The 71,610-nt window shown below is 44.7% G+C and overlaps 2 protein-coding genes and 1 long non-coding RNA gene across 6 annotated transcripts; 2 read left to right on the top strand and 1 right to left on the bottom strand.

Annotated features, from left to right (window-relative positions):
* Positions 1-27,998: 27,998 nt before the first annotated feature.
* Positions 27,999-40,549, top strand: LOC103284048 (cytochrome P450 4B1). Of its 4 annotated transcripts, XM_054720615.1 has the most exons (14): positions 29,818-29,896; positions 30,604-30,671; positions 33,611-33,752; positions 33,933-33,977; positions 34,468-34,595; positions 35,367-35,491; positions 35,793-35,944; positions 36,097-36,203; positions 36,969-37,159; positions 38,443-38,516; positions 38,777-38,935; positions 39,524-39,588; positions 39,690-39,772; positions 40,161-40,549. In XM_054720615.1, exons 1-14 carry the CDS (start codon positions 29,833-29,835, stop codon positions 40,342-40,344), a joined length of 1,587 nt encoding a protein of 528 aa, XP_054576590.1. In that variant the 5' UTR covers positions 29,818-29,832; the 3' UTR covers positions 40,345-40,549. The 4 variants fall into 4 exon arrangements, with proteins under 4 accessions (XP_054576591.1, XP_008137569.2, XP_054576590.1 ...); XM_054720616.1 differs by lacking the exons at positions 29,818-29,896; positions 30,604-30,671 and adding an exon at positions 27,999-28,210; XM_054720617.1 differs by lacking the exon at positions 38,443-38,516 and having other exon boundaries at positions 38,802-38,935.
* A 912-nt stretch (positions 40,550-41,461) lies between these two features.
* Positions 41,462-54,381, bottom strand: LOC103284218 (cytochrome P450 4A11-like). Its single transcript, XM_054720618.1, is given in 13 exon segments — positions 41,462-42,171; positions 42,173-42,335; positions 45,239-45,315; positions 45,457-45,521; positions 46,835-46,968; positions 47,072-47,262; positions 47,348-47,454; positions 47,893-48,053; positions 48,429-48,553; positions 49,528-49,655; positions 50,130-50,174; positions 51,023-51,164; positions 54,171-54,381. Coding segments are annotated over 13 exon segments (1,566 nt in total). The 5' UTR covers positions 54,366-54,381; the 3' UTR covers positions 41,462-42,138.
* LOC129150175 (uncharacterized) lies at positions 47,347-52,847 on the top strand. The gene is made up of 3 exons (XR_008556923.1): positions 47,347-48,517; positions 51,470-51,543; positions 51,634-52,847. It is a non-coding gene; the product is annotated as an uncharacterized LOC129150175 (long non-coding RNA).
* Positions 54,382-71,610: the final 17,229 nt, after the last annotated feature.

Here is a 71,610-nt window from a genome sequence, read left to right as displayed (position 1 = left end):
TATTTTTTTATTAAGGTATTATATGTGTACATATCTTACCATTGCCACCCCCCACCTCACTCCCATATATGCCCTCATCCCCCAGAGTTTTGTTCATTTTTTAAAAATAAATCTTTATTGTTCAGATTATTACAGATGTTCCTCTTTCCCCCCCCCCCATAGCTCCCCTCCACCTGATTCCCCACCCCACCCCATGCCCTTACTCCCCGCCACTGTCTTCGTCCATAGGTGTAAGATTTTTGTCCAATCTCTTCCCGCACCCCTCATTCTCCCTTCCCCCGAGAATTGTCAGTCCACTCCCTTTCTATGCCCCTGATTCTATTATATTCACCAGTTTATTCTGTTTATCAGATTTTTATTCACTTGATTTTTAGATTCACTTGTTGATAGGTATGTATTTGTTGTCACTTAACAACAACAACTAATGATAAAACAGAATAATTGTAATGATATACTGTAATAAAAATTATGTAAATGTGGCCTTTGAAAATATGTTATTGTAGTGTACATACAGTGTGGATACACTGGACAAGGGATGATTCATATCTCAGACCAGACACAAAGGAAATGGTGTGAGATTTCATCACGCTCCTCAGAATGACATGTAATTTAAAACTTATGAATAGTTTATTTCTGGAAATTTTCATGTAATATATTTGGACCTTGGTTAACTGTGGTTAACTAAAACCTCGGAAAACAAAATTGTGGATAAGGGGGGGACTGCTGTGCCTTTCTATTCTAGGGCTTTATTTCTTAAGAGGTGGCAAGCACTGGTTAAGAAGAAGTAATTCGAGGAGAAACCAAGATGGCGGCATAGGTAAGCACCTAAACTGCTGCCTCGCACAATTTCAAAAGTACAACTAAAAGACAGAATGAACATCATCCAGAACCACAGGAAAGCTGGCTGAGTGGAAATTCTACAACTAGAAGGAAATAGAAAAGCTCACGGAGAATCAGAGGAGCTGCAAAGGGCTGAGGTACGGAGACACGTGCGCAGAGAGGAAAGGTGGCTGAGTGCTTGTCTGGTGTTCTCTGGTGGGAGAGGGAAGGAAGCCCCCGACTGCATTGAACCCCAGTTCTGACTGTACTGAACCCCAGTTCTGGGCGAAACCCCGTGGACCCAGGCTCATACGGGGGAGACTAGACTGTCAGGTAGAGAGAAAGGCACACGGAGACTCGGAGACTTGGGGAAGCCACAGCGGGCAGGGGTCTGGAGGTGCGTGCGTGCGTGCGTGAGTGCGTGCAGAGAAGACTGACTGCAGAGATCGCTGCTAGCTCTCCCTAGCGGAAGGGAGTCAGAAGCTCCTGACTGCACTGAACCCCAGTTCTGACTGCACTGAACCCCAGTTCTGGGCGAGTCCCTGGGGACCCACGCTCTTACTGGGGGAATCTGGATTGCCAGGCAGAAACTCAGGGGAGCCGGGAAGGCAGAGGTGTGGAGGCATGTGCGCAAGGGCAGGGCTGACGGGAAGCCAAGGCTGTCTGCTCCACCCTGAGACTCCGCCCCATCCAAGCTGAGCACAGAGGCTTTTGCAATTTTGCAAGTCTGGTCCTATAAGGCTGTCTTCAGCACAAGTATCCTGGCAGAGACACAGCTGATACTCACAGCCAATTGGCCTGGAGGTCAATTCCTCCCAGTGATACCAACAACAATCAAGACTTAACTACAACAAGGTTGTACACACAGACCACAAAGGGGTGCACCAAGAGTGTCCACCTCAGGTAACTGGGGAGGCCGACCCACTGGGCCATATAGGAAACCTAGCACACAAAGCTACCCTACCAACTCAGGGAAGCAGCGAAAATGCGGAGACAAAGTAACAGATCACAAACGAAAGAAATGGAGGAAAACAAACGACTGGATATAGAATTCAAAACCACGATTATAAGGTTTTTCAAGAATTTCCTAGAAAAGGCCGATAAATTTAGCGAGACCCTCGAGGATATGAAAAAGGACCAACTAGAAATTAAAGATACACTGATTGAATTAAAAAATATTATACAGAGACCCAACAGCAGACTAGAGGAACGCAAGAATCAAGTCAAAGATTTGAAATACAAAGAAGCAAAAAACACTCAACTGGAAAAGCAAAAAGAAAAAAGAATCCAAAAAGTTGAAGACAGTGTAAGGAGCCTCTGGGACAACTTCAAGCATACCAACATCAGAATTATGGGGTTGCCAGAAGAAGAGAGAGAGCAAGATACTGAAAGCCTATTTGAAGAAATAATGACAGAAAACTTCCCCCACCTGGTGAAAGAAATAGACTTACAAGTACAGGAAGCACACAGAACACCAAACAAAAGGAATCCAAAGAGGACCACACCAATACACATCATAATTAAAATGCCAAGAGCAAAAGACAACGAGAGAATATTAAAAGCAGCAAGAGAAAAACAGTTAATCAACTACAAGGGAGCACCCATACAATTGTCAGCAGATTTCTCAATAGAAACTATGCAGGCCAGATGGGAGTGGCAAGAAATATTCAAAGTGATGAATAGCAAGAACCTACAACCAAGATTACTCTACCCAGTAAAGCTATCATTCAGAATGGAAGATCAGATAAAGAGCTTCACAGATAAGAAAAAGCTAAAGGAGTTCATCACCACCAAACCAGTATTATATGAATGCTGAAAGGTATTCTTTAAGAAGAGGAAGAAGAAAAAAGTAAAGATAAAAATTATGAACAAAAAATACATATCTATCAACAAGTGAACCTAAAAATCAAGTGAATTAAAAATCTGAGGAACAGAATAAACTGGTGAATATAATAGAATCAGAGCATAGAAAGGGAGTGGACTGATAATTCTCAGGGGGAAAGAAGTATAGGGGGTGCAAGAAGAGACTGGACAAAAATCATACACCTATGGATGAAGACAATGGGGGGGAAGTAAGGGCAGAGGGTGGGGTGGGAACTGGGTGGAGAGGAGTTATGGGGGGGAAAAAGGAGAAACAACTGTAATAATCTGAACAATAAAGATTTATTAAATTAAAAAAAAGAAGAAGAAGTAATTCCTCCTCTTCGGCACATGCTGCAGGGAAGGGGATGAATGATTTACTGCCAGAATCCTCAGCATCTTCCCTAGGGAGTGCCCTCAGAGACAGCTGGAGATGACAACCCCATACTTTTTTCTTTTCTTTTCTTTTTTGTCTTCTTTTGGCAGAACTGGATTTACATCTTTTGCCCTTGTCTTGTCCTCTCCATTCACATACATAATACATACAGTTTGATTGGTTTATTATTAGACACTAATCATGGTGTGGAGGGATTCATTTTTTAATCTATCTGTGTTGATTTTAATTGCCTGATGTAGTTTGGAGGTTTTGATCATGGAGGAAATATTACCTAGCTCTGGGTATGTCCAGAAGAGTCTGTGTCAGTCCCAAAGTCAATTTCAGATGCTCATTCCCAAGTCTGAAAATTGCTGTGCCCTCTCTTTTTTTTTAAATTACTTTATTGATTAAGGTATCACATATTTGTCATCAAACCCTCCCCCATTCCCATCCCAACCTCCCCCCTTTGCCCCCCCCACACACACGCATGCCCCCATCCCCCTGTTGTCCGTGATCACTGGTTAGGCTCATATGCAAGCACACAAGTCCTTTGGTTGATCTATCTCCCTTGTCCCCACCCTCCCCTACCTTCCCTCTGAGGTCTGACAGTCTGATCAATGCTGTTCTTGTTCTTCAGTCTATGTTGTTCATCTTTTCCCCTAGATGAGTGAGCTCATGTGATACTAGGAATACACTTATAGGAACCGAAAATGAGACAAGCAATAATGTTATGCTGAGAGGCAAATGAATCAGTCTATAGTGAGTTTCTTTCTGGAACAACAGTTCTTTTGAGTCCCGATTTCTATGTCCAACAGTTGCTTATTTGTACATAACAGCAATGATATTTCAGTTCTGGATGGTGGACAAATGGTGGTAATGCAGGTCCGACCCTCTCTGGTTTGGTCCTGGGCAATCTGCAGTGACGCACATCTGCTGACTGCTAGCATGGCAAGGCATGGTCAGCGTCTTCCATCTCTGGACTGTTTCTCTTCTGACTTCATGGCTGGAGCACTCCTGTCAATTCCTCTCTGTTGCAGGAATCCACATGGTCTCGGAGTTGTTTTCTGAAAATATACAAACATATTCTTGACCAAAAGTTAATAAAGGAATATTTTCTATAAATTTGACTTGCGATCCTTTTTCATTTTTTTGCCCTAACGATTTTCCTTTGGCTTGTTTTGACACCATGTATGTTTTACCTGGGTGTCTTGCTGTTAGCATTACAAATGAAAGTTAATTTTCTAAAGTAAAAATTTTCTAGCTGTGATTTATTTACAGGATATTTTTCCTTACATGATATTCTTCTACTATCCCCCCTTTTTTGGTTTAAATATTGGGAGGCTTTTGGAAATTTTATGCTGTAATCTTGATAGCTTTTAAATTTTACTTTTTTGCACTAAAATGTAACTGCTTTAGGTTCATTATATGTTACGCAATTTTACCATGAGATGAACTACCAATAAAAATTTTAGTTAACACTTTAGGAATAGCTTTTTGTCCAGTACAATAGATTTTTCTAGAGTATTTGCTTATTTTGATTGACCAATTTAAATTAGTCTGAAAACTTGACTACTATTTTACTGTCAAATTTAATACTCTAACAACCATCTTGTTTTACCCTGTAATTATTAGTGGAGAGGATTATTTGCCTTCTTGAGTAGGCCCTGAGCATTCCTGGTGCTAGGCTGATTTAGATATCATAGACCCCAGTTCCCTGGATCATGGTTGCAAGACATCTCCATCAAGTCTTGTTGCAGTGAGAGGGCATCTGCTGTCGGCCAAGTGTCTTTTACCTGGGTCCTGATTTGAGCTGAGCATGTGAAGCTGAGCAGCCATGGGGGCTGGAGATCTCCTTCAGCAGGGCTGTGCCCTCTCTTGTAGCAACATTTCCTTAAGCATCATAAATGTTACACATTTATCAGATTCCATGTGCATGCCATGGGAACAAACCCTGAACACTTCCAATTGCCCTGGGTTACTTATTTACCAATGTTTTTCAATGCCCAGGGCAGAGGGTGGTGAGTTTACTGTCTACTAGGGGGTCAGATAGATGACCTGGTGTCACTGCCTTGCGTTCTTCAAAGTCCTCTAGCCTCTGAGATCACCCTGTCCTTTGCTACTCAAATGGAATCATCTGGGACCTACTTCCACACATGGTGGGACACTAGCATGACCCTCACAATCAATATTTCAGAGATTCTCAGGGGCTTACATTTTTCCTTGAAATCTCTTGGTCTTTGTGGTGGTTTTACACATGTATTCAAATTCTTCCATCCTATCCCTATCAAGAAGTGGAGTCTAACTCTCCTCCCCTTAACTATGGACTGGACTTTGTGATTTGCTCCTAATAAACAGAATGAAACAGAGGTGATACTGCTTGATGCCTTAGGCTGGATCATACAAGATTCTGGGGTTTCTGTCAGGCTTTCTCTCTCTGGAAGCTTGCTTTGGGAACCTAAGCCACTCAGAAAGGCCATGTGCATGTGTGTTGGCTGATAACCTCAGCTGAAGTCCAGGTGTCAAGTGAGTGTCATGTGAGTGAGGAAGCCTTTGAGAGGACTCCAAGCCAAGCTACTGCCTGACTGCCACCACTCTATGTCCTGGTGGTTCTGTTCTCTTTCTTTGCTGCTTAGGTTCATACACACCATTGCCCTTCCTCCTTCAGCCTCATGAAGCATCACTAATATGAGGCTAATATGTGTAATGGGTGATGCTAAAGACTAGGGGGCACAGAGGGGAGCTGCATCAAAAACAAATGAGAGCATGGTCATGGGCGTGAGGAACAGCATTTTGTGGGTGTGGAGCCAATAGGCTGGTGCTTGGATATTTTGGAAAACAGAAAGTGGAAGACAGGAAGTGTCAAATGATGAGAAATCTGGCTCTCCCCTGAGGGTACTGCTTCCCTGAAGACTTCAGAGCTGGTGGTTACCATATATTATTCTTAGAGTCTCTGAGTCTGGAGGCAGGATTCAAAAGCTCACAATTTCACTGTGACCTCTTCAAACATGTGAGTGAGGTGAAGCAGGTAGAGAAACACATATTTTAGTGTTTCCTGAATCTCAAAGGTTAACCACAGACTCTGAGTTGAACAAGACCACCAAGCTGTTCTGGCTCAACATCTCTACACTACAAGATAACCATTTGCTTGAATTGTTATCTAAATAAGGTCCATATAGTCAGGTCATGTCAGATGAATGGCGGCGTGAGAGATCCCTTTTGTCTCTCCCCTGGAAACTTTAACAAGTTGATCAACTATAACTCAATAAAGCATTCCCTGCTCAATATAGAGGCATGTCTGAGAGACCCACACATTGAAACATCTAAAAGGGTCTTTTGTATGTTTTTGTTTTGTCATCACCAGCACAACAGCTCACACGATGTAGTCAGGGTTAAGCCTCACAGTCAGCCAACCTGAGGAGAAATCCCACCCATGAACAGGACAACAATCAAGACCAAATTACAACAGGAGAGATCAAATAACTCACTAAAGGACATTCCTAGAGCACCCAGCTCAGAAGATCAAAGATACTGCACCACTGGGCCCAAAAGGACAGTTACTACATAAGACCACCCCATAAAGACTGGGAGGCATAGTGGTTCTATCTAATACATGGAAACAAACACAAAGAGACAGCAAAAAGGGGGAGACAAAGAAACAATCCCAAAATGAAAGAAAAAGAGGAATCTCCAGAAAAAGAGCTAAATGAAATGGAGGCAAGCAATTTATCAGATATAGAGTTCAAAGTAATAGTTCTAAGGATGCTAAAGGAACTTAGTGAGAATTACAAGGAACTTAGTGGGAACTACAGTAGTGTGAAAATGGAAACAGAAACTATGAACAAAAACCAGTCAGAAATAAAGAATACCATATTTGACATCAAGAATACACTGGAATGGAGAAAAAAAATGGCGGCAGAATAGACAGACATGTCCCGAGCCTTGTCCCAGAGCAGAAAGAAAGAACAGCTGAGGGTCACGCGGGGAGTGTTTGTTGGCGAGTTAAAGGACAGCTATACTCCAGGAGAAGGTGGGGGACTGCTGGATGGGGCTCCCCTGACCGGGCAGCCCCCACTGCTGCTGAGTTCCCTCCTGGAGCCACTGGCTGGGACGCAGAGACCGCGCCATCTTGAAAGGGAAAGTGGATGTTATCGGAAGTCTGAAAATCTACAACTATGGCACCCACCAAACAGCTGCAAACCCCAGAACACCGGTCCCCAATTGGCGCAAACACGCGATTCAGGGGAGCTCTACAGTCCACCATGGAAAGGTCAGATTTTGCCTGAGATAAGGAGAGAGAGAACTACATAACCATACACCCGGAGAAGAGAGACCATGGGGAGACAAAGAAACCGCCTGCATATGAAAGAAAAGCAGGCATCACCAGAAAAGGAAGTAAATGAAACGGAGGCAAGCAACCTGTCAGAGAAAGAATTCAGAGAAATGGTCGTATGGTGGCTGAAAAGAATGGAAGACAAATTCAACAATATGAGTAAGAACCAAGAGGAAATGAAGAAGAACCAAGAAGAAATAAAAAATGACATCGCTGCTGTAAAGAACTCAATAGAAAGCATCAAGAGTAGACTAGAAGAAGCAGAGGACCACAACAGTGAGCTAGAAGACAAGGCAGGAAAAAATACCTAAGTAGAGCAGCTTCTAGAAAAAACAATTAAAAAGCAGGAGGAGAGCCTAAGGGAATTTTGGGACAACACTAAACAAAACAACATCCACATAATAGGGCTTCCAGAAGGAGAGGAAACTGAGCAAGGAATAGAAGACCTGTTTGAAGAAATAATGACAGAAAACTTCCCTGATATAGGAAAGACAAAACCCACACAAGTCCAAGAAGCTCACAGAGTCCCAAGCAAAATGAACCTCAAAAGACCTACGCCAAGGCACATTATTATTAAATTGGCAAACGCCAATGACAAAGTAAGAATCTTAAAAGCAGCCAGAGAGAGACAGAAAGTTACCTACAAAGGAACCCCCATCAGACTAGCAACTGATTTCTCAACAGAAACTCATCAGGCCAGAAGGGAATGGAATGAAATATACAAAGTCTCCAACATCTACAGGCAGCGTATACAACTTAATAAAAGCCAGATAAATGATCCAATAAAAAAATTGGCTAAGATTTGAAAACAGCCTAGGTGCCCGTCATCAGATGACTGGATCAGAAAACTATGGTACATCTACACAATGAAATACTATGCTGCCATAAAAAAGAAGGAATTCTCACCATTTGCAGCAACGTGGGTGGAACTGGAGAGCATTATGCTAAGTGAAATAAGCCAGTCAATGAAAGAAAAATACCACATGATCTCACTCACTTGTGGATAATAAAGAACATTATAAACCAATGAACAAAAAGATAGATACAGAGGCAGTAAATCATCAAACAGAATGTCAAATTACAGTGGGCAGGTTAGGGAGAGGTTGGGGAGATAAGAGATCAACCAGAGGACTTGTATGCATGCATATAAGCATAACCAATGGACGCAAGACACTGGGAGGTGAGGGCATATATGGGAGTGGGGTGTGGGGGTCAATGGAAAGATATGTACACATGTAATACCTTAATAAAAAAATGGGGGGAAAAAAGAATACACTGGAATGAATTAACTGTACATTGAATGAAGTACGGTAGAGGATTGAATTAGTGATTTGGAAGACAAGCTAGAAACCCCAGCCAATTAGAGCAGCAAAAAGTTAAAAGAATTAGAAAGCAGGAGGATAATTTAAGAAAACTTTGGGACATGAAATGTAACAACACTTGCATCATAGCAGTACCAGAAAGAGAAGAAAATAAGCAAGGAATAGGGAACCTGTTTAAAGAAATAATGACAGGAAACTTCTCTAACTTGGTGAAGAAAAAAGTCATAGAGTTCATGAAGCACAGAGAGTACCCCTTCCTGTTATCTAATCTAATAATAGACAAATATGCAAATTGACCGCACCTTCACTACACCTAAGCCACGCCCACCAGCCAAGCCACGCCCACCAACCAATCAGGACAAGTATGCAAATTACCCCAACAAAGATGGCGGCTAATTTGCATATCAAGACAGCGTCGAAAGGGGGGGAGGGGAGGAGAAGGGAGGAGCGAAGTCAGGGCTGGGGGTGAACGGAAAAGCAGGCGGGCTGGAGGAGAAGGCGGGGCGGGAGACAAGGGCGGGGCGGAGGCGGGGCCGGGGGCGAACGGAAATGCGGGCGGGCTGGAGGAGAAGGTGAGGCGGGGGACAAGGGAGGAACGGAGGCGGGATAGAGTGCAGCAGGAAATCCTATTGCAGGATTTTTCCTGCAACAGGAAAGCTAGTCTATATTATAAAGAGGTAATATGCAGATTAGGCCAGGACTACATAATGTAGTCTACCTAATAAAGAGTAACAGGCTAATTGACCGTACTTTCGTGACACCCACCAGCCAATCAGTAGTGAGTATGCAAATCAACTCAACAAAGATGGAGGGTTAATTTGCATATGTGGGCGCCGAGCGGCTGGGTGCCAGGTGGGGCGGGACGTTTTTGTCATCGCCATGGCGATGACGCAGGCGTTCCACACCACCCCAGCCACTCCGGGCCTCTGGGCAGTGTGGGAAGGCTGAAAGGCAGTTCAGGCTGGTGGGGAAAGGCAGCTCTGGGCCAGAGTGAAGGCAGTGCCAGCAGACAGGAGAAGGAAGGCCCATTCTTGCATGAATCTTCATGCATCGGGCCTCTAGTATAATTATAAAACTGTATAAGGAGAGCTATGGTGGAGATCAGCACTGGGGAACTTGGGGTAGAGACAGGTTGCAGGGGTGCATCATGTAAGACTTCCTGGAAGAAGTGACATTTGAGCTGTCAAGAGCATTCTAAGAAGAGAGAACAGTACAGAAGTGCTGCAGAAGTTGTCCTGGGGATAATGAGCAAGAGATGAGGAGGGAACTGAAGGTTGCAGGTAGGGAGGGAACACCAGAGCAACTTGCAGGAATTAGCGTGCCAGGCCTGGGTGGCAAAGGGTTTGGCTTCCATCCTAAGGGTAAGAGGTACAATTCCATTGATAGCTTCTAGGCAAGGAAGTGCTGTTTCAAATAGTTTTCTCTCTGTACTCTCTCCTGTTATTTGCTCATTCCACTCTCCCCATCTAAAGTGGCCAGTGGCATTCTCTTCCTTGCATGGGAAGGATTTCTGGTCTCACTCAGCCCTGCATCCCATCTCCTTCCCCTTTACTCTTAAGCTCTGCATCTCATGGCATCTTCATTACAGCTACCCTGAACTTGCAACTTATGAATATCCTCTTCACTTTTCTACCTCCAGGTCTTTGCATTTGCTGTCCCCTTTACCTGAAATACCCTTCCCAGACCCTTCTCTGCCTGGTTATCTTTTACTTATCCTTCAGGCCTTGGCTCTGTAGCTACCTCCCCAAATCATATCAAGCCCTCTTCCTACAGATGTTTCTTTTTCTTTTTAAAAAAATATATTTTATTGATTTTTTATAGAGAGGAAAGGAGAGGGATAGAGAGTTAGAAACATCGATGAGAGAGAAACATCGATCAGCTGCCTCCTGCACACCCTCTACTGGGGATGTGCTCGCAACCAAGTTACATGCCCTTGACCGGAATCGAACCTGGGACCCTTGAGTCTGCAGGCCGACGCTCTATCCACTGAGCCAAACCAGACAGGGCCCCACAGATGTTTCTGACCTGTGTCTTCTCTAGTGCCTTAAAGGGGGAGCCACACTAATGCTTGGCCTGTAACCTCAGCCCCCAGCTCAGACCTACCTGGGCAAGCTGGCTGAGTTGTTTCCTGAAGTGGTTTTCTTTGGCAGAGGAAGCAGAGAGGTAGGTGTGGGCAGCATTCTTAGGCCCTGGCACCTGTTTCTGCCCAAGGTTCAGGGCACATAGTGTACAATAGGATTATGGTGTAAATAATTAGGCATTTACAAGGGAGGGTGTGGCTCCAGGGAGGGGAACAAAAGCATTCTTGGACCCTAACTCCGGCTTCAGAGTCAGAAGATCTGGCTCCGAACTCAGCACCTGTAAGGACTTGCTGTGAGACTCTAGCAAGCCTATTTTCTCTTCCTGAGTCCCAGTTTCCTTATTTACAAAATGAAAGAGTCAGACTAGATAGATGATCTGTCTCTGGGGTCTTCTCAATAAATACCTTGCTGAGTCTACTGGTGACACGGGGATGAACCAGACCCCATTCCTGCCCTCAAGGAGCACACAGTCTAGAAGTGGGGCAGATTCATACTCAGATGGTTCCAACACAGAGGCAAAGTTTAAAGGATGGACTTTGTGGTCAAACTGAACTGGATAAGTTCTGGATGAGTCATCTCAGGCAACTGTCTTTACCTCCCTGAGCGCCAGTTTCCCCTTTGGTAAAAGAAGGATGATAATTTCTGTTTATGGAGGCTGTGTTATGAGGGATAAATGAAAAAAAAAAAAAATCAACATGTCTAAAAAACTTGGTGCTCTAGGCATTATTGTGGGAATTTCACTTATCAAGAGAGTCCCTTGGAGAGAGGGATTCACTCTGCTTGGGGTGGGCAGGTCCACCCAGCTCACCATTTCTAGTCAAGGGGCTGAGCTTTCAATCCAAGGTGTTTGCTATCCCTGTTCTGGCAGATTCTGCTCTCCTTCAGCTACCCTCAGTATGCTGGGTTCCAGCTCTGCCCTATGTCCCATCTGACTGTTCCTGAGCTTCTCTGAATGGCCACCATTTCCTACTCATCTTTCCTACTCAGGGCAGCCTCTGCTCTGCCCCAAACCTGCCTCCTCTTACCTAGAAAGGATCCAGCAGTGTCGTTGGTTCCCTCAAAATTCCAACCCCATTCCCATGCCTCTTCTCCATGTAGGCACGGCCAACCCTTACACTGCAGTTCTCATGTCCTCTTTCATGCTTGGCACCTGGATCCACCTCTTATGCTCCCCTCTGTCCTGAATCCACAACCTTGTTCTCTACTAGCATCTTCCCTTCAGCATTACAAAAATTCTCAGGTCTCCTTCTCTTCAAAGTCAAACACCCTTTGGTGCTCCTCAGCTTCTCTTCACAGCCATGCTCAGAGAGTTTGCTGTTGACTCTCACTGTTTACATTCCTCACCTTCCACTTACTCCTCCTCCTCCCCCCCACTGTGTTCTGTTTTCTGGCCCCAGCATGGTTCCTAGGTTAGCAAGACACTCCCACAACTCCTTATTGCTGCTCAATCCATAGGACCTTTCTCTTTTCTTACACTATTCAGTTACCCTTAGGGCCAAGCAGTGTTTGTTTACCACAGAAAAGGGAATCTTTCCCAGGGCAGGGCAGAAGGCTGAGCAGGGAGCCAAGGTACTTAGTGAGCTCTCAAAGATTTTGGAAGCTGTTCTAAACCTAAGTATTCTTCACTTGCCTGAGCAGGACCCACAGTATAGTGTTACTATAAACCTGAGTCAGGTGACTTGATTACTTGCCCTGACTTGCACCTGCCCCAGCATCCTTGGTTGACCTTGGTGATGAAACCACCATTGGGCCTGTTTTGCTGAAGTGGAGCCCTGCTCCCTGAATTAGAGAGAAAGGCGTTTCTGAGGGCATTGAGTCAACCCCTCTTCCTCTCTCTCACTGACTGGAACTTCAGCTCTTCTTGCTCACTTCCAGTGATGGGGAGCTCATCATCTCATAGCTCAGAGGTACAGGCTGGTTGTGCAATGGACCTGGCATGGTAAGAGCTCTGTAACAGTGAGTTCCTGTTCTCTTGTTCCTTCCCCCTCTCCAGGAAGTGCTGCATTTTCCTACCATTGGGTGTGATAACCAAGCCTTAAAAAAAAATTATCTTTATTGTTGAAAGTACTACATATGTCCTCCTTTTTGCCCCATTGACCCCTTCTCGCTCACCACAGGCCTTCACCACCCTATTGTCTATGTCCATGGGTTATGCATATATGCATGCAAGTTCTTTGGTTGATCTCTTCTCACACACCTCTGCCTTCCCTCTGAGATTCAACAGTCTGTTTCATGCTTCTATGTCTCTGGATCTATTTGTTCAACAGTTTATTTTGTTCATTAGACTCCATATATGAGTGAGATCATGTGATACTTGTCTTTTTCTGACTGGCTTATGTCTCTTAGTTTCCCTCTCTCCCAGAAGTGCTGCATTTCCTCCCCATTGGGTCTGATACCAAGCCTTTTTGATGAGTCCCTACAATTGACTCAGCCCTGCCCTATGGGAGGAGAAGAAACCCAATGAAAGATACACTACACTGCATGGAGCACCTTGTTTATATGCATATGCAAATGAAATCTTGGCATCTAATCTTCACAAGAATCCTGGTTGGACTGGGTGGTATGTTTTGGGGGTGGAATGGGGAGTACCTGGAGTACTTGTTTTCTGCACTTACATAAAAAGTACTTCACTTTTTACTTAAATTATACTTCTGAGGAACATGTTTGTGGGAGATCATTCAGGGTTAGGGTGGGCTAAGACACCCAAATTGCTTACTGGGTACTGTCACCAAAAGTGTCCTCAGTATGCTTCTGTAGAAATCCCCCTCTCCGCTGGGTGCAACATTGTTCCCTTCCCCACCCTCCCTCATGGGGTTATATCATCTTTCTTCTGTTTTATTTTGTGCTTTCTAGTTTTTATTTCTATAAAAGTTGTCTTTTCCTACTTTTTCTATATTGCTCTTTCTTTTCTTTCTTGCTTTCTTTTGGATTAATTGATCATTTTCTCATTCCGTTTTTCACCTTCAAGTTTAAAAGTTGTTAAATTATATTCTTTTTTGTTCTTGTTAATTCTCACCCGAGGATATTTTTTTCCATTGATTTCTAGAAAGAGTGAAATTGGGGGTTGGGGAGAGAAACATTCATGTGAGAGGGACATATCAATAGGTTGCCCCCACGCCAGCCCTGACAGGGGTCAGGGATTGAGCCTGCAACCAAGGTACATGCCCTTGCCTGGAATCAAACGCACAACACTTCAGTCTGAGGGTCGACACTCCAACCATTGAGCCAAATGAGTTAGGGCTAAAAGTTGTTAAATTATATTCTTAAGTGGCTACCTAGAAATTTTAACATGTATACTTTACAAAGCCAATTTTAGCATTAAAGTAAAATCAAGACTTTATCCCCTCCTGAATAATTTAAGGACTTTTGAACACTAACTCTTACCTTCCCCTCCTACTGCCTACATTTATTACTATCAGTTAATTTAGTTATCTCTTTATATATATACTAGAGGCCCAGTGCATGATTGAATCATGCATGTGTAGGGTCCCCTACACGCTTTCGCTTTTCGCGGTGGAGCTGGGTGCCTGTCCGCTGGTGCCGGAGCAGACAGGCACCCAGCTCCCCCACTTTTGATGGTCCACGGCTGCTGAGGGGAGCTTCCGCGGACACCTGGCTACCCTGCTGTTGAGAGGCGCAGCTGGGTGTCCACGGCAGGCCCCCTCAGCGGCCGCGGATCTGGCCGTTGAGAGGCACAGGGGGCGGGAATCCTGCCCCCTGCGCCTCTCAACAGCAGGGTAGCCCCCCTCAGTGGCAGTGGATCCGTGCCTCTCAATGGCCGGATAGGCCACCCCGAGTCCTGCCCCCCAGCCTCCCGCCGCCCAATTGTGGGCGTAGTGGAGTGATGGTAATTAACATGTTACTCTATTATTAGATAGGATATATATATTCCACTAGAGGCCCAGTGCACGAATTTGTGCACCGATGGGGTCCCTCAGCCTGGCCTGCACCATCTCACAATCCAGGACCCCCCAGGGGATGTTGGACTGCCAAAACCAGCAGTCTGACATTCCCTGAGGGATGTAGTAGTGTGGGAAGCAGCAGGCAGCCAGGGAGGAGCCCAAGCCACGCTGCTCCTACTCATCCGGCTCCGCTGTGCCTGCTGCTGCTTGGTAGTACTACTGCAGAGGCAGGAGAGGCTCATGCTGCCACAGCTGCACTCATCAGCTATGAGCCCTGCATCTGGTGCTCGTCGGTAAGCTGAGTGGTGCTGTCGCTGTGGGAGCACACTGACCACCAGGGGGGAGCTCCTGCATTGAGCGTCTTCCCCCTGGTGGTCAGTGCGTGCCATAGCGATCAGTCATTCTGGTCGTTCTGTTGTTCTGGTTGCTTGGCTTTTATATATATACTAGTGGCCCAGTGCACAAAATTTGTGCACGGGGAGGGGAGGTATCCCTCAGCCCAGCCTGCACCCTCTTCAATCTGGGACCCCTTGGGGGATGTCTGACTGCCGGTTTAGGCCCGATCCTTGAGACATCCCTCTCAAATCCTGTACTGCTGGTTCCTAACAGCTCACTTGCCTGTCTGCCTGATCTCCCCTAACCACTCTGCCTGCCTGCCTGCTTGCCCCCAACTGCTTGCCCCTGCTGACCTGCTTGCCTCCAACTGCCCCCCACTGCCAGCCTGCCCACCCCCAACTGCCTCCCTGGCCGGCCTTCTGGCCCCCAACTGTCTCCCCCGCCTGCCAGCCTACTTGCTCCCAACTTCCCCCCCTGCCAGCCTGATCACCCCCAACTGTCCTCCCCTCCTGGCCTGATCACCCCAAACTGCCTCTGCCTCAGCCCCGCCACCATGGCTTTGTCTGGAAGGATGTCCGGAAGGTCTCCCGGTCTAATTAGCATATTATACTTTTATTAGTATAGATAAGACCTTATGATTGTTGTTTTATACAGTCAATGTTTATTTACATTTACCCATGTAACTGCCACTTTCTCTATGCACTATTGCAACTCGGACCTTCCTTCCAGAATCTACTTTCCTTAGTTTTGAAGTATGTTTTTTAGAGTTTTCTTCAGTTAGAGTCTGCTGGTGATAAACTCTCAGCTTTTCTTTGTCTGAAAATGTCTTTATTTCCTTCTCATTTTTGAAAGATAATTTTTCAGGGTATATAAATCTAGGTTGATAGTTATTTTCTCTTAGATTTTGAAGATATTAGCCTACATCTTCTAGCTTCATTGTTGCTATTGATTAGAAAGTTATTAGGCTAATTTTCTTCTTTATTGGTGATTATCTTTGCTGTTCTGTACACTCACTATAATATATTGAGATGTGTATTTCTTTTTCATTTATCCCACTTAGAATTTATTAAATTCTTGATTCTAAAAATATATTGTCTTTCATCAACCCTAAAAATTCTCACTAATTAATAATTAAATAATAATTTCCTCAAATTGTCTCTCCTCTGTGCTCTCTCTCTCTCTTCTTATTGTAGAATTCTGATCAAGTAAGGTTAGACATTTTCACCAGATTCTCCATGTTTATTAACCAATATCATGTGTTCCTTTTATCTCTTTATGCTTTGTTACAAAAAAATTGTCTCATACTTATCTTTTAGTTTATAATTGTCTGTTTGGCTTACTCTGCTATCAAAGCTATCAGTTCAATTTTTAATTTAATATTTTTCATTTCTAGAAATTATATTTGTTTTTTTCAAATATACTTTGACATTTTTTATAGTTTATTCCTGACTTATATTTTTAATCTTTAAAACATTTCTTTAAGCTTAATGGAATCATGCAGGTAAGGAGTGTGTGGCACAGAGAAGTCACAGACTGGGTATCTTCAGGGCCATCTAGTTGTGAATGCTGCATCCATTTGTGACTAGGGTTCAAGGTCTGAAGAAGGGGCTGACGCAAAAATGGATACACTAGACAAGAAATATAAATTTAGAAGGCATGGGGAGCCAGGTGGAGACCTTACGCTCTAGCGAAGAGGCTCTCTGAATCCCCAGACCCATTAGCTTTTATTTACTAGAATACATATTTGCCCTTTAGGAATGCAAACAGGCATATCAATGGTAAAGTTTGGTAAACAATAAAAGGATTATCAAGTTAGGGAATTGCCTTCAGCCATTAGGTCAACAGCAATATTATGCTGATTTTCAGCCCTTGCTGAATATCAAAATCCATTAGCCTTCCAGCGGACTTCTTGCATAATTATGCTAACTAGTTGTTGGTCTTAGCCTCGGGCATCTAGCCTAGTGTTTTATTTAGCCCCCACAATGTTTGTTTCTTGTTATATTTCATTAGGTGCCAAAATTTAAAAAACTGGGAGATTTCATATAAAATAGAAATGTGTGCTCTCTCTTTAGAATTCAGAATATCTGGCAGTCCTAGGCCTTTGTCCTGGCATGGCAGTAAGCTAAGTGTCTTCTCTCTCTTAGGTGGGGTATGAATCCTCCACAGCCTCTGTGGCCCTCTAGTGTAAGGTGAGCAGATTTTAACATTGGTAAAGCGGGACACCATTGACCCGGTGGGGAGGAGGAATTCTTTTTTATTTTTTAAAATATATTTTATTGATTTTTTTACAGAGAGGAAGAGAGAGGGATAGAGAGTTAGAAACATTGATGAGAGAGAAACATCGATCAGCTGCCTCTTGCACACCCCCCTACTGGGGACGTGCCCGCAACCAAGGTACATGCCCTTGACCGGAATCGAACCTGGGACCCTTGAGTCTGCAGGCCGATGCTCTATCCACTGAGTCAAACCGGTTTCGGCCCGGGGAGGGGGGGAGGGAGGGGTTCTTGATTAAAAATTTGGTCTATATTGTAATCACTTTTGGTTTTTTTAATAAAAGGAAATTCACTTCTTAGATCATCGTTGAATTTGCATCCTCTTTTCTTACTCATTATGTTAAAAATCTAAAAAAAATAATTTAAAATTATATTATAAATTATATACATATTGCTTAAAAACACAGTAAGTAGGTACATAATTACATGAACATATTTTATTGTTTATAAATTAAATTAATTTGATTGTTATAAAGTAACTATATTTTAAAAATTATTGTAATCCTATATTTCTTTCTAAATAATAACAATACTAACTTGTATTATTTTTCCTCTGAATTTGCCATAACGTAAGTCGTAAGTGTCACTTTCAAGGCCGGCGCTAGACTTTTTGCCGCCACTATAAAATATAAATAATATGAGTACTGTCTGCTAAATTCAAGAAAATTTATGTATTTATGAAATAAATAAATTTCTTACCTAAATTATCTGAATAGCTGATTTGTAATGACATCACTTGTTTAACTAGCTTATTAGCACGCAGTACGATGTGTATCGTCTGAGACAGTGATGGCGAACCTATGACACGCGTGTCAGCACTGACACGCGTAGCCATTTCTGATGACACGTGGCCGCTGAGGCGGCCACATGCCAAGGATGAAACATTTGCGACTTGAGTCTTGGAGTTAGACTCTAACTCCAAGACTCTAGTCGCAAATGTTTCATCCTCCCCTATTAGACACTCTGTGCCGGAGTTCTGTAGGCCAAAACAACAGAAGTCCGGCACAGAGCGTCTAGTTCTGGGACTTCCGGTTAAGCTGGGATCTTTGCCCTCACTTCTGCCGGTAGAGCAGGGAGCAGTGGAACGCAGCGGGGGACGCATCTCTGGGGGCCCTGCCATTACCAGTAACCAAATAACGGTTAACCACAGCAACCATTATCTACTGTTCTGGGGTGTCATGGATTTCTAATCCATCATTACTGAGATAAGTGAGGGGGAGGCTGGGAGAGGCAAGGGTTTGTGGCGTGCTATGGGTGTTGTTTCCGTTTCCCACCATTAGAAATAGCGGCAGCCATTTTAATTCACATAAGGAACACCATCTTGCTCCATAGTGCAGACTCCATTTCACCACTATTACTGTTGTGCATCCTTATTAACCCCTATTTCTGCTTATTAACCCTGCCCTTTCCTAAAAGACAGTTACATGCACCATTTTGTGGTTAGTTAGGCTAGTTAACCCCTAATTGCCTGCAGGCCTAACAAGCTATCTATAATTCTATCTTCTGTCACTGCCCCCCTGATGGAGAACCCAAAAAATAAAAAACTAAGGTTAAGTAAAGGAAGTGGTAGTAGCAGTGGCCAACCCTTTCAAGAGACATGGACTGAGATGTATGGCTTTATAGAAAAAAATGGCAGATCATTTTGTGTTCTATGTACTGAAACGGTAGTAAGCAGAACGTGGAATATAAATAGACATTTTGAAACTAATCATTCCCAGCTCTTGGAAAAAAGTGAGGATGAAAGGAAGGAATACATTTCCAGGCAGCTACACCTTTATAAGAGCCAATCTAATTCCATCCTTAAATTTATGAAAGGCTCTACAAATTTAACATCTGCAAGTTTGAGCATTGCTCACTCTACAGCTCAGCATGGAAAAGCGCTCAGTGAGGGAGAATTTATTAAAGAAACTCTCCTAAGATGTGCACCAGTTCTATTTCAAGATATGCAGAATAAAGATGCAATTATTAAGAGAATATCTGAGTTACCACTCAGTAGAAATATCATAAAAGACCGAATAATGAGACTGAACACAAATGTACAACATCAGTTAAAGAGAGACATAAGGAAGTGTAAATATTTTTCGATCTCTCTTGATGAAACTACTGATGTCACATCACATGCTCAGTTGGCCATTATTGGTCGATATTCTGATGGTCTCACAATGAGAGAAGAGTTGATAAAGTTAGTATCAGTGTCAACAAGTAAATCAGGAAGCGAAATATGTAAGGTTGTTATACAAACATTTCGTGACCTAAGCATTGATATCTCTAAAGTTGTGTCAGTGACGACAGATGGGGCACCAAATATGGTGGGGAAAAAAGTCGGATTTGTCAAATTGTTTACAGAAGCTATTGGACATCCGATTGTGCCTTTTCATTGTATTATCCATCAGGAGGCTTTATGTGCCAACGCAGGATTCACCGACTTAAACGACTTAATGTCAGTTGTTACAAAAAGAGTTAATTTAATAGCTGCTCACCCCCTTCACAAGCGAGAATTTTCGGCACTTTTACTGGAAGTTGATTCCTCCTATAGTGGACTGCTGATGTACAATAATGTAAGATGGCTGAGCCGAGGCAAAGTTCTTGAGCGCTTTGTGGAGTGCTTTGAAGAAATTAAGGTATTTCTTGATGATGAGAATCTGGGAAACTTTCCTCAGCTTAATGATGATAAGTGGGTCAACACCCTGATGTTTTTTACAGATCTCTCTGTTCATATTAATGAACTGAACTTAAAGTTACAAAGTTTTGGCAAAAGTATTGACGTTATGTTTGGATACATAAAAGCTTTTGAAAGTAAAGTTAAAATTTTCAAGCGAGATGTAGAAACTAAAACTTATAAGTATTTTCCTTGAGTAACAAAGTATTTTGAGAAGGTCAGTGCAGCTGTACAAAATGAAATGGAACTCTTGCATATGAAGTACCAGCATGTTTTAGACTCATTACTTGACCAATTTAGTGATAAATTTAGTCAATTTAGAAGTCTAGAACAGACCATGAAAATAATTAAGTATCCTGATGTAGTAATCTACAGTAGTTTGGAATTAAATGGTTTCCAATGGATGCAAATTGATGATTTGGAGATGCAACTTGCAGAATTTCAAGACAGTATCTGGACTCAGGTGTTTGTCGACTTGAGGTCAAAGCTTGAGAATCTGGAAAGGTGCCGCTTGGAGAATCAAGAGGAGTGCCACTACAAACAGGAAATTTGGAGTGCCTTGAACCGACTACCAGACACTTTTAGCACCCTGAAAAGTATAGCAATGGCTTTACTCACAGTTTTTCCCTCTACATACTTTTGTGAGGCCTTATTCTCAGCATTAAATAATATCAAAACCAACAAAAGAGACAGATTGACAGATGAAGTTAGTAGCGCTTGCTTGGGCCTGAAGTGTACAAAATACCAACCTTCAATTGAAGATTTAGCCAATGAAATTCGGCAACAAAAAAGTCACTAATAAGCAGGTTAGTTAAAGAATTCCCCCTCCCCCTCACTTATCTTAGTTCACGGCACCCCACACAAGCTAAATAATATCAAGACCAACAAAAGAAACTGACTGACAGATGAACAAAGAAGTCACTAAGCAGGTAAGTTAAATATTTAGTTTTTAGTTTATTAAATACAATTATATATAACAATTATACATTTATGTTATTTAAACTATAAATATCGCGAAATAATGTTTTTTCCTCAAAGTGACACACTACCCGAGTTATGCTCAGTTTTTTGGCGAAGTTTGACACACCAAGCTCAAAAGGTTGCCCATCACTGCTCTAGTGCATACCCATGCCCCTTTTTGGGCATAAACTTTTACTTCCTCCTAAACCCTAAGGGTTCTCACAATACTTGCAACCAGTGGAGCAGCAAATAGTGGCAGCTCGTCCCTGGCTTACTCCATGATCCTGCCTCCAAGTTTCCCTTTTTTTCCTGACTTCCCAGTGAGCTAACAGCAGTCCACCTTGGCTTACTTCTTTCCTATAATGTTTCTAGGGAGCTAAAGAAGAGCACTGTCTAGACTCTCTCCTGTTGCTTCTTCTACGCTTAGTCCTTTCTTTGTTTCACTGTCCTCAGCTTTAATAAACATACTCTCAAAATCACCTGGACTTGTATTTTGAAATCTTTCCTACTCAAAGTCAAGAACCCACACTACAGGCTGGCCAGAGGCAGACCTGCTCTGGGTTGGTTCCTGTCTGGTAACACTAGGACCCCTGCCCCTTTGAGCCACAGAACTCAGGACCCTTAGGTTACTCCCATTTGTCAGGGATCCTTTCCAATGAGGTCTGTCTCCCCACTCTGGGCTCCATCCCCTGAATAGCTAAATGCCTCCCTTCCCTGTGCAATTTTCCCTCGGGGCTTCCAGTTCTATCAGGGACTTTTGTCTCAGAGATTGAACAAATCTAGAGATGGAAGTTCTCTTCCCAGCTCTTTTAGTGACTTGCTGGTTAAGTTCCTCACCTCTCGGGAACTTATCCATAAACTGAAGGACTTACCACTAAAATTCCCAGCCCTAAGCTGGGTAGTTTTGATTGTAGGAAACTGGTACATTGATCATTGGCCAAAGAGCTGAGAATGAAGATGGAGGCATGTTCCTGTGTGCTACTGGAGACAACACATTTGCTGGAGGGATCTCAGATTCTGAAGAAGGCTTCTTGGGTTTCATGGCAGAGAGAGCTGTCTTTGTTCCTTAGTAGCTGGCAACTTTAGGCAACAATCCCACCCCATTGTCAAACTGGAACCTTCCCTGATTCTAGGGACTGTGGAATGTTGGGTGCTTGCTGAATTGGCAGCAGTGGGTCATCTGGGAGCCAGGACTCTGAACTCTTCTCCCAACTCTGCTCAAGACTCTCTGAGTCATCTCAGTCTGAGACAGTCATTCTCAGCCTGGGGTCCTGAGTCTAGGAATGGGATCTTCAAGCAATTTCTATTCAAAGAGCAAAATAAAAGTAACATTACTTTCTTTATGTCTCCTTTTAATATTTCAATGAGAAAGCTGGATTTCTCACCTTCCAAGTCTCTGAGAATGCCCTTTGCTTCTCTCTGGGTGTCCTGCTAACTGTGACCCTCTCAGGAAATCCCCAGGAACTGGCTGGGATCAAAAAATACTTCTGGTTGAGTTTTGCTCAGATGAGTCCCTCTGGAGGCAGGAAGACACCATAACTATCATTAGAAGCTCAAGAGACCACCTTCTCACTGTATTTCCACTGCTACTGCTGAAACCTGTCATGGCATCATGTCCCGTCTGAGGCCGCTCTCACACTGCTCCAAGCCCTGCCACAGAGCTAGTACACATCTCATCCCTACCAAAGTGATGCTTTAAATTTAGCTTTTAAATTATGAGACAATAATTCAAACAAACTTAAAATAAAAAAACACAATATGACAGAACCTATGAACCTACCTCCCAGATTTAATTGAACAGATGTGAATATTTTGCCAAATTTGTTTCAGATGCCTTTTACTCTTTTAAAAGCAATTAAATGTTACATATAGCTAAAATCCTACCCACTTCCCTTCCTCTCTCTACAAAAGTCTAACCTGAAATAAGCATGTTTCCATATAGATTTTGTAGTTTTTAAAAATATGGTATGTGTGTAATACATACTATTGCTTTTTGTGTTTCAGTGATATTGAAATATCATATATGACAATAGTATAATTACAAATCAGTAGGGATAAATGAAATAGATACTCAAATACTGCTGTGACTACTGACTGTCCAGGGGGAAATGGGAAAATTAGATCTCTATCTTATATCATGCACAAAATTTCAAATGGATCAAAGACCTACACACCCCACACTGTTTATTCCCAAGGACCTGATTCTGGCCTCCCAGCCAAAGGCCCTCAGACCATACTGAGGCAGAGTCCTGGCTTGCCTTCCTGGGAAGTGCCTGCATGGAACATGGCTGGCTTCCTAGCCTCCAGATCTTGCCCTGCCCTACCCACATCCCACAGTCAGAACCTCCTCCCTCCTCTTTATACCCACCCAGGCTTAGGCACCAGCCAGGGGAGGCTGGGATTATTCTGAAGCAACTCTGTTTTAGTGAGATAAGCTATCTGAAAGACAAAGAAATCTCAGCATCCTGGCTAGAGGTTATCCCACCTATTCTCTTTTTATTAACTATCCATCCAAAAAACAGCTATGCGGATATTTAATTTAATTGTACTGAACACTATGTGTAGAAGCTGGATGCTTTACACATGTTATCTTATTTAATCCTCCAAACAACTTTATGAAGCAGATACTATTATAACTTGTTTTCTGCAGATTATCATTTGAGATTTAGAAAAGTTAAAAAACTTGCCCAGGGTTGGATGTATAGTCAGAAACTGCAAGATGATGTTCTTAACTAAAGCTCCTGTCTGTCTCAGGCAGTTGGTATGTCTGATGAAGAGGCCAGGCAAGGCTTAGGTGGTGGGTGGCCTGAATGCTAGGGTAAAGGTTTGGCTTTCTCCTGGCTGCCCCAGTCAGGTCTCAAAGGGTAGAAACCGTTGGAACCGTATGTCTGGGAGATGCCAAATCGGGTAGAGTTGGACTGGGAATTACAGGAGGGCTGTATGCCCACATGCCAATGTTCATTATCTAGGTTCCTCTAGAGGGGAACAGAAACACTGTTTGCTTGATGTCACACTGCCAACTGGTCTAGCTAGCCAATTCGAAAAAATTCTGAGTCCTCATCCCTGGAGATAAAGGGAAAGGAAAAGGAGAAAAGAAGAAAAAGAGACAAGGAAATAGGTTTCTCTAACCTTTGGACTACCACCCTCAACTTGATTTCCCAGGGATATTCAGCAAACTGAGGGAGTGGTGAGTGTGAATTCCTGATAGGGGAGAGGAGGGACCAGATTACATTTAGGGGAAGGAAATGTTATGCCTAGAACAGTAGTTTTTGATCTTGGCTGCACACTAGAATTACCTGGGGAGCTTTAGAAGCATCTGATGCCTTGATGAATCCCAATCCTTCGTGCTTGCCCACATCTGTATCTCCTACTTGCATGGCCTTCTTCATGGGGTTGTGGTGAGGATCTTGAGAGCATGGCATTGCTTTGTGCACATTATAAGGCTGGTGCAGGGCTGAAGGGTGGTTTTCATTGCTATTGTGGTTAGTGCTCAAAGTGAGTTGGGGCAAGTAAGGGGTAAGGTTGAGGTGAACTTTGAACTCCCCACCAGGCAGCAGCTACTGGAACCCAAGCACAAAAGGTGTCCAGAAGGGCACATATTTCTAATATATTTTGCATTTTCCAGACAATCTTTCCTCACTTTCTCTTCCCCACGCCTATAATTGCCAATCACTCTTACATCCATGCAACAAAAAATTATTTATTAAGTGCCTACTGTGCCAGGGAAATGGAGAGGACCTGAACATGGCGCCTCCCTGAGTGTGTGTGGTAGGTACACATTGCCAGCACTCTCTCAACTCACACAAAACTCAGCACCTGCAGATCCCTCAAGGTGGTTCATTCTCTCATGTATGTACTTGATCATGGGTTCACTGCATGCTAGTGTCTTGTCTGATTTCAGCCAGTGAGTGGAGAGCAGGATATGTGACAAATAGACTATGAGTGCTGGGCCAAATTGCTGGCAGGAGAAGGTATGCAGGACCTCTAAGGCCATAATCAACATCTACCCTGCTGGTTCTCTGACTTCCTCTTTCTGCTTGCCAACCGAGGCTCTAGGCCGCTTCCACACTGGGCTAGCTCAGGGCTACTGACTGCACGCACACAGAGGGGGAGATCGTCCTGGAGCATGTCTCTGACCACCCTTGTTCCTCTGTTTAAGACCCCTCCGTGGCTCCCTGAAGCACAAAAAAGTCCAACCTCCTTACTCCTCTGTTAGAGGCTTTGTGTTAACTCTGCTCTTGACACTCCAGTTTCCTAAGATGCTCCTCTGTTTATGTTTCTGCTTCATACCTCATACTCAGGTAGTGGCTTTTCCAAACCATGCCCTTCATTTTCACCATAATCAGATTATTTCTTGCCATCTCTTATGGGAGGCTTGTCCAGGGCATTGTCACAGAATTCCTCTGTGAGCCCTCTCAGTACTTCTCAGGTTAGCTCCATCACTCCAAGCATACCAGGTTCATCCCACTTAACCCTTCCCATGTTAATTCCATTCAGTTTGTCACAGGCTAGCCCCCTAAAAACGTTTCAGCCCAACTTAACCAAGTCTTTGCCACTTTCCTGGGCTTTTCCCAGTACACCACTTAGGAAACCTTTGGATTCAAGTAACAAAAACCCCCAACTCAAATGGAATTTAAGTAATAAAGTAGATTTATTGGCTCACATAATGTAAAGATCCAAAGGCACTCCTAGCTGTAGGTGAAGCTTGATCCAGGAGTTCAAACAATGTGACTAGTATTCAGTTTTTCTCTGTATATTTCTCAGTTTAGTTCCTTTGGCATTGAGTATCTTTTTAAAAAATATATATTTTTATTGATTTCAGAGAGGAAGGGAGAGGGAGAGAGAGATAGAACATCTATGATGAGAGAGAGTCATTGACAGGCTGCCTCCTGCATGCCCACACTGGGGATTGAGCCTGTAACCTAGGCATGTGTCCTGACTGGGAATTGAACGTTACCTCCTGGTTCATAGGTCGAAGCTCAACCATTGAGCCACACCAGCTGGGCAGCATTGAGTATTTTCTTGTCAGGCTCTCCTCACATTGATTACTCCTGAGAGCACATGCTTCCAGGTTCAAATCCAATATCAGAGAGTCTGTTTACAGAAGGCTTAAATTATAGACCAAAATCGAGTGTCATTAGCCCTGATAGACTGACTTTGGTCGAGTGCCTATCCTTGACACAGACAATGTGAATGCAGACTGTCATAAAAAAATTTGGGTGAAGCCCACTGCACCCCAAAGGCAATAAATTCATGGTACTGCTTGGAAAGGGGGAAGCAGGGAATGGATACTAGGAGTCAATCAATAAATATCCACTATACCCACTTACCATCTTCTAGGCTAGTCCTATTCACTTCCCAGGTGCATCCTAAATGGTTTTGCCAGGATCCATGAGTCTTTTAAGAGGTGGGAGCTCCCTCAGGCTCTCCTCAAACACTCCATTATACCATCAGGCTGAGATCATACGATAAACAAATTCACCGTAAACTATGGAAGTCTTCTGGTAGCTCTTCATGCACCCCTACTCTTTGACCTGGATGACTTCCATTTTAAAAGGAGCACTCCATGTCCTGATCTAATGAAATGAAGCACAAATGTGGAATTTCAGGAACTCCCTAGGGTTTCTTTTTAGTGTACTGCCATCTTGCTTTCTCTGCCTATGGGTAGGACTAGATAGGGTGTCTCCCCAGGGGAGGAGTTGAAGGCCTTGTTGACATTGTATCATTCTCTGAGTCAGCATTGTATCATTCTCTGAGTCAGCACCTGTGATCTTAGTTCTGCAATCAGAGTTCCAGGTTCACCTGCTTGCTAGTTTGCCCACTGCTGCCTCCATGGCAGGCCCAGACTTTGCTCTTTGCCCTGCTGGGAGGTTGATTTCTGCATTCTGACTCCCTGAGGCTCCCTTGCCATCTCACTTCTGGTTGGGTTTGGCTGATAGGAGATACCACTTAGAGAATGGAAGAGGTGGAGAGGAAAGGTGGGACATTTCTTCTCTGATCCTCCCCTCTCTAGAGTAATTTTTCTGGCAATAGCTTCCCCCATCAGCTCCAAGAATGCTATATTTCCCCCTTGTTCCTTTAGCTTAGGCATATGAATGGGTTTCCTGCTGCTGCTAGTCTCTGGGAGCCACACCCTACCTTGTTTGATTCCTTAACTCTACCTATCCCACTGAAAAGAGCCCTGCATCCATGTCTTTTCATCTGAAACATATGCAGTGAATTGTTTCCTGTGGGGCCCTGACTGTTACAACCCAGGATTGGAGGGAGAAATAGCAAACCCTCCCCAGGCAAAGCTGGGGCCTGGGTCAACCTTGTTCTTTAACAGAACTCTGGGCTGGGCAATTGAGAGCTACAATTGCCTTGCTGTGAGGCTTTGGACAATTCCCTGCCCCTCTCTGGGCCAAAGTGACTCCCTTCATCAATCCAGGAGGGATTGAATTTGATGATCCTCCTCATCACCCTGAAGGTAATATTATATGTTCTTTAGGGTCAAGTTTGTACTATGATCTTGGGGTGAAGTTGGCCCTTTTCAGACTCAGAATCTCCCTTCTGAGGCTAGAAACTTGTTACTGAAGTACCTCATTAAAAAGGGACTCAAAGCATCATGAGCCTGGCATAAATGCAAGCCCTCCCAGAGGCCCATATGGAAAAGGACAGTGGAAAGCACAGGTAAGCGGAGCCTCAGGTTCATTATCTGGAAAATGGGTATAAAGAGTAGTACCTGTGACCTCCTTGTTTGGATTAAATGAAATAGTGTGTAGAAAGCGCCTGAAACAACAAGGTGCTCATAGGAAAAGGCAGTCGTTATGGCAATGATTATAGAAAGAATTGCTTTCTGTTTGCTCCTCCAAGGAACCAAGGCAGGATAACCATTGTCTGATCTCTTTGGAACCCATCTGTTTCTCTCCAGCCCTTTTGGAACTAGTCGGCCAGGCAGACTGTCTCTTCTGTTGTCTGTAACTTTTGGGGCTGCTGTCTCTGCCTTATGAAGCTCCGCCCATTCTGGGCTGCTGTGGGCAGGGCTGTGGGCAGGAACTGGCAAGGTGCCTGGGTCTAGAGTATAAGGGAACCCGAGGGCAGTGGGAGGAGACTGGGTGGCTGCAACTTCAGCCATGGTGCCTGCCTTGCTCTCCCTGAGCCTTTCCCGCCTGGGCCTGTGGGCTTTGGGACTGATCTTGGTCTTAGGTTTCCTCAAGTTCATTCATCTGTTGGTGCGACGGCAGTTCTTGGCCAGGGCGATGGACAGCTTCCCAGGGCCCCCCACCCACTGGCTCTTTGGGCATGCCCTTGAGGTACGTGGGGGATATGAGGAGGGAGGAGTAGAGAAGGAAAATGGCCTCTTTTCCTTTAGAGAATCCAGTCCAATATCCTGCGGGGAGACCTACTTGGGCAGGGAAATGGTATCCTGGGAGCGAGCCATGGTTCCCATTCAGCTTTTCCACTGGATTTCACCTCGATCCTGCCTTCTGAGCCTGCCTGGGTGGGGCACTTAAAAAAAAAATATATATATATATATATATTTTTTTCTCATTGATTTCAGAGAGGAGGAGGGAGAGAGAGATAGAAACATCAATGATGAGAGAGAATCATTGATCAGCTGCCTCCTGCATGCCCCTCAATGGGGATTGAGGTGGTCTAGTTCCCCATCTGGGCATGTGCCCTGACAGGGAATTGAACAGTGACCTTCTGATCCATAGGTAGACGCTAAACTGCTGAGCCACTCCAGTGGGGGCACTTTAAAGTTGAGGACCAGGCAGGCCACAGACTCCTTTCCATCATTCTGAGGCCCAAGGTTCAGACAGAGCTCTGATAAGGGCTTGTTTATAGTATCAGTGCAAAAACCCTGGATAATAATAAAATTAGGCAATCTCATTTAAAGTTTAGCCAGTGTCCTCTTTGTTCTGTGCAGTGTTAAGATTTCAATTTTTAAGGAAGAAAATTAAAGTGAAGGCAAAAATGAGTGCTACTACCTGAGAGACCTCCCATTGGTGCCCCCAAAGGTGGGGTTCTCCTGGCCACACCTATAGGCTGGTTCAGGAGCAGTGGCATGTTCCTGGGTTCAGATCATGACTTGTCCTCCCCAGTTACCTCAGGGTGGGGAGACTACCTTAACACTCATTGTCAGGAACACCTCTTGGCTCCCTACCTAGATGGGGAACTAGGTCAGAGGTTTTTTAACACAGGACAAGGAACACTTGCACTGGAATCAACTGGGAGAAGCAGATTCCTTGGCTCCCAGTCCCTGGAGATCCTAATTAGCATATTGCAAGTACCAGCCTGAATTTAAAAACCTTCATGAGTGTTTTGCTCTGCAGCTGGGTTTGGGAGCCCAGGTATAGATGCCAGAGTTTAAGACTCAGAGAGAGGCATAATTACTTCTTCTACTTCCTGAGTACCTTCCCCCATTCTTAGTCTGGGGAATTGCCTCTCCTCCATGGTTGATGCTGGGAATGAACTTGACTTTTAAGTGAGGATTGCCCAGGCTTATTTTTTTGCCCCTATAGATAACTCCTCTCTCAGGATGGCCTAGTAATCTAAATGCACCTTGGAGACACCCAGAAAGGAAAGGATTCATCAGGAAGATGAATCAGACCCAGGCCTTGCTCTCAAGAAGCTTACTGTCTAGAGGGGAAAATTGACACTAGAGCCTCCCCTGCCCCAGGCAGGGTAGGGTGCCTAACCAGGAGTTTCCAACAGCCCATGCTCCGTATCTCAACACTTGTCTCATTGGGTTGTCATCGTCTGTTTATTTGTTCATCTTCCCCACTAGACTCACCCCTAGAGGATGGAGATCTGGTCTGATTCATCCCTGTACCCTCTGGGTCTAGCACAAAGCCTGGCTCAGAGTAGGCATTACTGAATGAACAGTGAATGTTGGAGATTAGGGAGGGGTATCTATAGAAGAGAAAGAGTGATGGAGAAGACAAGTGGAGGAATCAGGACGGGTTTGGAAGAGGCTTTGCTAACTACAGAAGGAGGTAATGGAAAGATTGCAGTCTAACCCTAATGGTGGTCTGAGAGGCATTTGGGAGACCTTCAATCCCTTTTCTCTCATATCCCCTCCACCTCCCCTTGCTTTATCAAGCTGGGTTTTCTAGAAGAGGGACTTTGCTCTCCTACCCCCATATAAGATCTGGCTCTCTCTTCTCCCCAAATCCCACCATGACCCAACTTGAGAGTGCGTAGAAGGCCTGGAACATGGCTTAGGTCTGGCTTCTTGACTCTAACACAAATATGTGAAAGGTCTTGGCACCAGGAAGGACAGGGAGGGGTGGTTGTTCTCTAGCACTATTAAGGTTTCCTGGGGAACCATGGCAGACCTAACTCTTCTGCATTCTCCTGGGACTTGGCACCTCTGGTCTGGTTGGATCTACATTGGAGCTTGAGAAAGGGGGAGGGGAGGGATAATTTTTCATAATGTAAAAAGTAGAAAATTGAGCTTCATAAAGGGCAAAGAATTTGCCTATGTCCATGTAGTAGTTCAGAAATTGAGTCAAGGCTGGACCCCAGATTCCTGCCTTTTCATTCAGCACATAATCAGGCCATAAAAATCAGGTCTAGGTTTGATTCCTAGACCTAGTGATGGTGGGAGTAGGAAGGGAGGAGGAGGACTAATGATGGAAGGAAGGGCCTGGGGAAGGGAAGAGCTATCTGTCATAATTAACTTCTACCTTCTGTTCTTCAGTTATAGTCTGGAGGTTTGGAAGCATCTACCTGTCATCCTCCTCAATTCTCAGAATGTGTCCCCTTGAGGTGGGGTTATGTCCTATTCTTCTAGAATCCTGTTCATTCCACCTTGGGGCCCAGGGAGGGCTTTGTACATAACGGATGCTCAGCGATATTATTGGCCTAAAGTTAGGGATCCTGGGAGGGACCCACAAATCTGACCTGCATGTTGGGGTTGGGAAAAGGAATGCCAGCTCTCAGCCCAGGAAAGGCACTCCCCTGAGACTGCATAGAGGTGTTGGTCCTCTCCTTACCTGGGCCCAGCAGAGGAGGGCATAAAAGCAAAGGGGTGGCATCCAGTCACATTCTCAGGGAAATATGCAGGGGATCAAAGACCTGAAGGGACAGGCCTTACTTAAAAACTTGCCAGGTCCAGGGGGTGGGTGACCACCACATCCTTCCACCTCAATTCACCTCTGGGCCCAGGACTAAGGTACCTCAGTGTTGGGTCACACTGCGCTGTACCTATGGAGGGCATAGATGTGCAGAGAGACCAGGCTGCCTATAGACAGAACAGAGGGCAGGTGACCAGTTGTGTAACTTAGAGAAGCTAGCTAGGCATGCCCTGTCTCGCCCCACCCTCTGAGAAAGGACACCCTAGCCCTTTTGATGGGGATGTAGCTCCAGTAGTGGGGTCAAGAGCTGTCCTCAGCCCTACCAGGTTTCTGAGGCAGGCAGGAGTACATAGGAGAAAGCTGGGCATGGGGAGCCGGAGGGCTGGTTCAAGCTGTGGACATGGTCAGCATGAGTTCAGGTTCTCCTGTCCCCAGTGGAGATGTTGCAGAGGGGCACACTCATGGCTGATGTGGGAAGGAGTGGAGCTGAGATAAACCAGATCAGCCTAGGGGTCCTTCCACCCCAGAGATCCTGCGAGTCTGGCTTCTTTGTGACTTAAGCTCCTCCTTGCCCCTGTCCACTTGGGTTCTCTGAACCTGGGAGGGATGAAGAGAAGGGGAGCAGTCAGGGTGATCAGAAAGTAAGTTGGTAAGGAAAACCCAGGAGGTCATATGGAAAAATAAGAGATACACAGGAGGAAGGGGGCACTTCCAGGAGCACCAACCAGAAAGGAGGCAGAAAAGAGGTCAGGGACACCAGAGTTCCCTCTTACTGGTAAATGGAGATGATGTAGTGATAAACTTTTTGACATTGTGTGCACCAGGGCACTGAAAACTCTTACACCCCCACCCGCCACGTTAAACTCATGATGGTAAGTTAGAGGCAATGAGGGAGAAGATCTATGGGGAGATTACACTGGACTCTGCACAGGTTATAAGGGAGGGGAGATGTGAACCAGGAAAGTTGACTCCCTGGCCAGCAATCTTTGGAGCTTGACAGACCTGGGTTTGAATATGGATTTCCCCTATTTTTTAATATATGTGAACTTGGGCAAGTTTTTTTAGGCTCTCTGAATCTTGCTCTCCTCATTTGTAAAATGGGGATGACAATACTTAGCTTATAGGAGTGCTTTGACATTTGTGAAATCATGCAGTGCGGTCCTTGGCAAGCAACCTCAGATCTCTCTATACCTTAGGCTCCTCTTCCCTAAAATGGGGCTTCATAGACTTTTAAATATATATAATTGACTTGAGAGAGAGAGAGAGAGAGAGAGAGAGAGAGAGCGAGAGACATCAATGATGAGAGAAAAATCATTGATTGGCTGCCTCCTGCACATCCCCTACTGGGGATCAAGCCCGCAACCCAGGCATGTACTCTTGACCGGAATAGAATCTGGGACCCTTCAATCCACATGCAGGCCGATGCTCTATCCACTGAGCAAAACCAGCTAGGGCGACTTGTAAGGACTGGATGAGATCAAGATGCAAGGTGTGTGGAAGAAGGCCTGGCACACAGCAAGTGCTTAATAAAGATTAGCTATGCCTTCTCACAAATAATGAAGCTCAGACTTTATTCTGAGACCCATGGCCAGGCTATTGAAGGGTCTGAAAGACACTCTCAAAATAGAAAAAAATGGGTAAATACATAATGATACATTCTTATAGTGGAATACTATGTAATTGTGAAAAAATATTGAGGGACAGGTAATTGCACTAGTTTGAAAAGAAAGACAAGATATGTTAAATGAAAAAAAGGGGCAGGCTTGGAAAAGTGTTTATTGTATACTCTGTTTTTACATAAACACCTCTGTGTGAGTAGATGTGGTTAGAGAAACTCCCAGAGAGCACACAACACCCTTTGAATGGTCTCTCCACCCTTATCTCAAGTCACTGTCCCATCATGAGGCAGCTCCTGGAAGACAGCACACTTTTTCCCACCCCAGAGTCTCTGTAAATGTTCCCTCGGCCTAGAATGCTCTTCCCTTACTCTTTACATGGCCAGCTCCTTACCATCCTTTGAGTTTCACCTTAAATGTCATCTCCAAAGAGAGGCCATCTGGATCACTCTTATCCAAGCAGATCTCCCTATTAGTCTCTCTTGTAGTACAGTGTTTACTTCCTTCTTAGCACTTACTATTGTCTGAATCATTCTACTTAACTGTTTACTTGTTTCTTATCAGTCTTCCCCATAGAATGAAAGGGCAGGACCATGTCTGTCTCATTCCCTTGAGATGTCTAGGCAATGCCCTGCACATAGTTGGTCCTCAATAAAAATGTGTCAAGTGATTTAACAGGGCTGGAATTAAGGTGGTTTCCTTTTTGCACAGCAAGCTGGTATTATCTTTCTAATGAAAAGCTTCAATGCCGAAAAGAAATCTCCTTTTGGCTGCAGTTTAGATAGAGGGGTGGTGGCACCAGGTGGAGGCAGGTCGGCCAATTTGGGGTTGTTGAGCTAACCCAGGTGCAAGTAGGTGGCTTGGACTTAAAGCAGTGGCTCTGGGTCTGAAGAGGCACCTGGGCCCAGAGATTGATAGGACTGAGTGACAGGCAGGAGGGGGCAGGCTCAGGGACTTAGGGCATGGCTAGTAATGTCAGGTGTCTGAACAGCCTGGCCTTCTGTCACCATTACAGATACAGCAGCCAGGGAGCCTGGACAAGGTGGTATCCTGGGCTCAGCAGTTCCCCTACGCCCACCCACTCTGGTTTGGACAGTTTCTTGGCTTCCTGAACATCTATGAGCCTGACTACGCCAAAGCTGTGTATAGCCGAGGGGGTGAGCATTGTTGGAAGAGGGGGGCACTTCCTGAGAGCAAAGGGCTTAGGACACCAGTGGGGAGGAGTCCTGGGCCTGCACCCTAAGTCTGGGCAGATGAGATTCACATCCTGCTTATCAATAGCCTCTTTTAGGAATCCCCCAGTCCTGGCTTTACCTAATCTTCTCTGTCTCCTACAGACCCGAAGGCCCCAGATGTGTATAACTATTTCCTCCAGTGGATTGGTAAGTGGTTACCTTCCCTGCCCTTGGTGCTGGGTGACCATGATCCTTCCCTGCCCGGTCCCTACTCAGTCAGTTATTCATCCATGGGACCACTTGGTCCCATGTGCAGTTCCTAACCTCATCTGCTCAGTGAGGAGAAGACAGGGAGGAGACAGGAGAGTTCCTGGACAGTCAGGGAAGTAAGGCCCAGGTACCTTCTCCTTCTGGGTGTGTCTTCTCCCCTGGACAGGCAGGGCAAGGGATCTGGAAAATCTGAGTGTAAGGAACAGCCTCTGGAGAGGGTGGCACTAGAGTTGATCCTAGGAGATATTACAGATGGTGCTGGCCAGGGCAAGGGCTTGAAAAAAGGTATGGTGGTGGGCCCATGGCTGGTGTTACTGGAGGTTGCATGGCTGGAAGGTGGAGCTGGGTCAGGAGATGAGCCAGGCTGCCAGAGATGGGGCAGGATAGTGTGCACTGACAAGCCCCCCCCCCCCCACCCCTTCCCCAGGGAAAGGCCTGCTGGTCCTCGATGGGCCCAAGTGGTTCCAGCACCGCAAGCTGCTCACACCTGGCTTCCATTATGATGTGCTGAAGCCCTATGTGAAGGTGTTTGCTGACTCGACACACATCATGCTGGTGAGCTCCACGTGCCAAGATCTAGGAGGCTGTGCTGTTGGCCAGCCCCTCCCCACCCCAATTTCCCCTGGAGGAGAGCAGTGAGAAGAATCGCTGAGGCACTGAGGTCCTTCCTGCCTAGAGCAGTGCCAAGCCTTGCTATGCCTGACTCCTTTTGTACGCTGGCTGCTCACTAGGTGTGGAGCTCCACGTGGCCAGGCATCGCTGGCCCCTCTGTCCATCAGGAGACCCAGCCATTTCTCCCAGACCAAAGGGCCTCTATGGGACCTGATAAGGCTCCTACTGTAGCATGAGGGGGTACCTATATTTGGGAATATGAGGACATCCATTTATATCTAAAAAGTGTCTCCTCATTCTCTTTCTACCACAACTGCCTAAAGCAACACCATTGACAAATCATTTCTAAAAGGATGCCAGGGGTCCGGGCCAGGCTCAGCCTCTCAGGTCTGGATAATCCCTAGAGGTTATTCAGGGTAGCCTTTCCCCTTTAGGAAACTCCTCCCCCAGCATTACTGCTGGCCTGATTTATACACTCACTGTGCTGGTCAGCTCACCACCTCTTGGCCCTTCAATTTTCTTATATATTGGCTGCTCTGACATGGAGAAAAGAGTCTGTGTGTCTGTGTGCTGTGCAAGGCCTGCCTCCTAGTCCTGCCCTGTGAGCCTGAAGCCCTACCTGCCCCACCCCCACATTCCAGCAGGGTCCTGGAGGACAGGGATGGGACACAAAGCCTGCTGGTCCCCACATTACTTCCCTTCTCTGGGTTCCAGGACAAGTGGGAAGAAAAGGCTCGTAAGGACAAGAGCTTTGACATCTTCAGTGATGTGGGCCACATGGCACTGGACTCACTCATGAAGTGCACCTTTGGCAAAGGAAACAGCGGCCTGGGCCACAGGTCAGAGGGCACTTGGAGCTGTCCATAGTCTCAACACAGGCCAGCTCAGAGAAGAGAGTTGGCAGGACTCCTGTGTCCTGGTCTGAGAGAAGACAGTGTCTTGCCCCAGGGAACCTCTGCTTGTGGGGAGCGCGGGCCTTGCCCATGGTGGGGAGACACATTCAAGCTTTAATGGGGAGGCTTAATGGTAGGGAGAGTAAGGGAGAAAGCGCTGTTGCTGGGGCTGGATTCCTAGAATGGGGCAGCCGGGGCTCTGCTGTGGGTCAGTGTCTAAGTGCTCCCCGCTTCTACTGTTGTGCAGGGACAATAACTACTACGTGGCAGTCAGCGATCTCACTCTGCTGATGCAGCAGCGCATAGAGTCCTTACAGTACCATAATGACTTCATCTACTGGCTTACTCCACATGGCCGCCGTTTCCTGCGGGCCTGCCAGGTGGCCCATGACCACACAGGTGGGCCTTTCCCACATGTTCTGCCCACAGGAAGTCTAGGTTCTAAGCTAGCTCCTCTGGGCCCTTCTGAGATGTTTTTTCATGAAGGACTTCTGTTCCCCTGGGGGCAAAGGATGAGCCCCAAGCAGTGACACCCTGTACTTCTGACCCAGATCAAGTCATCAGGGAAAGAAAGGCAGCCCTACAAGATGAGAAAGAGCAGAAGAAGATCCAGAACCGGAGGTACCTGGATTTCCTGGACATTCTCCTGGGGGCTCGGGTGAGTGCACAGTTGCCCAGCCCCTTCTGAGAACTGGTCCCAGAGGGGTCTTCAGACCATCCTCCTGGGACAAGGATTACTGGACAGCTGCAGGGGATGTTAAGCATTTTCCTCTTCTTTCCGCAGCAAATATGATCTAGTCTCATGACACACAAAGGCTCAGAGGTGGGGAGGTGCAGGATGTGTCTGGCTGTGGCAGTGGGGAGAGATGTAGTGGCAGGGACCCTGGGTAACATGCCAGAAGGCCCAAAGGCCAATTCTAGACTTCTAAGAATCTGAAGAATCTCAGCACCTTAGAATTTTAGAACCTTCGACTTCATTCATTCACTCATTTACTCACTCACTCCATAAATTCACTGAACCCTGCCATGGGTTAGTTCCTGTGCTAGGGATGCAGAAGATGAGGAAGACCTGGCACTACCCTCCAGATGCTTACAGTCTAGTGAAGAGGGAAGTGGATGTTGACCAAGATCTCTTCCTCTGTCGAGTGGTATTCCGTGTGTCAAATGAGCAGAATCAACAGTCCAGGCTGGGTAAGGTTGCAGGTCACTAGCCAGAGGGGTCAGGAAAGGCTTCCTGGAATAGGATGCATCCAAATGATTTTGGGAGATCAAATAGAAATCTGGGGGAGGGTTCTAACTTTCAGTCTGAAACACAGCTTTCACAACCTCCCTCAGACCTTCATTTGACAGCTGCTGTTATGAGTACTTCTTGGTTCCTACCTCACATGCCTTTGCTTGCTCCATTATGCCTACTTTAACCCAGGATGAAAATGGGATCAAGCTGTCAGATGCAGACCTCCGGGCTGAAGTGGACACATTCATGTTTGAAGGTCATGACACCACCACCAGTGGCATCTCCTGGTTTCTCTACTGCATGGCCCTAAACCCAGAACACCAGGATCGCTGTCGGGAGGAAGCCCGTGAGATCATTGGAGACAGGGACTCCTTCCAGTGGTGAGTGAGTCTGCGGGGAAGCCCAGTCTGTCCTGCTCAGCTGCAAGCTGTGTCTGTGCTGTCTGGTGTCATCATAGATGACACAGAGACATCCTGGAAACCAGGTGAAGGCAGCAGCATCTGTCCTGTTACCTGCAATGTGTGGATGCTCCCCAGAACCCCTTCTCCAATTGCGGAGTCTTTTCCGATGTGAGTAATGTAGAGAAGGTTGTCAACAGGAGGCCAATTTCTTGTGTGATGATTCTGATGGTAGAACCTGACTACCTTTCTGGGTTCCTGGAGAGAAAAATTGAGGATGAACAGAGTTGGGAAAACCAAGGGAGCTGACCCCTTCTCACCTGCCTTTGGATAGTCATGTGCAGCCTCCAGACTCCTATGGTGAAGGAGAGAATGCTGTTTTCTAAACTCCATCAGCCAGAAACTGAATTATTCTGTCTCCTGGTTCAAGTTGAACTCACCAACACAATACTATTGATACTGACCTTTCTTTGCTGCAGGCTCTCTGGAACCTCTCACCCCTCTGCCTCCACATCCCTCTCTCCCTGCCTTCTCCCCTCTTGTCATTACCTGAGCTAGGCATTGGGCAGGGGTGCAGAAAATGCTCAGCTGATGAGAGAAACTTTAGATTCATTTGAGGGAGACACACAATTCCAGGGTCTAAGATTTAGAGAATGAAGTCTCCATTACTTATTTTTCATTGGTTGGATGTTGGAAATCTTCCAGGGTGTCCAGCCACATGTCAGGTGCTGTTGAGGGTATGGGTTAGAAGAGGAGGAAGAGGATCCAATTTGCTGTCCTTGGGCATTTTAGAGAAACTAACTCACATAATTAAAAAGCTAGAAAAAAACAAAGAATGAGTGACCCCATGTTACAGGCAAAGAAATCAGAAGGGGTGGGGCTTAAGTTGTCTTTCTAAGGAGAAGTGAAACTCCTGCAAAGGGAGAGAGCTGGGCATTCTAGGTTGGGAAACAATGTGAACACAGCCTGGAGGCAGGGAGTTGAAATATTTATTTTATTTTCCTTCATTCTATCTAGAACTTGAAGCAACTCAAAGGATACTTATTCAATAAAATGGTAAAACACAAATGAAAAATGAGGACTGGAGGCAAAAACCTAGGGGTTATGTAATAAGGTATTGCATAGTAGTTATATTTGGACCTCACATTTGTGTCTGAGCTTCTTACTGGCAAAAGGGAAAAGAGAAATATATATATTGTCATTGTTACTGCATTTATTACTTCATTCAACCAATGAATATTAGCCTCTGTTCCTTTCCATTCCAGCTCCAAAGGGGAATCCAAGCAGAATCCAAACAACTGTCTCTTGTGGGGCTTCTGTGGGGCTCTGAGAGACACAGGTGTGACCTTGTCTTTGATGACTGGGTGCACACACCCCCCTAGGGTCCTGGGCTTTCCCTTCCCAGCAGTGAAGATGAGGGAAGGATAGAGAAATGTGGAGTCAGAACCCTGGGTTTGAGTGGCCACCCCATGTCCAGTGTGGCCCGACCACTTGGTGCACTTGTGTTCCTCTGAGACTTGGGGTTGGGTTGGTTGTGGAGGGGGGCAGTTGGGGCTGGAGCCTGCCTTCCCACCGAACCCTGTGGCTCCCCATCTCCAGAAAAGACTGGTTGTGTTGCCGGTAGGGATGATCTGGGCAAGATGACCTACTTGACCATGTGCATCAAGGAGAGCCTCCGCCTCTACCCGCCCGTACCCCAGGTGTACCGCCAGCTCAGCAAGCCTGTCAGCTTTGTGGATGGCCGCTCTCTACCTGCAGGTGAGATGGCATGAATTTAGGGCTGGAACTGGAGGCCTTGAGGATGCTTCTCTGACACTCGCTGTGCCTTTGGCTCACTCTTCGCAACAATGGCAGAGAACTTATGCTTTGTGTTTGGCTTGGGTCCAATCCTGGCTCTATAACATGAGAAAATTTCTCTACTTCTAAGCCTCTTTTTCCTCTTCTGTGAGGAGAGTACCTTCCTTACAGGTTTAATTTCAAGGCTGTCATGTACTACCACCCAGGTAGTGCCTTGAACAACTTCAGGAGGCACCATTCACATAGCAGAAAGTGTGTAAGAGTCTTTGCCTGTCCTGCTTGTGTTGGGGTGGGTTAGTCCTTTTTGTTCCTTTCCACAAAAGTCTATGTCGGGTGCTGTGCTCAGTGCTGTTGCTACAGGAAATAGGTATGATAATGATCATAAGCACATTGATGTGCTGAGGGTTGTCATGAACCTTCTGTCACTAGCAGAGCAGAGGCAGGGGTTGGTGCCTTGTTAGGCAGACATGAGGGGATTTGGGTCCTGTGAGGAGGTGGACCTGGCTGTCCCAGGACCACCTGGTCACCTGCCCTCTACTCTGCCCACAGACAGCCTGGTCTCTCTGCACATCTATGCCCTCCATAGGAACAGCGCAGTGTGGCCTGATCCTGAGGTACACCATTTCTGGGCCCAGAGGTCAAATGGGGTGGGAGGCTATGGGGGTCACTCAACCCCTGGACCTGGCAGGTATTTAAGCAAGGCCTATCCCCTCAGGTCTTTGACCCCCTGCGCTTTTCCCCTGAGAATGCAACTGGACGCCACCCCTTCGCCTTCATGCCTTTCTCCGCTGGGCCAAGGTAAGGAGATGCCCGAATTTCCATATCCTCAGGACTAGGGAGGGGAGGATGGACGATGTTGTGGATGAGGTATCACTTTGGGGAACTCTGTGATGAGGGGAACCATGCTGGGTGATTCTAATGCTGGTTAAGTTCCAGGAACCTTCTTCTTGCCATCAATATAATTCATGTCCCTAGCAGGTGGTGGTGTGGGTAAGTCATTCCAAGAGAGACCCCCAATGTGGATCTCCTTAGTCTGGGACCCTACTATGCTCCCAAGCTCTGTTTCTTGAGTCCAGCCAATGATTCATACAAAAATAATTATTGACTTTTGTTGGCCACTGAGCACACTGGATTTCATCACTCTGGACACGGCACAGCCCGATGCCTCTTTATGTGCTCACTGCAGGAACTGCATTGGGCAGCAGTTTGCCATGAACGAGATGAAGGTGGTCACAGCCCTCTGCTTGCTCCGCTTTGAGTTCGCCGTGGACCCCTTGCGGCCACCCATCAAATTGCTCCAGCTGGTCCTGCGCTCCAAGAATGGCATCTACCTCCACCTGAAGCCACTGGGCTCAGGCTCTGAGAAGTAGTTCTGCCAAAAGTAGGGCCCCAGATAGCTCAAGTTGTGGCCTCTCCCTAGACACGGCCCCCTCCAGGCTGGACTGTGGAGCAGCTGTGGCTCCATGTCTTTGGGAGGCTTGTATTATAGATGGGGAGTAGGTACCCACATACACAGTCACTGTGAGGGAAGTGCCATGGAAACATGTGTGTCTATAAATGCTTATCATACATGTAGTCTAGAGCTGACTCATTCATTCAACAAATGTGGTGAGCACCTATTTGCTTCTAGGATCTTGCTTTTTCTCCCATCATTTGCAATCTTTCTAAAATGTGGCAGAAACTTACATTCCAGCCTGGGTAATACAGCAAATGCAATGCAAGCTGTTCCGTGGGATTCATGGTTATGACCAGGCATTCACCACATGATAGAAGAATGGCTTTTGAGGCTTGCCCCTTAACTGAGATGGTTGTCTTTGTTTAACTATATGTATGTGCTTTTGGAAAATAGCATATAGAGAATTTGCCTAAAGCAAAAAAAAAAAAAAATTTACAGAGCAATACATTTCTAAAGCAAGCACCCAGGTAACCACTGTCAAGGTCAAATAATATGGAGTATGATTTCACAGGTAAGTTTTATGACCTCTTAAGATGGGTATCTGGCACTCATGCCATTGAAAATGTCTGTGTCACAGTCACCCCATGCTCTGGGTGTATGGGCTCTGGCTGGGGGAGGTGGTAGAATGACAGACAGGAGCTTTCTGAAAAGTTAGTGCCTGAATTAGGCCTTGAACCAGGTACGAGATGCAAAGAAGGAATTTGGGGTAGAACCTCAAGCTGGGGCCACATGAGGAATCAGAGCTCCTTCCCCAGGATAGGGAGGCAAATAAATGCATCCCACTATAACAGGAGGTGTGCCGGGAGGTCTGTCTATGGCATTCAGGACCCTGATCTAGGAATGACATAGGGTGGGACAGGAGGGGGACCTATGTTCAGAACCAGCAAGAGAACAGGGCTGGGTTTAGAGGCTGATGGAGGAATAGAAAGGGAATAGAGAGCCAAGGGTCAGGGGGACCATCAACCACATAGTCACCAAATGTGGCAGGAAAGGGAAGACAAAGGAGATAAAGAAAAGACAGACACATCACATGATGTTGTAAACTTTATTCCAAGGAGGAAGAAAGAAGGAGAGGGTGTGGAGATGACAAATGGGTAGGAAACACATAGAAGGCCACTGGGAACGCAGACTGATGGTAGTCACCTGGGGACCAATTAGGCTGAAGAATGGCTCCCCAGATGTCCACGGTCTATTCCCTGCCAGGTGTGACTATGTCCTGTTTCATCTGAGTAGCCCATGTAAGCACACATGTCCTCATAAAAGAGAAGGCAATGTGAAGACAGAAGCAAAGAGACATTTGAAGATGCTGCTGGATTTGAATATGCTGGATGGCTCCAGGAGCCAAAGATATAAAAATGCAGCTCTAGATGCTGGAAAGACAAAGACAGGGAATCTTTCCTAGAGCCCTGGAGGTTGGGTGGCCCTGCCCACACCTCGGTTGTGGTCCAGTGAAACCCATGTCAGACGTCTGACTCTAGAACCCTAAGGGAAGAAATTTGTGGTGTTTTATGTCACTAAGGATGTGGTAAATTATTATAGCAGCTAAAGGAGACTAATTCAGAGAAGGAGAAGCAGACAAAAAGTGCAAAGTACAGAGAAAGGAGCAGACAGGCAGAGAACTGAAGGGAGAACATCAGGTGGAAGGGCAGGTGTGCAGATGGAAAGCAGGAATTGGAGAGATAGACAGAGAAAGGCAGGAAGGAGTTCCTTAGAGCTTGCCCTTGTCCCAACAAGGACTAGAGGAGCTTTCTGAGCAGCAGGTGGATTCCATTCTTTGAATTCAACACAATTTTTGATATGGGGATGGGGACTCGGAGAGGATCTGCTGCCAGCTCAAAGCGAAGCAGGGTCAAGGCCACAGCCACCTTCAGCTCCTTCATGGCAAAATTCTGCCCAATGCAGTTCCTGGGCCAAGATGAGAATATGAGGAAAACAACATGAAAAATGGTATCAAATCCTGTTTACAGCTGGGCAGGCATTTGTCACTGAGCTCTTGCCAGGAACAGGGCGTTCTGCTGTGAGTCAATCCAATCCCCTTCCTTTTAGGTCATGCATGCTTCTACCCCACAAGTCTTGCTTCACATTCTGCCCCTGAACTTTGACAAAGCATATCTCTCTTCCAGAAGTAGCTCCTAACTCCTACTTCTGTTCTCAGCAGGCATGAAATCCTGTTAGGGAAATTTCAGTGCCCTAAGCTATTGAATCAAGTCAAGGAAGTCACTACAAAGTTAAGTACTAGTTTGTTTACTCCTTCCACAAGCAATTTCTGGTTTCACAATGTGGTGGCCAGGTCAGGGCATGACATAGAGTGGGTTGGGCAACACACCTAGGTTCTCACCATCTAGGAGGATGCCTAGAACTTTGAGGCTCAAAGAGAAGGAGAGATGGGATTGCTGGTGGAAATCAGAAATGCAACAAGGGAATTTCCTGGGATAATCAATTGCACCACGTGCCTCCCAATGAATGGTCTAGACTCCAGCCTCTCCCTCATCCCCTCAGTCAACCAGCTTCTGTAGCTTTCCTATTCTACTACAGAAATGTCCCTCCTTGACATCCATTAGTCTCTTTACCTGGACTTTTCTGTCTCCCTGCCTCCCCTAACTCTTCACTGAAGCTACAGCCCAGCTCAGTCCTTTCTAGGCCCCCAATCACAGGTAGGACATATCCAATGCCTCAGCTGGCATCAAAGTCCTCGATGGGTTGTTGCCTCACTCACCTCTTACCTGTCCAGCTCCACTTCCTAGCTCAGCTCATGCTGTTGAGATCACAAAGAATGCCCTCCCTGCACCTCTGCCTGCCACATGTTCAAGTCTGATCCCAATGACATGCCATCCTCACCCCTCTGCTACCAGTACCCCTTCCTCCCAAGACCCCCAAAGCAGCATTAGTGTTTTATTTAAGAATACCTCACCATCCAGTGCCCTGGACAGTGCAAAGAACATGGAACGTTCAACAGTGTGCTCAATGAGTGAAAGGATGAATGAATATTGTGTTGTGAATAGAGGCATTTGTTTCTTGACTGTGAACTCCTAGAGACTGAGACAGTATCTTTCCCATCTCCTAGCACAGGACTTGGCACACAGACACAGGCTTAAGAAATACGTTTATATTTGAATGAAGTCAATTGAATTGAAAAAGTAAATTAACATTGGAAGAAGAAAAAAAAGTAAACCCAAGTTCTGAGCTAGGGATTGAGCGGCCTAGTGCTCTCCTGCCCTCTAGTGGCAGGCACATGGCTTCAAGCCAAGGTCTATGAGGAAGACTCAATCCTGGGAAAAACCAAATGGTACATCCAATCAATCTCTGGAAGAACAGTTTTTGAAAAGTGTGTTCTGTGAAAGTTGATTCTCCATTTGAAGAATTCACAGACTTATGGATTCAGAAAAAGTTTGTTTCTTCCTTTTTTATTTTTTGTTATTCCTTGGGTAAAGTGTTTTTCTTTTTGTCCATTGAATTTCAGAAAAAGTGGAAGGAATGGGGAGAGACACAGAGAGAGAAACATCGATGTGAGAGAGACACATTGATTGGTTGCTTCCCTTAAGCGCCCCAACTGGGGCCATGGATCAACCCTGCAATCATGGTACATTTCCTTGGAATCAAACCCACAACCCTTTAGTCCACTGGCTGACGCTCTGACCCCTGAGCCAAAGCAACTAGGGCAAAAAAAGCTTATTTCTAGTAACCAAGTACAAAGTTTATGGAAGTTACTATTTCACAAGAGGAACTCTGTAGTCTTTGCAGATTTTCAAACAGCAGGCCATCGGGAGTGTACTCATCCAGCTCGACAGCTGTTCAAGTATGCTTTATATTTTACACACCTGGGGCCTTTCAAATGCTACATGTCATATGCAAAGTAGTGGGTTTTCTCTCAAAGCAATGATTGTCCTTATTTTTATGCTTCTTGCCAATGGTGGACAGTGTTGACTTTGGAACTTTGCTATATAAAATGCATTTTATATAAAGAATTTTACCTCCTGGAAAGGTAGTTGTGCTTATTTGAATATCAATATAAAGGCAAGCTTTTGTAGAATAGTCTGCAAAATTAAAGAGGCAGACAGTGGAATGAAACTCTCCTCAAAGGGCTCATGCACCATTCCTGATTAGGGTTTGAGCAGTTAGGACAAGGAAGGTGCTAGAAACCCAAACATACACAAATATCAAAGATACATTGAGTGGCGGATCAGTGAGGTAGAAATGGCAGTGGCTGGACTGCCCTGTGGGAAGAGAAAAACCCACTTTTTAATATTACCCATAACTGAGAAAAGTAATCTGAAATTTAAATTTGTATGAAAAATTTTAACTCTGAGAACTCGTATTTGTGAAATGAGAACATTGCTAGACGCACTGAACTTTAGAACAATAACCGACACTGAATTGCACAGGGCCATTGAGAAAGTAGCCATTTGAAGAGTTTTGGAGCAATATGTGCCTCTATATTTTTGCAGTCTCCCAACAAAAGTTGGACTTCATATTAACACTCACATAACCATGACATTTCCAGTACGCAAAGTTCTATATATGAAGTGGGATTTATATACCATAGTTCCAGTGTCTACACAGTCCACCATTGGCAAAAGACAAAACAAACAAACAAAAAGGCAATCAACTGCTTTTGAGAGAAAATCAGTGGATCAAGTGTTTGTGCCCTGCCCTGAAATGCCACCTTTCTTTTGTTCATATAGAAAAATGCCTCCATCTCAACACACCTACATACAGGTGCATAACTGCAGACACAACATATAAATGTAGGTCACAATCATCATGGTGTGCACCAGTGATATGCAACATCAAAATTCAGGATGCCTCACCTTGATCCTCCTGAGAAGGGCAGGAAAGCATGGCTGTGTGAATCAGAATCCGGTGCAAAACGGGAAGGGTCAAACACCTGCAGAGAAAGCAGTAGGGCCAGGACAGGTAAGGTCAAGCCCCTCCATCCAATCCATGAGGGCACAGGAGGAGATGTTGTCTAGAGAGATCAGCTCATCCTCCCTTCCACAGCCCATTCTCCCTCCTACAGCCATCATACCTCTGGATTAGGCCACACTTTTGGATTATGGTGAAGTGCATAAAAGTTAAGTGAGACAATGATTCCTGTTGGGCAGAGAGAAAAGAGAAGACTAATTTATACACATGCCAGCAGGGGGCAGGTGCATGCACAAAAAGCTTGGGAGCCACAATGAGAGTCACTCCGACTGGATTGATCCTATTGCAATAGAGGTGGGGTGGACATGGAAAAGCACATGTGCACACATTAGGAGACAATATCAAATGGTGATCCAGTCAATCATGGCCCAGGAGTGAGGAGGAAGAAAGAAGTAAAGGCCTACTTTTGGAGCAATTCAAGGTAAAACTCACATTTATCAAGTGCCATCCATGAGTCCCTTGGGGATTATGCTTTAACTCATCTATCCTCACCACAACCCTCCAAAGAGGGTGCTAATATTCCCATTGTTCAGATGAGACACCTGAGCTTCCAAGAGGCCGAGCAACATGCCTATGATCGCACAGCTAGGATGTGGCAGGGTTGGGATACAGACCACCAAAGGTGAGCTAAGGAGTGACTTCCAACCATGGCAGGGTTCTCAGATCTGGTCATCAGTTGCTCTCTGACATCAAAGTGAGAGCTCCTTAAAGACTGGCCCATCAGACCCATGACCATGGATTTCCTGGTTTCCCTCATTTGCCTAAATTCCATAAAAAAGAAACCACATCTACATCTACCTCTGACTGATTGTCTCTGCCACCCTCACATCTCAGGGAATTAGAATATTAGAGTAAAAACCAAAAGCCACATCATGAATCCAACATCTTCTTGTGAGGAAGATTCCATGGACTGAGTCAGTATTCAGTATTATATTAACTGCCATTTATACAGTTCTTTGCATTTGTCAAAAAGGAGTTATGCACACATTACCTCAGATATGGAGGGAAGTCAAATAGATGTGACCATGCAAACAGAATTGCACCTATAGTCTTATAATCTGGCGTTGGCATGGGAACATGAAGTGGTAGAATCATAGAGCATCAGTGTCATCAAATGGAATTACTGTAGCATTATAAAACCATGGATTCTACATGTGATGTAATGCTAGTCCTGGAGAATGATAATGCTTAGGATTCTCTTCATGTGAGGTGTCTTATTGGCATGGACCCTATTTAGGTGAATGTACTGAATGATTTATTCTCTCTGAGTTGGAAGGGGAACTAATATTTATTGAACTTTTACTGTGGTCCAACTCTGTGCCAAGCATTTTATATTCCTCATCTAAACTATATAGTAAGCATCCAACTAATGATGAAGAAACTAGACCAGAGAGGTTCAGAACTGCTCTAGGACATGTGGATCTGGTCTGCCATGGGTTCCTGCAGAATTCCTAGGTTAGTGAGTGTGGTAAAATTCAAACCTCTGGGTAAGGAGCGTCCATCAGGGAAGGTGATGGGCTTGCTGAGCTCTCTGCCAACAATTGGTACAGGAGGATAGAGTCGCAGTGACTCCTTGATGCACATGGTGGTGTAGGGCATCTGGTCCAGGTGATCCCTGAAATGAATGAGGCCCAATCTTAGGGTAGGCATGGACCAGGCAAACCAGGGCTTCTTGTCTAGCTGTGTGGGCAGGGCTCTCCCATCTTCTGAGCACTCACCAGGTGATGGAGGCACCATCCCCCAGGAGGCTCTGGATCTCCTTGCGGCACCTCTGTTGATGCTCAGGGTGGGAAGCCAGAGCATAGAGAATCCAGGAGATGCCACTGGCTGTGGTGTCATGGCCCTCAAACATGAATGTGTCCACTTCAGCACGGAGGTCCTTGTCAGACAAGCTACTTCCATTCTTCATCTGGAAACGGAAGGTGAGGGTGCACTTCTTGCCCCTTCCTCTGCCCTTCTGGTCAAAGCCTCAGGCCCCTCCTACAGACACTCACTCTGGCAAAGAGGAGGATGTCCAGGAAATCCAACTTCCTCTTTCTCCTGATCCTCTCAAGATCTTCCTCATCCTGCAGATGCGCCTTTCTCAGTTTGATCACTTGGTCTGTACCAGAATAGTGGTTCGCAGGCAAATTTAGGGCCCTGGGTGCCCAGAAAGAGCGACCCACAGTGGCCCCATCAGCCCCTCACCCTGGTCCAATATGGATGCCAGGGAATCAGGATGGGTATGGGAGAGGTGTGCACATGAGAAGTGAGAGGTCTAGCATCATCTGATTGCAAGTCAAGCCTCCCCTCTATAGCACACCCATGGAGTGGGCTCTGCTTGAATGCTACTTGGAGAGGGTGACATCACCATGTGGTGACACATGGGAACACCAGCACATTCCATTGCACCCTGACATTTCGGTTCCCAAGCCCCGCACCAGTTAAGTATTCAGTGGGGGGTATGTTCTAGTTCCCAAAGGAAAGTAGAGGTCAGGGCCAGTCCCTTTGAGATGTACATGATGAAGGAGCAGGAGCAGCCCAGGAGGTGGAGTCCAACCTGTGTGTTGATGGGCAAGCTGGCAGGCCCGCTTGTTCCAGAGGCCATCAGGTGTCAGTGAGTAGATGATGTCGTTCTGGTAGAAGAAATTCCTCACTCGAGAATAAAAAAGATTTTTCACAACCTCAATGGCCTGGATGTAGGATTGGGATTGGGATTTTCTGCAGGCAGAAGATACAGAACAGATTAAGGTATTGGGGGAGCTCTGACCTGGAGGTGAAGCGGAGCTCTAGGTGGGAGTTTCCCCAAAGAGTGGGTACAGGTGCCTCTGAGGCATTCATTGCCCCTGTCTTATAGCCTTTGAGACCCTCCATCCTTCATAAGTGTCAAGAGCAACCAGACTTCTCCCTTGCTAGGGATCAGGGATCTGTAGCTGATTCAATTTTGGTCTGGTCTGGAATTGTCTGTGGTCAGGAGCCCTGGACAGACTCTGGCTTTTTGTGCTCATGAGCATCCAAGCTGCCTGAACTGCCTCTCCAGTAAGTTCATATCAGTTGGTAAACCAAAAGCCCTGCAGCTGAATGATTATCACTGACCTGTCCATCTGGATGCTGCTCTGCTGACTGAAGGCACACTTCATGATGGTGTCCAGGGTCATCAAAGAGATGTGTTCAAAGATCTCCAGGTGAGAGTCTTGACTGATGAGCTTCTCCCATTTGTCCTGTGGTGGGAGGGGGACATTGACCCTCCTCTACTACCCCAGAGGGCGCCAGCTGACCAGCTAAGCACTCTCTCTCTCTCTCTCCCTTCCCCAATACATCATTGTCTTGAATAGAGGCATTATAACATATTAAGACTGTATAGCAAACATTAGTAATGTCAGTATTGTACTCTCAGAAACTGTGATTATAAAATTAAACAGGTTCCCTCATAAGAGTCTGAATTCGTTTCGAATTTTAGGAATAAGTTATGATCATTACTACCTTTTGCCAAACCCGAAAACATTGTTACTCAGGCAACAATTTGAGAATCTTCTCTTTCCTGGGGTTGAGCTAAACCTGAGAGATAAGTACACTTCAACTCTATGTAGCAAATGTATCAAGGTAAGAGGTAACCTAAGAGACCAGTACTGGGACTGCTAAGGACAGGGCATCAGGGACTTTAATTTCTTCCCATTTATCAAATGTTATCTGAGCATAGCTGGTAGGATCAGGATCCGGGTCTGTGAGTGCAGATGTAATCTCCATTTCCTTCCATGGAGTGGCTCCATTTCATGCTGAAACAAGCCCTGGCACCCAGGCCAGAGCCCACCTGAAGGACATCCTGGGATGTCCACCCTGTCACTGAAGCTGCCACTGCCAAGGCCTGCCAGTGTCCATTTATCTTGTTGTCCAGGGGAATGACTATTGCTCTAGTCCACTGTGCTGAAGACATGGTGGTGAGAGGAGAGCAGACCCTGTTTCTGCCATGGTTCTGCTCTCTCTTGGCAATGACCAAAGTAGTGTGGATCCAAGCTGGTGCCCAGGTACCTCCTGTCCCATCCACCTTTGGGAAGCTCTGTCACAATGTTGGATATGAGCATGTTATTCTAGCCAGTTGTGTGTGATGGATGTCTGAAGGACACATGTATCCTAGGTGGACTATATGAGCTGTGCTGCGAGTGGGTGTGAGCAGGTGAGAGAGGGATGGACTTACCAGCATCACTCGGACAGAGTCGGCCATGAGCCCCACGTAGGGCTTCAGGATGTCATAGTGGAAGGCTGGGGTCAGCATCCGCCTGTGTTGGAACCAGGTCTGCCCATTCAGCAGGAGCAAACCATATCCTGGACCACAGAAAGGTGTGGGAGGGGAAAGGGGAGATGGAATCAGAAAGATGACTCGGGACAATTTGGGAGGAACCAAGGGTGTCAGAAGAACACAAATTATGGGCAAAGGCAGGAAAGGCCAGTACATTTCAGGAACGTCAATTTCTCAAAATGGCAAGTAAGTTGGATGTCATCATGACAGCTGTGAGATAAAGGCTGAAGTAGAGTAGGGGGGCAGGTCATAGAAGATCATAAATGAATATTACCCTGAAAACATTGGAGAGCACTGAGAAGTGATGGGAAGAAACTGAGTTTTAGGGGGGCCATCACCACCACCCGGAATGGGTAAAGGTTTTATTAGAAGAGAAATCAGGCTTGATTCAGAGATGAGGGTGGTGATAGTGCTGGTTAGCTGTTGTTCTCTGTGAGCCAAAGAGATAGCTCTTGGTAAGTCTACCTGGCAGAACAGCAGTCCTGATTACACATACTTACCAATCCAGGGAGCCAGGAATCTGTATGTACGATGATTCTTTGGGTCTGAAAGAAAAGACCGGGCAATGGAGGAATTTGGAGGGGACAAGCTCCTTGAAGCAACTGTGGTCCAGAACACGGGCTGCTATTCCTTCCTGATCATTGTCAGCTAACAGTGTGTCTCAAGTGACCTTCCTCAACCTCCCATCACAAGTATCTGTTCTAATAGTTAATGTGGGCTCAGGAAAGCAATCCCAGCAGCAGAACATCCACAGGATGGTGAATCGGCCAGAAATAGTCTTTATCCTCAGTGCCAGAGAAACAGAAATCTGTGGTCTTCCCACCTATTTGTGGGGGCTTAGTTGTTCCATGACTCAGGATAGGCAACAATGAGAGGTGCCAAACCCAACTCAGCGTGGACAGGAACTTGTCTTTCAGATCTGGGCAAATTTACACAATTGATCATCTCAAACTGGTTAAAAGCGGAAGAAAAAAATGAAATAGAGAGAAATTAAGGGGGGGAAAGTGGCCCCACACCACTGTTTAAGCATTCCATTTCAGCAGACATTGTTGGCCTTAAGCTGGCTTGTAGGCTAGCAGGGTGGTTGTTAGAGGGTTTTCAGGCGTCCTCACACTAAGGCCCGCGGGTATTTTTTTGCCGTTTTGTTTTTTTTCTTCAAAATAAGATATGTGCAGTGTGCATAGGAATTTGTTCATAGTTTTTTTTTAAACTATAGTCTGGCCCTCCAACAGTCTGAGGGACAGTGAACTGGCCCCCTGTTTAAAAAGTTTGAGGACCCCTGGACTTTAGATAATGATGGTAGAACGGCAAGTCTATTCTGGAATTACCAACTCAAGGGCATGTACCCAAGCAGAAAGAGCTGCTCAAGACACAATGCAGGTTTCTGTCTCACCTGATCTTCCCAGGACCACCTTCATGTAGTCAGGGTCATAAACCATGAAGTTGACACGGCTTCCCCATAGCCAGCGAGGACAGGCACATGGGAATTTCTCTACCCATTTCTGAAACTGTTGTAGCTCCTGGTCCTTTTGGAACTGTAAGCAAGAGAAAGACAAATCAATAAAACCTTTCTCTTTAAGTCTGGATTTTGGAGTGGTGGTGAAGGGGAGAATGGCCACAGGGAGAATTCAGGATCCATCAGCAGTTATTATGAGCTTGGAATTGTATCTGATGAGCCAGAATCTGATCTGGATGCTCGCTCTTCATCAACACTTGGTCTAAGGTTAGATTTTGGCTTCTGGTTGGGCCCTCGTTAGAACTACCTTTAGAATGTTACACATAGAAGAAGTTTTATAAATGTTCAGTTATGGACTGAGTGGTGTACACGCTTTTTTCACAGACTTAGAGTTATTGGTTGAACTGTATCCCTTTCAAGTTCATATGTTGAAGACTTAATCCCAAGTATCTGAGAATGTGAGTTTATGTGAAGATGGTGTCTTGTGGGAGTAATTAAGTTAAAATTAGGTCATTAGACCTAATCTAATATAACTATCTTTATAACAGAGGGGAAGTTTGGACACAGAAATAGTCACTTGGAGAGGGAAGATGATGTGAAGAGCCATATGGAGAAGATCGTGGTTTGCTAGTCAAGGAGAGAGGCCTGGAGCAGATGGTTCCTTCATAGCCTTCAGAAGCAGCCAACCTTACCAACATCTTGATTTGAATTGTGAGACACTCAATTTCTGTTGTTTCAGCCACCCATTATTTTAAGCAGCCCTAACAAAGTAAGACAATTGTGTAATGTTCAAGGCACAGCTATGAGTGGGGATGGATTGGTACTTTATCCTGTTTCCCTGAAGAATGAGGAAACTGTTAAAGCATATGCCCAGGTGGCTGAGGACCCCAGGGTGTTTCTCAGAGCCCAAGAGCCGGGAGCAGCAGGGTGCAGAAGGAGTAAATCCAGGGACTGGAGAGCTGCCAGGGCTGAGTCTAATACTTTCTCTCTGCATTCATTCTCTTACCAAATGTTTATTGGGGCTCTACCTGACAATTTTCTAGAAGCTGGAAATATGCTCACAAATAAACAGACAACAGTCCCTGTCCTCGTGGAGCTAGGTCCACAAGGTGAAGAGCACTTGAACCCTTCCTGGATGGTTGTCATTCTACCACATGTCCTATCTGTGTGACATTGTGAATTCTATTCGAGAATCTGATTGTAATATAGCCAAGGTGTTCACCTGCTACTAGCTACTGTGGCTGGGGTTGAATAGGGCATTCAGAGGCTTAATCATCATCAGGATCCCCAACTTACAGATGAGGAAATTGGGTTGTAGAGCAGGCATTTAAAGTATGTGCAGAGGTGGGATATGAACCGAGGTAGCTCGGAAACAGAGCCCCACATGCTCAACTGCCCACCTTGTCCCTTGTCATCTGGCCTGAAAGATTAGTTTCAATCTGAATTCAACATGTGGCAGTCAATTCCAGACTTAGCCAGTTACAGATGTATTGAATAAATGAATAACTCAGGCAGTATTATAAAATCAAGGATTAGCCCGAACCAGTTTGGCTCAGTGTATAGAGTGTCGGTCTGCAGACTGAAAGGTCCCAGGTTCGATTCCAGTCAAGGGCATGTACCTTGGTTGCAGGCACATCCCCAGTGGGAGGTGAGCAGGAGGCAGCTGATTGATGTTTCTCTCTCATTGATGTTTCTAACTCTCTATCCCACTCCCTTCCTCTCTGTAAAAAATTCAATAAAATATATTTTTAAATAAAATAAAATAAAATCAAGGATTATTTACCTGCAGTATCTCCTGCAGGATTACAGAGATGATTCATACCATGCGTAATCTTAGTTATAAAAAGAGCATTACTCACTTACTGAGTCTATATATCATCTAATGCCATCAGGGTATGGAAAAGTCACTGTAGGAAAATTTAGTGGTTCCTTCAGTCATATCCCAGCTCAGAAAGGTGACTCCTGCATCAATAAAAGTCACAGTTTCTCCAAATCAACAAATCATCTGGAAGTCCTTTGTACCAAATTTGCATGAAGTAACTGGGCTTTGGTTGTCTCTCTGTGGCTGATAGGAGCAGTTCCCATTTGGGGCTCCACTCTGCTGATAATATCTTGGCCTTGTTCTCTGAATCCTTCTCAGGTTTCTGCCGCACCCCACCTCCTAAGGCTTGCTCAATCCACATACCCACCTGGATGAGCCCCTCTCCATGCAACCCCCTCACCTTGCTCTGTGCCCTTCCCCCCAGGGACTAGTGCTAACCAAGCTGGCTGAGGAGCACTGTCTGTCACCCAACCTGCCAGCTGCTCCTTTCTCTCAGTCCGCACACCTGAGTCAAGCTAGCCTCTGTATCAGGCTCTGTGCTGGGATGAGCGCACAGAAAGTGGGGTGATATCCTCAGCCCCAAGGAGCTCACAGGTCAGGGACATGGAGAATAGGAGCTGGCAGGTAAAGAGATTCTAGTTAATAGTGAGACTCAGATGCCAGTGCTCCTTCCCTGGGACCATCCTGGAAGCTTCCTGCTCAGAAGTGCCAGTAACTTGCCAGGGTTTTAGCACTGCAGTCACCAGTCTGAAAAACCCATATTCTCAGGCCAACCAAGATGGTTGGACCCCTACACCCGATTTTATCCCTTTCCCTGGGACCTGATATCTTCTCTAAATTCCTGTCTATCATCCCCACATGCCATGAACCCCCACAGGTAGGGATCCATGAGACGATGTTTGTGTTCCCAGGCAAGCTTGGGGCCAGGCAGACAGGATGGCATTGAGTGCACATGGGCAGGGAAGCATGGAGAAGTTCTGTTCTGTAAGCCTGGAGCTGGGAGATTCAGAAAGGAGCAGCCATTGTCCTCAAGGGCTGGCTGACATAATAGCTTGCAGACCTAAGGAAGGAGGATCTGACAGACTGAGAACACCAGCACATGGAATGAGGAGACACGATCTGAGGGGTCACCTGGGTTTTGCCCCCACGGTCACGTGCTTCTCACACAACAAGGCTTTGTCCTATAGACTTGCTGACCATGACCTCGCTCTGAGAGCCTCTGCACTCCTTGCCCTCCCTCTCCCCTATCCCACTCCCATTTACCTCCTGGTTGTGCCCGAACAGCCAGTGGGAAGGAGGGGACGGGAACTCCCGGACAGCTTTGAGCAGCCACTGCCTGTGCAGGTAGAGCTGGGCTGCCTTGAGCAGCAGCAGAACCAGAGCCAGCAGGGAGGCCACCTGCAGGAGCCCAGAGGCACTGCCCAGGAGTCTTGTGGGGCTCAGCACAGAGACACTCATGATGCAGTGCGTCTGGACCTCTGACTGTCTCTGACCACCTCAGCCCAGTCTGGCAGTTTTGTCCCACCCACCTGTGGGGAGGGTGAAGGGTGAGGGCAGAGCTTAGAGCTGAGTCACCAGAGTGGAGGAGCTATCTTGGGATCAGGAAGAAAAGCTTTTTTAGTTGACAGTGACAATGGTTGTGTACATTTCCACTTCCACTTATCAGTTTCCTAACAAACACATAATCGACACCTGTTATGTGCCAGCCAGTATGCTAAGTGCCAGGACACAGCTGTGAGTAAAACAGAAATGAACCCCGAGGTATCGAAATCAGTCTGGCTCACCAAATGATCAGTAAGTACAGTTACACAATTTTATTATCCTTTCAATTTCAGATATAAGTTAGTTACATATAGGTAAGGTAAAGTGGACAATGGAAAACAGCCATTGATAGAGTTTGTCCCTGTGCCATGTTCAGTTCTGACCCAAGAGGAATGTGCTGGTGGACAGAATACTGAATTTCTACTCACAATGTTCAGCCCCAGGTCAGGCCCACCTCATATGAAGTCAGCAACTGACTCTCTCTGTGCCTCAGTTTCTCCTTTTGTAGGTAGAATCATCATCATTTTTCTAAGAAAAGCAAAGAAATGCTCATTTATTCATGCATTCATTCACTCAGCATATGTTTCTTGAGTGCACAATTTAGTAGGTAAAGTCAGAAAACACTTAGTATAATGAAATATGAAAAGCCTTTTCTTATACATTGGGAAGGGGGAAGAAAGATGTGAGTTGTTTTGAAATAGTTTACATTGGTTACAGACTTAGGGGGTGGGGGAAGCTGAAGTGGGGCTAGTCCTGGGATAGGTGCAGAGTTCATCAGGAAGAAATGTTGGCTCCTGAAATTGTTAAGGGATTAACCCCTCTCTTCTCATCCTTTCACCCTCTGGATGCCTGTAATTAGTTTAGGACAACTCAGAATTTCTTCCTTTTTATTAGAAACCATAAGACTTCAGATCTGAAAGGTATGGAAGGGCATTATAGGAAAATTGGAGGAGACCAAACAAGGCAGACAGCCCCTTGAGGCAGCTGTGGTTCAGAGCTTGGGCTGCATCCTGTCCTGATCATTGTCAGCTGGAAGTTTGTCTCAAGTGGCCTCCTATGTGCCTGCCATCCCAAGTGTCCATGTCTTAAGAGTCACTGTGGGTCAGGAAGGTGGACTCAGTGTCTCAGCAGCAGAACACCCACATGACTAGGATGGTGAATCTGCCAGAAATACAGGCTCCATCCTCAGTGACAGAGAAATCACAGCAGTCTGTGGTCTGCCTATGATTTGTGGGGTATTAGTTATCTCATGACCAGGATAGGCAAAAATTAGTGGTGGCAAATCCAACTCAGGGTGGGTAGAAAATAATCTTTCAGATATGGGTAAATTTATTTAATGGATCGTCTCAATATGGGAGAGAGAGAGAAAGAGAGAGAGAGAGAGAGAGAGAGAGAGAGAAAGAGAGAGAGAGGAAGAAAAAGAGGAAACAGGGAGAGAAAGAAAGAGCAGAAGCAAGGAAAAGAGGCAGGGAGAGAGAGGGGAGAGAGAGGAGGGAGGGAGAAAGGATGGAGCAAAGGAAGGAAATTAGAAAGAAAAGAAAAAAGAAATTGGGCCCCACTTAGCTTTTTAAGCATTGAGTTTATATAAATGCTAGAGGCCCGGTGCACATATTCATGAAGCTGTTGTAGTGGCCTGCAGGGATCAGGCGAAACCCACAGTCCAATGATACCTGCAGCTCCCACTCATCCTGGCCCCACTGTTGCTGCCCCAGGCTTTCACCCAATCAGTCCCAATCGGGAGAGGCTCATGCTGCCGCAGCAGTCCTCACCAGCCACGAGCCCTGTGTCCAGCCCACTCCCAAGGGGAGTGGCCTGTGGGATCAAGCTGAAACCAGCTCTCCAACATACCCCGAGGGGTCCCAGATTGCAAGAGGCTGAGGGACCCTACCAGTGGACGATTAGGCCAAGGAGGGACTGCGGGAGGGCTCCAGGGAATGTCGGCCGATCTCACTCAGTCCCTATCTGCCAGACCCCAGCAGCAAGCTAACCTACTGGTCAGAGCATTTGCCCCCTCGTGATCAGTGCATGTCAGAGTGAGTAGTTGAGCAACTTTTGCATATCATTAGCATATTACACTTTGATTGGTTGTTCGGTTGTTCTGCCTTTTAGTCTATTTGCATATTACCCTATTATTATATAGGATTTTTAGCTGTAGGCTGGTTTGTGGGCTAGGAATGTGGTTGGTAGAAGGTTTAGGTAATGGTGGCAGAGCTAAGTCATCTCTTGAATTTCACAACCCAAGAGCATGTACCCAAGAGAAAAGAGCTGATTCACATTTAGCTCTCACTTGATCTTCCCAGGATCACCTTCATGTAGACAGGGCTGAATTTGAGTTTGCTCCCCATAGCCAGCAAGGACAGGCACACAGGAATGTCTCTACCCTTTTCTGAAGCTGTTGTAGCTACTGGTCCTTTTGGATATGCAACCAAGGGAAAGAAAATCAATAGAACCTTTCTCTTTAGGTCCAGCTCTTGGAGTGGTGGTGAAGGGTCGGTTGGCCATGTTTTGGAGCTGTTTCTTATGAACCTGGTTCTGATCTGGATTCTTGCTCTCTTGCCAAGGCTTGGTCTAAGGAGGGAAGGAAAAGCAAAGGTAAAGGTGTTTTAGGGAATGGTGACATGTTCAGTGTAGATGAAGAGTAAAATGACAGATGAGCAGTGGAAGACAAAGATGAAAGCAAGGGAAGGGGGGTAATGTCTGATGAGCAAGAGGATATGTGTTCCATAATGAGCCAGAGGACATTACATAGGCAGTGCTTACTTAACACCCATGGTGGTTCTGAAGCAAGGTATTGACATCATCCCACAGGCCACTGAGTGAAAGGTATTTTGCTGTCAGAGTGACTAGCTGGAAAGTCTGACTATAACCCTGGCAGCAGCATGACTTGAGAGGAGGGATCAGATTTGAAATAGTTTTCAAAGGTAGAGTCAGGAGTTTGTTAGTCAGAACAGGAAGAGAAAGGACCTGTCAACACTTCAGAAAAGTCACCAGTAACCCCTCAGGGTACATAGTGCCAGTTAACCCCATGGGGCACCACTAGGCTCATTAAAAAGTCTGAGTCAGACCCTGTGTAGAGCCTAAGTTTCTTTCAAAAATACCAAGTACATATAGGAAGCAGCCATACTAGGATTGGTGGGGGGAGAACAAATGCTTTCTGAGCCCCCAAAAAAGATAATTGACTTAGGGGCTTCCACCCTGAATTCTAAAATATAGATTAATGATAGGCTTTTGGAATAGGGAGTGGGGTATCTGTTTCATTGTGGAATCTGGGAGATTTGGGACCTTCCTTATCATTACACCCTAATGTTCTGCTCTGAGTCTTGATCCACACCTTGACCAGGACTTCATCAAATGGGCCCAGATATTGTACCTCCTCAGGTGGGTCTCTCTGACTTACATAACTTAGCCCCGTATTTCAGACATTGAATTTTTTTCTGACTTCTCAGCTCAATACATTTCAGACGGGCTAATCATCTGATTTCCACTCTCTCCTTCCCTACATCCTCCTTCCTTGGCAGCTCCTGCATGCCCTCCAACCAGTTCTGAGAAAATTCTGGCCAGAAAGGGCTGGCACTGATGTGAAACAATACTATTGACTTTAACAAACAGAAAACCACATATTTCTCCAGCAAAATGGGTTTATTTAGGAACAATGAAGAACCACAAGTTTGGATATGCAGTCTAATGGTTAGCCATGTGCAAGTTTTAAGTAACTAGGAAAGGAAAGTCTGTTATAGAGGAGAAAGGAAGTTGGGAGAGCCATTATAAACTGAGTTCTTTGTGCTGTGTTCCTTGATCCAAGTACTGCATAGAGCTCCCCCTTCTGACCTTGTGTCTTCATTTTATTTTTTAATAATTTTTAAATCTTTATTGTTCAGATTATTGCAGCTGTTCCTCCCCCCCCCATAGCACCCCTCCACCTGGTTCCCACATGACTCCAAGACTTCCCCCCCAACCCCCCACCGTGCTTGTCCATAGGTGTAAGAAATAATGACAGAAAACTCCCCCTACCTGGTGAAAGAAATAGACTTACAAGTCCAGGAAGTGCAGAGAACCCCAAACAAGAGGAATCCAAAGAAGACCACATCAAGACACATCATAATTAAAATGCCAAGGGCAAAAGACAAAGAGAGGATCTTAAAAGCAGCAAGAGAAAAACAGTTAGCTATCTACAAGGGAGTACCCAAATTACTGTCAGCTGATTTTTCAACAGAAACTATGCAGGCCAGAAGGGAGTGGGAAGAAATATACAAAGTGATGAATACAAGAACCTACAACCAAGATTACTCTACCCAGCAAAGCTATCATTTAGAATTAAAGGTCAGAAAAAGAGCTTCACAGACAAGAAAAAGCTAAAGGAGTTCATCACCACCAAACCAGTATTATATGAAACTAGAGGCCCAGTGCACAAAATTAGTGCATGGGGTGAGGGGTGTGTCCCTCAGCCCAGCCTGCACTCTCTCCAATCTGGGACCCTTTGAGAGATGTCTGACTGCCTGTTTAGGCCCAATTATACTGGGATGGGGCCTAAATGGGCAATCAGACATCCCTCTCACAATAAAGGACTGCTGGCTCACAACCGCTTGCCTGACTGCCTTCCTGATTACCCCTCCCTGCTTCTGCCTGCCAGCCTGATCACCTCCTAACCACTCCCCTGCCAGCCTGATCAATGACTAACTGCTCCCCTGCAGGCCTGGTCACCCCTAATTTCTCTCCCCTGTTGGCATGGTTGCCCCTAACTGCCCTCCCCTGCAGGCCTTGTTGCCCCCAACTTCCCTCCCCTGCAGGCCTATTTCCCTCCATCTGCCCTTCCCTGCAGGGCTGGTCCCCCCCAACTGCCGCCCCTGCAGGCCTGGGTCTCCTCCAAATGTCCTCCCCTGCAGGCCTGGTAGCCCTGAACTGCCCTCCCTTTCAGGCCTCATCCCTCACAACTGCTCTCCCCTGCTGGCCTGATCATCCACAACTGCCCTCCCTTGCCGGCCATCTTGTGGCGGCCATCTTGTGTTCACATGGGGGCTGCCTCTTGTGTGTTGGAGTGATGGTCAATTTGCATATTACCTCTTTATGATTTAGGATTATATAGGATGCTGAAGAGTATTCTCTAACAAGAGAAAGAAGAAGAAAAACCTAAGTATAAAAGAATTGTGAACAACAAAGTGACAACAAATACATATCTATTAACAAGTGAATCTAAAAATCAAATGAATAAAAAACCTGATGAACAGAACAAAGAGGTGAATGTAATAGAATCAGGGACATGGAAAGGGAGCAGACTGACAATTCTCAGGGGGAAGGGGATGTGTGGGGTACGGGAAGAGATTGGACAAAGTGCCTTCATTTTAAATGAGGTTTCTGTGTAATTTTTACAATACACATGCCAGTTCCTTTGCAAGACTGTTAAGAGCCCAAACTTTGACCAGGGACACAGATTTAGTCTCACTTTTGCTTTTGTCTTTCCCTATGTGTCTCTGTGTCCTTATCTGTGAAAAGATTCTTTTTTTGCCCTACATTTCAGAGTGGCCTGGAGGATCATGGAGGGACTATTTCTGAAAGTGATGTATTTTGGCCAGCTCTTATTATTACACTTCCTGTGTTCCAAGAGTGAGCTATTTCTTTTTTACATATGTTTTTTTTAATTTTTCAATTATAGTTGACATGCAATATAATGTTAGTTTCTGGTGTACAACCCAGTGGTTAGACATATAACTTACAAAGTAATTACCCCATAAATCTAGTACCCATATGACACCATACCTAGTTATTACAATATTATTGATTAAACTCTCTATGCTGTACTTTATATCCCCATGACTATTCTGTAACTACCAATTTGTACTTCGTAATCTCTTCACCATTTTTAGCCAGCCCCAGCTCCCTCCTATTTGACAAATATCAAAATGTTCTCTGTATCAGGAAATCTATTTCTGCTTCTTTGCTTATTCTGTTTTTTAGATTCGCATAGAAGTGAAATCATGTAGCATTTGTTTTTCTCTCAGCACAAAATCTCTGGGTTTATCCATGTTGTTGCAGATGACAATATTTCATTCTTCTTTATGGCTAAATCATAGTCCATTGTATTCAGGCACCACTTCTTCTTTATCCATTCATCTGTTGATGGGCACTAGGCCGCTTCCATATCTTGGCTATTGTAAATAAAGCTGCAATGAATGTATGGATGTATATGTCTTTTATAAAAAAAATTAAATAATTTTTATTTTTCAATTACAGTTGGCATATAATGTTATATTAGTTTCAGGTGCAACCCAGTAACTAGATATTATATAACTTACTAAGTGATCATCTAGAAAAATCCTGTATCCATCTGACATCATACATAATTATTGCACTATTATTGATTATATTCCCTGTGCTGGACTTTACATCTCTATGACTATTCTGTAACTACCAATTTTTTTCTTTGTTGTTTAAAGTATTACATATGTGTCCTTATTGTGTATGACTTTTGATTTAGTGTTTTGGATTACTTAGGATAAATACTCAGAAGTGGAGTTGCTGTGTCCTTCTTTGTCTGCTGTTATAGCCTTTGTAATAAAATCTCTTTTGTCTGATATAAGTATTGCTACCCCAACTTTGTTTTCATTTCCATTGTCAGGAAATATCTTTTTCCACCCCTTTACTTTCTGTGCATGTCTTTCCATCTGGAGTCTTGTAGAGCCTATGGAAAAGTCTGGTTTGTTATCCCTTCACTGAGCCCTGCTGGCCGGGCTGCATGTCTTCCTCCAACCCAGTTATTTCAAGTGGATAAAAATCTATTTTTAAAAAAATTTAAGGTTGAAAAAAAAAAAAACAACAAACCAAGGGACCCATCAGAACTATCACCAATAAAATGAATTCTCTGAATAAAATCAGTATGTGTTTTGATTGGAGCATTTCATCCATTTTTTATTTAAAGAAATAGTTGATAGATATGTATTTATTGCCATTTCATTATTCATATTTTAAGTGTTTTTCCTTTTTCTTAAAGAAGGCCTTTTAATATTTCTTGTAATTCTGGTTTGGTGGTGATCAACTCTAAATTTTTCTTATCTGGGAAGCTTTTTATCTGTCCTTTGATTCTAAATTACAACTTTGCTGAGTAGTCTTGGTTGTACATCATTGCATTTCATTACTTTGAATATTTTGTGCCAATTCCTTCTGGCCTGCAAAGTTTCTGTTGAGAAATTAGCTGACAGTTTTATGGGAGTTCCCTTATAGGTATCTAACTGCCTTTCTCTTGATATTTTTAAGATTCTCTCTTTGCCTTTAACCTTTGGCATTTTAATTATGATGTGTCTTGGTTTGGGCCCCTATGGGTTCAACTTGTTTGGGACTCTCTGTACTTCTTGGACTTGTATGTGTATATCCCCATGACTATTCTGTAACTACCAATTTGTACTTTGTAATCTTCTTCACTGTTTTGGTCATGGGAAATTTTGGTCATGCTTTCAAATAGGTTTCCAGCCCAGGCCAGGTAGGTGTCGCTCAGTGGTTAGAGTGACAGCCCACCCACTGTTGCAAGATCAATTCTCAGTCAAGGGCCCATACCTCGGTTGCAGGTTTGATCCCCAAACCTGGTCGTGATGTATGCTGGAGGCAACCAATCGATGTATCTCTTTCACATTCATTTCTTTCTCTCCCTCCCTGCTTCCCTCTCTGCCTCTTTCCCATCCACTCTAAAAATCAATGTAAAAAATATCCTCACATGAGGATTAACAATAACAACAATAAAAAATCAAATAGGTATCTAATGCCTTGCTCTCTCTCTTCTTTTTCTGGTACCTCAGTGATGCCCATGTTGCTAAACTTGAGATTGTCCCAGAGACTCCTTAAACTATCCTCATTTTTTTGTGATTCTTTTTCTTTTTGCTGTTTGGATTGTGTGTTTTCTGCTTTCTTCAAAATCACTGATTTGACTTTAAACCTAGGACAGCTGGCACTACTATGAGTATTGGGGACACTTAGCAACAGGCACAGGGTATTCTGAGGCAAGATGCTGCTTGTTTAGGGTTTGTGAACCTTTGAGAGATTTCAGGAAGGTCCACAGAATGAGCCAAGACCAGCTGTTTATATGGAAATGGTACTGGTGGGCCTGCAAGTTAGGTAGGGCGTGGTCTCATGGAATCACCAAGACAGGGTGAACAGTGTTAGCCCAGTCGATGGAGAGTTTATATATGGCTCCTGTCTCTGCCAAGTGTTGGAGGAGGGTGGAGGGAAAGTAACAACAATGGCCTCCTTGAAGTCAGAGAGTTCAGTTCTTCCCCATATGTCCCTGGAGCCATTCAAACTGCAGCACCAGCTTTGGAGCTCAGAGCCAGTGAGTACCAGTAAGTAGGTGTGTAGGCCTTTTAAAAGGAAGGCCTGGGATTCCAGTGGCCCTCTGGCTCACTCAGCCACAATCCTAACCAGTGTTCATTGTCAAAAGTTAAGGAAGCTTCTGGAATTCTGGGCTGGGGGCCTGGTAGGGAGCTGGAACTCCTTGCCCCTGAGTGGAGACCTCTGCAGCCAAGATATCCTCCCAATTTTTAGCCATCACAGGTAGGTGTGGGACCTACCCATTCTGTACCTCTGTCCCTTTTAAGAGTCTCAATGTGGCTTCTTCTGTATATCCTTAGTTATAGGACTTCTGTTCAATTAGGCTTCAGGTGGTTCTAATGATAGTTGTTCTGTAGTTTAGTCATAATTTTGATGTGGGTGTGGGAGGATGTGAGTATTATTTAACCTAATTGCCATCTTTAATGGAAGCCACCCAGATGTGGATTAATATATATATGCACATTCAAAGGTCATAATAATCTGGACACTCAGTGTATATATTATTGATTTCAGAGAGGGAGAAATAGAAACATCAATGATGAGAGAAAATCATTGATTGGCTGCTTCCTGCATGCCCCCTACTGGGGACTGAGCCCGAAACCTAGGCATGTGCCCTGACCAGGAATTGAACAGTGTGACCTTCTGGTTCAGAGGTTGATGCTCAACCACTGAGCAACACCAGCTTGGCCAGATGTGGGATTTTTAAGAAATATTCAGGAGTCTAAATGTGCATTTGTCTCCAATGTCAGTCCATTTCTCTGAAACAAAAAGGAATTAAAGTGTTTTACTTATTCTTGTTACCTAGCTCTTTTCTGCACATTTGAACATCCTTGTTTCTATTTAAAAGGTTTTGACTATGTTTTCTAGTTCTTTAGCAGCACATACAATAATTTTCAGCTTTCAGCTTCATTCTAGGGGAAAGGCCACCACACCATTTCTCAATGGTAGGATATTGTAGCTGGTTCATTCTGAGTTTTTGAAAATGTAGAGATTAAGGCATTTAAGAGAAAATTTGAATCATGGTTAATCATTGACTTAATTTACATTCACTAAGTGGCAAATGGGTGGTAGATAGTAAGCCGCATGACATTGTCTCTAGCCCTTTGCATATTTGCTTATTGATGGAATATATTTGTTTAGAATACATATTTTTTGTTTAGTGTACATTGTTTATGACTGAATGGATGAATGACATACCACTTATTTCACTTCCCTGGGTCTCTCTGGATGGAGCCCTTGTTTCTGATAATTGCAATAATGAAATTCATGTGTGCACTCACTGTTTCAACACAGTGCCCAGTGTTACCCATTTGTTACCTCATGTAATTCTCACAATAACTGACAGTGGTAGGCGCTATGTCATTCCCATTTTTCACAATTGGGAGAACTGAGGCTTAGAGAAGTTGAAACTTGGTTAAGTACCACATGAGTCCAGGAGTGATGTTCCATTTATAGAGGCAGCACATTGCAGGAAGCTGGGCAGAAATTTGATTTGTAAGTAGATCTGAAACAAAGCAGGATAAATTTTGCTGGTAGTAATCCACACTTTCTTTTTTCTGCTCCCATTTATTGGGTCAGTGATATCTTGTCTTGGGCAGGTTTAATGCAGGGCAGGGACAGGGCAGAAAGGCCATTTCTCCCACTGGCTAAGCATATGCAGATTGACATGCTCCCAACGTATAGCAGAGTTTTAGGCAAAAGGATTGTAAACATCATTTTTGTTATGCAGTTGACAGAGAGATTATTTAGCAATTATAATATTTCAAAAACTAAACTACAGATACCGACATACTTGCATTTCTTTTTTAGAAATATTTTTTATTTATTTCAGAGAGAAAGGGAGAGGGAGAGAGAGATAGGAACATCAATGATGACAGAGAATCATTGATCAGCTGCCTCCTGCATGGCCCTTATTGGGGATTGAGCCTGCAACCCAGGTATGTGCCCTGACCTGGAATTGAACTCTGACCTCCTGATTCATAGGTTGATGCTCAGCTACTGATGCACGCTGGGTTGCATTTCTTCCTCCAACCCAGATATTTCAAGTGGATTAAAAATCTATTGTAGAAAAAATTTAAAAGAAGGTGGCTGGCAGGACAGAGGTGAGGGAGAGGAAGTGAGTGAGAAGATGAGAGGAGAGTGTGTGGATGTGTGTGGTGTGTGTGTGAGTGAGTAAGGGACAGTTAAATCCCACAGGGGCAGCAAGCTTTCTTGGACAAGCAGAGACTATTACCACTTGGGCACTCCCTGAACTGCAGGACTCAGGCACGGAGCCCATGCCATCTTGAAAGGGACAGAGGCCTTTTCTAGGAACTCATCAGCACCACCATGCAGAAAAGACTTTGACACTGCCCAGACCCAGCAGCCACTACAGCCAAAATCCTGCTACCCCAGCCGCAGACCCGCGGACCCTGGGACCTCCACCTCCAAAGGTGCACCATTCCCACAGCAGTAAATGCATCACCCCCCTCCCCAGTGGCAGAACTCCGGACACCACATTCGCGCATTTCCAGCGTTCAGGCATCCAGGGCACACAACTTCATAGACAGTGCCTGGGAGCCACTGGGATCCCTTGCTAGGTGTGATTCTGTACAGACAAGGGCACACTACCCCGCAGTAGAAATTCTGAATTCCCTCTTCCCAAATAACTGCCCACAGACACCCCATTTGCGTAACTTCCGTGACAGGGCCCCTCAGAGTGCATCAGAGCTCTATGCCAGCAAACATACCGCCACAGTCACACGCATTTCCAACGTGCAGGCACCCTGAGCCCATAGATCCACAGGGCGCTCTTAGGAGCTGCTGTGAGTCCTCGCTGGGTGTGATCTTGGACAAACAAGGACACACTCCCCCTGGCAGTAGAAATTCTGAATTCACTCATCCTGGATACCTGCCCACAGATGCCTCAATTACATGGTTTCAGGGCCAGGGCCCTTCAGAGTGTTTCAGTGCCCCTTGTTGGCAAACGCACCACGGGTGTCCCTGTGAACCGCCACTGGAAGCATGCGCCTATCCACCACAGGTGCTGCAGCAAAAGCTGAGTCTGCCCACACCACAACTACCGAACTCTGGACAACACAGTCACACCTTTCCAGAGTGTAGGTCTCCTGAGACCCATCACGCAAAGAGACGGTTCCTGCATGCCACTATGAGTCCCCGCTGGGCACTTGGGATTTCAATCAAGGGCGCAAGACTGCAAAAATTGGGACACCCCCCTCCATGGCTGCTGACTTCTAGACACCACAGTTGTACCTTTTCAGCTCACAGGCCTACATCAAGAGAACCCAAATAGCTCAATTAGGGAGCTACACTAGATTACCAAGCCCAGGAGACCTGAGAGATCACACCAGTAGCGCCATCTCCAAAAGAACCTCCGTATCAAACCAATTGGACCTACAATTAAAACGTTAAGCAATCTCCAAAGGAAAGAAAAAGAGGAGTAATCAGAAAGGGAGTTAAATAAAATTGAGGCTAGCAGCATATCAGAGAAAGAATTCAGAGTAATGGTTATAAGGATGTTTAAATGGCTGGATAACAAATACACACAACTCAATGACAAATACACACAACTCAATGAGAAGTATAAGGAGCTGAATGAGAATGTCACCAACATGAAAAGGAACCAAGAGGAGTTGAAGAACAACATAGCTACAATAAAGAACACAATGGAAGGCTTAAATAGTAGACTAGAAGAGGCTAAAGACTGCATCAGCAAATTAGAAGACAAGGTGGGAAAAAACACACAAACACAGCAGCAACTGGAAAGAAGACTTAAAAAGCAGGAAGAGAGCCTAAGGGAGCTTTGGGACAACACAAAACAAAACAACATTTGCATAATAGGGGTACCAGAAGGAGAGGAAGAGAAGCAAGGAATAGAAAACCTGTTTGAAGAAATAATGGCAGAAAACTTCCCTGATATTGGGAAGAAAAAATTATGCAAGTCCCAGAAGTACATAGAATCTCAAACAAGATGAACCCCAAAAGACCAACACCAAGACACATCATAATTAAATTGGCAAACACCAAAGACAAAGTAAGAATCTTAAAGGCTGCCAGAGAGAGACAGAAAGTTACCTACAAGGTGTCTTCTATTAGAATATCAACTGATTCTCAACAGAAACACACCAGACCAGAAGGGAATGGAATGAAATATACAAAGTGATGCAGGGCAAGGGACTGAATCCAAGAATACTATACCCAGCAAGGCTATCATTCAAAATTGAAGGAGGAATCAGGAGCTTCACAGACACAAAAGGGCTAAGAGAGTTTATTGTTACCAAGACAGCAATGCAAGAAATGCTAAAGGGACTGCTATATAAAGAAGAAAAAGAAAGGCAAGAAGAACTACAATAGTAAGAACAAAAATGACAACAAATATGTACTTATCAATATCAATAAACAAGTACTTATCAATAAACGTAAATGTACTTATCAACATTTATCAGCAATGACAACAAACAAGTACTTATCAATATATGTAAATGGATTAAATACACAAATCAAAAGACACATTCTTACTTTGTCTTTGGTGTTTGCCAATTTAATTATGATGTGTCTTGGTGTTGGTCTTTTGGAGTTCATCTTGTTTGAGACTCTATGTACTTCTGGGACTTGCATAGATTTTTTTCTTCCCGATATCAGGGAAGTTTTCTGCCATTATTTCTTCAAACAGGTTTTCTATTTCTTGCTTCTCTTCCTCTCCTTCTGGTACCCCTATTATTCGAATGTTGTTTTGTTTTGTGTTGTCCCAAAGCTCCCTTAGGCTCTCTTCCTGCTTTTTAAGTCTTCTTTCCAGTTGCTGCTGGATAAGAATGGATAAGAAAACACAACCCAGACCTAACCAGTTTGGCTCATTGGATTAAGCATCGGCCTGGGGACTGAAAGATCCCAGTTTTGATTCCAGTCAGGGGCATGTACCTTGGTTGTGGGCACATCCCCAGTAGGGGGTGTGCAGGAGGCAGCTGATTGATGTTTCTCTCTCATGGATGTTTCTAACTCTTTATTCCTTTCCCTTCCTCTCTGTAAAAAAATCAATAAAATATAAAAAAAGAAAACATGAGCCATATATTTGCTGTCTGCAATAGACCCACCTCAGAACAAAGGATTCACACAGACTGAGAGTAAATGGGTGGAAAGACATTTTACAGGAAAATGGAAAGGATAAAAAAGCTGTGGTTTTGATACTTATATCTGATAAAATAGACCTTAAAGTAAAGGCCATAACAAGAGATAATGAATGCCACTACATAATACTAAAGGGAGCAATTCAACAAGAAGATATAACTCTGGTAAACATATATGCTCCCAATACAGGAGCACCGAAATACATAAAACAACTTCTGGAAGACATCAAGGGAGAGATTGATAGCAATACAGTAATAGTAGGGGACTTTAATACCCCACTGACACCACTGGATAAATCCTTAAACAAAAAATCAGCAAAGAAACAGCAATCCTAAATGACTCACTAGATCAGATGGACTTAATTGGCATCTTCAGAACATTTCATCCCAAAGCCATGGAATATACATTCTTATTAAGTGCACATGGGACATTTTCAAAGATAGACCACATATTAGGACACAGGCAAAGTCTCTTCAAATTCAAGAAGATAGAAATCATAACAAGCATCTTCTCAGACAATAATGGCCTAAAACAAGAAATCAGCTACAATAAAAACAATGAAAAAAATCAAACACTTGGAGGCTAAATAGCATGCTATTAAACAATGATTAGGTTACCAAAGAGATAAAAAAAGAAATTAAAAGCATCCTGGAAACAAATGACAATGAAAACACAACAATCCAAAATCTATGGGACACAATGAAAGCAGTCCTGAGAGGGAAGTTCATAGCTCTACAGGCCTACATCAAAAAAATAATTTAAAAAATGGTAATAAATTATCTAACCTTGCAACTTAAAGAACTAGAAAGAGAACAATAAGAAAAGCCCACAGTAACCAGAAAAAAAATGAGATAATAAAGATCAGAGCAGAAATAAATGAAATAGAGACCAAATAAACAATACATAAGATCAACGAAACCAAGAACTGGTTCTTTGAAAGGATAAATAAGATTGATGAACCTCTAGCCAGGCTCACCAAGAAACAAAGAGACAGGGCCCAAATAAACAAAATCAGAAATGAAAGAGGTGATGTAACAACTGACCCCACAGATATACAAAAGATTGTAAAAAACAAAAACAAAAAAACAATATGAACAACTCTACTCCAACAAACTGGACAATCTCAATGAAATGGACACATTCCTAGAAAAATACAAGCTTCCAAAACTCAATCAGGAAGATTCACAAAACCTGAATAGGCTGATAACTACTGATGAAATTGAAACAGTAATAAAAAAGCTTCCAGCAAACAAAAGCCCTGGACCAGATGACTTCACAGGGGAGTTTTACCAAACATTCAAAGAAGAACTAAAACCAGCTCTTCTCAGACTATTCCAAAAAATTCAAGAGGAAGGCATACCTCCAAACTCTTTCTATGCAGCCAGCTTTACCCTAATATCAAAACCAGATAAAGACAACACAAGAGAATTACAGGCCAATATCCCTGATGAACATAGATGCTAAAATCCTCAACAAAATTCTAGCAAACCGGATCCAGCATTACATTAGAAAGATCATACACCATGACCAAGTGGGATTTATTCCAGAGATGCAAGGCTGGTACAATATCTGCAAATCAATAAATGTGATACATCACATAAACAAACTGAGAGACAAAAATCACATAATCATATCAATTGCTGCAGAAAAGGCATTTGACAAAATCCAACACCCTTTTCTGATGAAAACGCTCAGCAAAGTGGGAATAGAGGGATCATACCTCAACATAATAAAAGCCTTATTTGACAAACCTACAACCAACATCATACTCAATGGACAAAAACTAAAACAATTTCCCCTAAGAACAGGAACAAGGCAGGGATGCCCACTCTCACCACTCCTGTTCAACATAGTACTGGAAGTATTAGCCATTGCAATTAGTAAAAAGAAGAAATAAAAGGCATCCAAATTGGAAAAGAAGAAGTAAAGCTGTCCTTATTTGCAGATGACATGATATTGAACATAAAAAACCGGAAAGACTCCATCAAAAACTAATAGACTTAATAAATGAATTCGGCAATGTAGCAGGATACAAAATTAACGCCAAGAAATCTATGGCATTTCTGTACACCAATAGTGAACTTACAGACAGAGAGACTAAAAAAGAAATCCCATTTACCATCACACCAAAAAAATTAAGATACCTAGGAATAAACTTAACTAAGGAGGTAAAAGACCTATACGCAGAAAACTACAGGACACTGAAAAAAGAGATAGAGGAAGACGTAAACAGATGGAAGAACATACCATGTTCATGGATTGGTAGAATCAACATCATTAAAATGTCCATACTACCCAAAGCAATCTATAGATTCAATGCACTCCCAATTAAAATACCAACGGCATATTTCACAGACCTAGAAAGAACTCATGAAAAATTCATCTGGAATAAAAAAAGACCCCGAATATCCACAGCAATCCTGAGAAAGAAGAATAAAGTAGGAAGGATCTCAATACCAGATTTCAAGCTGTATTACAAAGCCACTGTTCTCAAAACAGCCTGGTACTTGCACAAGAACAGACATATACACCAATGGAATAGAATAGAGAATCCTGATATCGACCCAAACCACTATGCTCAATTAATATTTTACAAAGGAGGCATTAACATACAATGGAGTCAAGACAGTCTCTTCAATAAACGGTGTTGGGAAAATTGGACAGATACATGCAAAAAAAATGAAACTAGGCCACCAACTTACACCATACACAAAAATAAACTCAAGATGAATACAGGACTTAAACATAAGATGGGAAACCACAAAAATACTAGAGGAATCCACAGGCAGCAAAATCTCAGACATATGCCAGAAGAACTTCTTCACTGTTACTGCTCCTAGGGCAATGGAAGCTAAAGAGACAATAAACAAATGGAACTACATCAAAATAAAAAAGCTTTTTCACAGCAAAAGAAACCATCAACAAAACAAGAAAGCCCACTGTATGGGAGAACATATTTGCAAATGTTATCACTGATAAAGGTTTAATCTCCAACATCTACAGGCAACTTATGCAACTTAATAAAAGGAAGATAAATGATCCAATAAAAAAAATGGGCAATGGACCTAAATAGAAACTTTTCGAAAGAAGAAAAAAGGAAGGCCAGGAGACACATGAAAACATGCTCAAAGTCATTAATTATCTGAGAGATGCAAATCAAAACGACAATGCGGTACCATCTCACACCTGTCAACCTGTCAGAATGGCTATCATCAACAAATCAACAAACAACAAGTGTTGGCGAGGATGCGTAGAAAAAGGAACCCTCGTGCACTGCTAGTGGGAATGCAGGCTGGTGCAGCCACTGTGGAGAACAGTATGGACTTTCCTCAAAAAACTAAAAATGGAACTCTCATTTGACCCAGCAATTACACTTCTAGAAATATATCCCAAGAAACTAGAAACAGCAATCAGAAAGGATATATGCACCCCTATGTTCATAGCAGCACAATTTACAATAGCTAAGAATTGGAAACAACCTAGGTGCCCGTCAGCAGATGACTGGATCAGAAAACTATGGAACATCTACACAATGGAATACTATGCTGCCATAAAAAAGAAGGAATTCTTACCATTTGCAGAAACCTGGATGGAACTGGAGAGCATTATGCTAAGTGAAATAAGCCAGTCAAAACACAGGATCTCACTCATTTGTGGATAATAAAGAACATTATAAACTGATAAACCAAAAGATAGATAGAGAGGCAGTAAGCTTCAAACAGAC

The sequence above is a fragment of the Eptesicus fuscus genome, chromosome 9 (genome assembly GCF_027574615.1).
Source record: "Eptesicus fuscus isolate TK198812 chromosome 9, DD_ASM_mEF_20220401, whole genome shotgun sequence".
Taxonomy (NCBI): Eukaryota; Metazoa; Chordata; class Mammalia; order Chiroptera; family Vespertilionidae; genus Eptesicus; species Eptesicus fuscus.
This window is presented reverse-complemented; position numbering and strand designations above follow the sequence as displayed.

Coding starts and splice junctions, on each gene's coding strand:
- LOC103284048 (XM_054720616.1), top strand. CDS start 28,031: ATGGTGCCTGCCTTGCTCTCCCTGAGCCTTTCCCGCCTGGGCCTGTGG. Junction 28,211..33,610: donor TCTTTGGGCATGCCCTTGAG/GTACGTGGGGGA, acceptor TCACCATTACAG/ATACAGCAGCCAGGGAGCCT. Junction 38,517..38,776: donor TGGGGCTCTGAGAGACACAG/GTGTGACCTTGT, acceptor CCCCATCTCCAG/AAAAGACTGGTTGTGTTGCC.